Source organism: Eumetopias jubatus, unplaced genomic scaffold (genome assembly GCF_037043125.1).
Source record: "Eumetopias jubatus isolate StellerSeaLion01/CBP00866 unplaced genomic scaffold, mEumJub1_p1.0 scaffold_6, whole genome shotgun sequence".
Classification (NCBI taxonomy): Eukaryota; Metazoa; Chordata; class Mammalia; order Carnivora; family Otariidae; genus Eumetopias; species Eumetopias jubatus.
The window spans coordinates 63322075-63390764 of NW_028274812.1; the positions used below are offsets into that span (position 1 = coordinate 63322075).

The following is a 68690-nucleotide window of genomic DNA, read 5'->3' on the forward strand; positions in this document are numbered from 1 at the left end:
CGTCTCTTGCAGAAAGAGTCCAAACTTAGGGATGGTGCAAATGTCAAAGTATGGGAAGGAAAGTCCAAAAGTGAAACTGGTGCAAACAAAAGCACTGGTCATGTCTGTATATGGAAACCTCAACTGCTATCTCCCTCCCTGTGTACATTGAATAAATATTTGGATGTGTCGCCCTTAGACAAAAGCTTGTGGGTTATTTCTCTGTAAAAGTTGAACAAGGAATACTTGGGATTTAGGGCAAATGCAGGAGTGTTAATTGAAAGTCTTCATCAAAGGATGACTGATCTCCTTTCCCTTGTCCCCATGTACCCCCTCATTGCATGTATCTCCAGACAGGATATTGGACAGTTCTTCTCTGGAGAATGGAATGGCTCCAGAGAAAAGTTCTTCACACATGGAGCTGATCCGACAGGAAGTCCAAGAATTCCCCAGCGAAGATATGGCTCCCATTCAGTCACCCCAAAGTGAAACATGCCGGTTGACCCAGCTCTTCCATACACAGAAAGCTGCCAATTAGCTTTTTAAACCTATTATCTTTAATAATAGAGATTTTTGGCCAGCAAAAATCTCTAGGCATAAGAGTAAAATCCCCCCGGGGAACCTGGGTGGCTCAGTTGGTTAGGCGACTGCCTTCAGCTCGGGTCATGATCCTGGAGTCCCGGGATCGAGTCCTGCATCGGGCTCCCTGCTCGGCAGGGAGTCTGCTTCTCCCTCTGACCCTCTTCCCTCTCGTGCTCTCTATCTCTCATTCTCTCTCTTTCAAATAAATAAATAAAAATCTTAAAAAAAAAAGAGTAAAATCCCCCAAATGAAAGCGAGGCAAAATAAACATTCGGAAAAAATACCCAGAGGAAATGGAAACAATGTAGAAGTCAGAATTAACCTCTCCCGATAAAATTTCATGACTCTGATATTTTAAGATGAGCAAGAATATGTTACAACTATCCAAAAGAAAGAGAAAGAAAGAAAAAGAAAGAACTACTTTTAAAAGTACTTTAAAAAAAATCAATTCAATCCAATAGATTTTTTTAAAAACCAGGTGCATGTATTGGTCTAATAAAAACATTTGTAAGCACAGTAACAGAAAGATGATTCTGGAGAAGTAGACAGGAGTCTACTCTTGCCTATCATAGCAGTTTTCAGGTTACTGTGATCAGAATGGTGTTTTGGAGATGACTCCTATAGTAAAACGGAGAATTAGAGCCAAAGGGGCAAGAAACGGTAGCTCTACTAAACAACGAAGAAAGAGGCTTGTATCTAATTGGGTGACAAATGAAGATTAAGCCAAGGCTCTTGCAGAGAGGCTCAGGTCAAGTCATATCAGAGAGAGCTAGAACTGACAGAGCTGTGTTATCAACCACGAGAAGAGAGTGGGGCCAGGGAAGAGCTGGTACAACAGGTGGTGGGTCCCTGTCTCTGGAGTCCTTCTGTCTCAGCCTGTCACTCCACGTTTGATCGGGCAAGCTTCTGAAATGGCGCTGCGCTTCACCTTCCTCCTCTGTACAATGGGTATAATAATAGCATCCTTCTCACAGCTGCGGTGAACATGACATGCAAGAGCACATATGAGGAACTCAGCAGACTGCTCAGTGCAGACTAAGCGCTGAATCAATGGTAACTGCTGTCATTCCTGGAGTTGATACATCCGTGGAGAGAAGCACAGAGGGGAGGCTCAGCGCACGGAGTGGGAGGACCTTAAACTCTCTTCTGGAATGTGGGGTTTGAGCTATCCAAGTGACTTGTCCAGTTAAGAAGATTTGTGGGAGAGGAATTAGGCTCACATAGGAGTCACTGGGATCCAGGTGGAATCTGAAGCTCTGGGAGAAATTAGTTCTACATCTAAGAGCGAGGAGCGGGGAAGATAACAGGAACCCCAAGATTGAAGGGAAAGGGAGGCTTCAAAGACATTAAGAATGAGAAAGTGGAGATTTGCTCAGAGGACTAGGGGAACAACGGGAAATAATTTCAGGGAGTGCTTCAGCATTCTACAACATGACGAGGCTGTTAGACATGTCCGCTGGCTTAACACCTACTGTACTGGTGCCAGCCTCCCTCGGTGGTCCAAGGAGCAAGGAGCCCCAGGGAAGAGAGCACAGGTGCTGCAAACACAAGAAAAGCAACTGAAGCCCCCAGTCGGGGGCTCTTCTCTCTAGAAGGCTGTCTGGGAATGAGGGAACCGGGAGAGATTTGAGAATGCTTACACACAAAAGTAAGATTTCAGAAAGAGAGAGAGAGAAAAGAGGAGAAAGACTGCACATGAGTGAACGGGTCCCTGAGGATCTGTTCTCTTCTGATTTTTCTATTTTGCCTTCTTAGATAAGTGAGATTTGTAAATCCCAAAAAGATGAATTATTGTTCTTGGCACTTACTTACATAAGAGCTGTTTTAAAGCCCTCACGGGAGAGTGTGTTTTTCCTATTATACATCCTTTCTCTGTATGTTTTCTTAAAATAAATAACAACATATGCAAAGGAACACTGGGAAAAGACTCAATCCGAAATGACATCACATGTCTAGGGATTATTCTCTGTGCCCAAACAGAAATAGCTCTTTTTGACAGCTTTTTCTATGAACATGCCACCTCTAGGAAGAATAGGCAAGTGCTGTGCCCCACAGTCAGAAAACTGTTTTCTATTTCACCTTCTCCAGAAAAGTAATTGAGTGATTTCACCTGATTATAAAGGAAGGTAGTAGGTGTGTGTGTGTGTGTGTGTGTGTGTGTGTGTGTGTGTGTTTCAAAGAGACTTGGGAGTTGAAATAGAACTCTTAATGTAATTAAAGAAATATTTTTTAAAACTTTCAACAAGAAAAATGACAAATAGAATGAAATGTGTATGATCTGAGGGTGTGACAAAGGCATTTCTGCTAACAGGCAGTAAATGGGTGCAGCCTCTGGAAGGCAACTTCTGCCGCTCTGTTTCGGGGCCACCGTACACAGGAATAGTGCACATAGGAGAACAGATAAGCTTTTCTGCATCAGCATCTGATTGACCCCGGAAATGCACTGCTGTTAAAATTGAGGACAAGTACTGGATGGTTATTTTTAAACTATTTTGAATAGGTTTTCAATGCATATGCTGCTTGACTTGTAAGGAAGAGGTTATTTACATTTATCATTTTGAGAGAGCTGATGAAAGCTCGATGAGAAATGGCCTCGTGATTACCAAGCACATGTCCTTCTAGGCAAAAATACTGTGATTTATGTTCCTCTTGTGAGTTCTGATTTTTTGCCAGGCAACTGTGCTACACATTTTAAAAGCATTTAAAAATTTTAATAATTACAATTCTATGCCATAAATACTAGTAGCACCCAATTTAGCAGAGGATGAATTTGAGACTCAAAAGACTTTCTTATATTTTGAGATTTGGTATGTGAGATTTAAAGCTATTAGGAGGGAGGCCAGTCTTCCTAGCAGTGATATTCTGAGGCACAACAGCTAAGATACGAAGAAAATATCCTCATTTAGGGGCACGAGCCATTTGTCAAAAGGGGGTCCTTATGTCTAGGAAATTTTTGTCTTACCTGAAAAACTCAGCAAAGTTCTGCTATTCTGACTGGTTATTTTCAGTCCTATGTTCATATATGTTAGATGACTAAGATCTATTGTTATTTTCAGGGTTCCTCATTTTGTGGAATTGATATTCTCCTCAAAAATTGTGGTCCAGTAATTGTTTTCCTCCCGCCCTCCCTTCCTCTCTCCCTCCCTTCCTCCTCCTCCTCTCTCTCTCTCTCTTTCTAAATGTCTACAGCTCAATTTGAAAGGGGTCCTGCTGCGAACACTGGGTAAAGAACAGTTTTATATTATTAAAAAGTATAAATGATGATTTTCCAAATAAGCACACTTGTCTTTAACTAACTGCACAAATGGGGATCTGAATGCTTCAAAACATGTAGCTAAGATATGGACTCCTTGTAAACTGGGTGCCATAGCACATGGTGGCCACTTAGAGATGGAGCCACTCTCTGCCAAGGGGACTGAGACACCTTGGGCCTAGGATTCCTTATAGTAATCTCATGTCCCTTCTTGCTAGGGTTATCTATTCCGTCTGTTACCGTGGTTCCAAATCTGTTACATTTTTGTAAGTTTCCTATAGGCTCCTAAGAAAGTGTTACTGTGTGCTCCTTTATTTCTTGCTTGTTATTTTTATGTTATAAAATATAAAATAAAACAGCATATTGCTCTAGACTTCTAGCAATGTGAGATGAAAAATACCAAGAACAATGCACACACCCTTACCCAGCCACACCACTTGCTTACACTTTGCCCCACTTGCTCTGTCATTTTCTTTCACTTGTTCTAAGTGTTTATTTTATTTTATTTTTTCTGAAACACTTGAGAATAAGTCTTAGACATCATGCCCCATTGTCCTATGACTTCATTGTGTATTTACCAGGAACAAAAGCTATTTTCTTATATAACTTGCATAAATACAGTTGTAAAATCACAAAACCTAATACTGATACATCACTATTATGCAATCCATGGTCCATATTCAAATTTTATCAACTGTCCCAATAATGTTCTTTATAGTTATTTTTTTCCCCCAGTCTAAGGCCCAACCCAGGATCATGCATTGATTTTGTTGTCATGCCTCTTTATTCTGGAACTTTCTTTCTTTCTTCTTTCTTTCTTTCTTTTTCTTTTTCTTTCTTTCTTTCTTTCTTTCTTTCTTTCTTTCTTTCTTTCTAAGAATGCAAATGATTATTATTTTTTTAAAGATTTTATTTATTTATTTGAGAGGGAGAAAGAGAGCATGAGAGAGAGAGAGATAGAGAGAGAGAGAGAGAGCACAAGCAGTGGGGAGGGGTAGAGGGAGAAGCAGGCTCCCTGTCGAGCAGGGAGCCCTATGTGGGGTTTGATCCCAGGACCCTGACATCATGACCTGAGCCGAAATCAAGAGTCAGATGCTCAACTGACTGAGCCACCCAGATGCCCCATATTTCTTCTGTCTTTCTTTGTCATTCATGATCTTGACATTTTAAAAAGGTAGATGCTAGTTATTTGATGGAATGTCCCTCAGTTTGGGTGTGTTTGATATTAACTCATAATTAGACAGTAGATCATGTGTCATTAGTGCGGATACAAAGAAATGATATGGTATCCTTCTTGGTGCTTCCTAGCAGAGTAGCACAAGATTCACTTACTTCCATTACTAGTGATCCTAACTTTCACCACCTAGTTTAGGTGCTGTCTACCAAGTATTTTCTCTATAAAGTAACAGTTTTTCTCTTTGTAATTCACAAACACCTTAAGGGGCACTCATTGATGATTCTTACCTGAATCAGTTATTACCATGATGTTGCAAGATTGTCCTTTTCTAACACCTTCTATAGCAAGGAACGTTTTCCTCCACTATTATGTGTTTATTCACATATTTATTTATATCAATTTGGACTTGTGGATTTTTATTTGATTCAAAGGGCACAATATTTTATTATCATTTTGTGAGGTGATGGATGTGTTAATTAAGTTGACAGGGGAAACGCCTTCACAATTTATGCATATGTCAAATCATCATATACACTTTAGATATCTTACAATTTTATTTGTCAGTGACACATCAATAAAGCCGGAAAAATACATTCTCAGAGCATGGAATTTGACTCTACGTAATATATACAAAATCAATTATTCTCAGAGCATGGAATTTGACTCTACTTAATATATACAAAATCAACAATTAATGATTTTAAAGACTGGTAGTTTTTGTTTTAATTGGTATGCAACTTCTTAAACAATCTACTAATACTACTAATATTTCTTTTTTAAAAAAACTAGTATGGTATGAAGTTCACCACCATCAGTTGCATGATTTTCTCTTTCAGATTTTAGGTGCTGGTACATTCACATTAGTCAAACCTTCTGTAAGATTTTCCTGCTTTCTCTACTTGGGCATCCTCTTAACCTCAAAGAACAGAGGTCAGGAATGGATCAAAATATATGTTAATAATAAAGAGTTGCTCCTAATTATTATGGATTCATTTCTTCTGTGTAGCTTAATCCAGTAAGCATTATTCATTTGGGCTTTTAGTAGGTCTGTTTTATTTGGGATATCTTCGGGTCAGTCTCTCTTTCAAGATCTTACATTGTAGTATTTTCAAAATTGGACCTTATTTGCCTGTTTAGAAATCTACAGACTTACACCCCAAAGTAGAACTGTGGGCATAAACTTAAGTGTGAACGTATTGCTTCTCCTATTGTCATTGAACAAGGGAAACATGGAAAGATTTCATTGGTTTTGTACCCACAAAACTCTGTATACTTGTTTCAAAGGCTAAAGAACAAGGAATCTATTAATTGTGAAACTTCCTGGAGGAAAATTTGTTTGGAAAGACTTCAAATCTAGATCAGAAGTGTGGAAAACATACGCATAGTGCCTTTTTGACCCGGCCTCTTCTTGGACTTAGGAAAATAGGTGGGGCTATTTGGAGTGAAGGAAGGGCTTTACCGGGGCAGAGGCATTGAAATAAGGCTAACACATACGTTCAGCCCATTATTTAGGGCTTGAGCTAGTTTTGTGCCTAACCCAAATAAGGCATTCTGTTGGTGGGGAAGTATTTTCCGTAAGATACTCTAAGTCCTTATTATGTTCTATGGTATTTTTAGAAAACAGCCTTGACTCTCTGTTAGGGAGAGGTTTACTTGAGTATTCAAGTTGTTATTTTACAAGGTGAAAGCCACACTGATGTAGCACTTCACTCTAAATATGGTCTTAAGTAGTACCTACTCTTAATCATATTTAGATTCTTCTCTTGGGAAAAGAGTTTCTGTTTGCACTTAATTTTAGGGGAGTGCTATTTGTTTAACCATGGCTTCACTCCAGCCTATCATCTGAAATGTTGTCGGTGCAGAAAACACAGCACGCTATAGTAGATTCACATTTATTTGCCAGAATCACTGATAAAAAAGTTAAATATCTCTATGCTGCCTATAGTAGTATAGAGAAAATGAGGTCAGACGACCTCTATCTATGTCCAGATGTTACGGCTTCCATTCTTCCCACACTGATTCAAACAGCCTATAAAAAATAAGTCCAATTGCAGAAACGGAACGCAGCCACTCTAGTCATTTCCCTTTCAGCCCCGAAAAGCTGGCTACAGCTCCGTGATTGCTCATCAGCTCCGCAGCAGAGAGCTTCAGTATGATGACAATGAATCCGCCCGAATTCAACAGCATATTGCTCGCACTCATTTTAATGAGAGGGCCTTTGCTTCTATAGTACTGCCGTAATCCGTCTTTCTTACAAGACTAGAACTATTTATTCACAATCATGTAGTCAGTTAGGTCGGGGACTGTTTTTATATTTTAGACTAATTTTTATGACCAGTTGATGACTAGTTTCCAGTTAGAAGCCAATGTTGATTGATGATAATATTTATTAAATGCTTGCAAGTACTAGCAGCAGCATAAAACGTTTGCAAGCCATGTTTCCTGTCATCTAACGGCTCATTATCTAAGACGGTAAGATAGTCATATATTCACCCTTCTGCCTTACTTATCCATTAGATCCAAAGGAGAGTGGCAATTAGTCTGTGAGTGAAACAATACCTTCTCTAGACATTCTTAATGAAGTCAGCTGTTTGTTCAATAGAAGATGTTTGAGAATGTTTTGGGGAGGGGTAATTGATTACAAGTGGGCCCAAAGGAAGTTTTTGGATGATGGAAATGTCCCACGTTGATTGTGTTTGTGGCTACATGTATGAATACATTTGTCAAAACACATCAAACTACATATTCAAAGTGGATGGATTTTAATGTATTTAAATCATACCTTGCTTCTAGTTTATAAAGCAATCCTAGATGTTAATGTAAAACCTACCTAACTGATAGAATGTTCTTCAAAGTATATGAGAAATCAGTTCACAGAAAAGGAAATACAATGGAAAGATATATACTAATGCTACACTCCTCTCAAAGTAATGGAAAAACACATTAAAACAATGTCAAATACTCTTTCACCTGTAACTTTGGGGGAAATGACTGATAGCAAACACGTTGTGTAGAAAAATAGATACTCTCATACTTAACTGGTTGAAGTGTAAATTGGTACATTCCTTTGGAGGGTAGTTTGACAATAACTAACAAAATTACAGCTGCATATATCTTTTGAACTAGTAATTCCATTTTGGGGGAGCGTGTCCAACAGATATAATTGCATGCATGCAAAATAACGTATGGATCATGTATTACTTGTAGAATTGTTAATAATTGCAGATAATTGTTCAAATGTTCCAAAATAGGGGACTGGTTAAGTGAGTTATGGTTCATCCATGCAGTGAAATACGGTGTAGCTGTAACAATGAGACAGTCTTTATAAGTTCTGGTACAGTTAGCTCTTGATAATTAAGTGAAATGACAAGGTACACTTTCTAGGAAGATAGAGTGGATCTAATTTTCCCTATTCCTTACTGTAAGTACAAATAAAAATTGTGGACATTATATGTGTAAACAAAGAAACAAAACCATAAGAAGACTCTGAAAGATGGAGAGAAGGCACAATTGGTCAGGTGGGCATCTCAGGCCCAAGAGCCCATGGTGGTGAGTGCCTTGGCTTTTCCTGCTGCCCCATGTATCCACACTTACTGCTGAAAAAGCTGGCAACTTGGAAATGCCAATGGGAGAAGACAAAAATGCCTCAATCAAAGCTTGCTCTCTCTAGCCAAAAGACCGGGAAATGGAAAGGCTAGTAGAACAGAAAACTTGCAGAGAGTAACTACACCAGCCAAGTACCACAGAAGAACTCGGGCCTGGTCCCCAGGCCTACAAGCAGTGTCTGAGTTAGGGGGATGAGATTTCCATCCCCTTTGGTCAGGGTGGTGTCAGACAATGTGTACTAGGTGGGGAGCCCGAACTTGCATCTATGCTGGGGATACATTAGACTTCAGACATAAATTAAATTGGTTTGTGAATGACACTGTTAGAGGATGAAAAGATAAACCTCGATTGGGAGAAAATATTTGCAAACTACATAACAAAGGACTCCTAAGTAAAATATATGAAGAACTCTTAACTCTAACAGTAAAGAAAATCCAACTATAAAACAGGCAAAACATGAAACATTTTCCTGAAGAGGATTATACAGATGGCAAATAAACACATCAAAAATATGTTCAACGTCATTAGCCACCAGGAAGATGCAAATTAAAGCCATGATGAGATGTTATTGCACACCTTTCAAAATGGCCAAAATAAAAACTGGTGACAACACCAAATGCTGGTGAGGATGTGGAGAAACTGGATCAGTTATTTATTGCTGGAGGGAATGTTAAATAGTACAACCACTCTGGAAAATAGTTTGATAGTCTCTCATTAAACTAAACATGCAATTACCTTCTGACCCCCAAGTTTTACTCCTGGGAATTTATCCCAGAGAAATACAAACTTATGTTCACACAACAATCTGTACATGAATGCTTATATTGGTTTAATTTGTAATGGGCAAAAGGTAGAAATTTCTCAGTGAGTGAACACTTGAAGAAACTGTGGTATATCTCTACCATGAGATAGTACTGAGCAAAAAAAAAAAAAAAGAAAGAAAGAAAAAAGAGAAGGAATGAACTACTGACATATGCAACAACCTGAAAGAATCTTTAGAGAATTGTGTTGTGTGAAGAAAGCAAGTCCCTAGAGGTTACATACCACATGATATCATTTATATAATCTTCTTGAAATGACACAATCATAGACATGAGGAACTGATTTGTGGTTGCCAGGATGAAAGAGGGAGTGGGAGTTGGTAAGGAAGTGGGTGTGGCTACCCAAAGGGCAGCATACAGGATCTTTGTGGTGACAAAACTGTTCTGTATCCAGACTGTATCAATCTCGGTATCCCAATTGTGATATTGTACTATAGTTTTGCAAGATGTTACCATTTGGGGAAACTGGGTAAAGGATACATAGGCTCACTGGGCATTATTTCTTCTATGAGAATCTACAGTTATCTCAAAAAGTGTAATTTAAAAAAGTCAGTGTGCGGAATAATATGTATGATATGCTACTTTCTCTGTAAAAATTGTGAGACATAATCTGTAATTTTTTGTTGTAAATGAATAATGGAATGCTAGAAAGACCCACTAAGAAACTTAAAAATCTTGTCACCAGTTGAGGGAGGGGTGGAGGGGAAATGGGGACAAGAATAGAAAGGAGACTTTTCATTTATACTCTAAACTTTCTCTTTGTGTATGTTTCTATTTTAGATGATAAACTCTGATAGGTATATATACATATATATATATTCTTTTGAAACACACCTGCAGTTCTCCATGCAATTAGTTTTCTTTTTTTAAATTATCTTTTTTTTAAATTCAGTTAATTAGCATGTAGTATATTAGTTTCTGAGGTAGAGTTCAGTGATTCATCAGTTGCATATAACACCCAGTGCTCATTATATCATGTGCCCTCCTTAATGCCCATCACCCAGTTACCCCATCCCCCAACCTCCTTTCCCTCCAGCAGCCCTCAGTTTGTTTCCTATAGTTAAGAGCTCTTACGGGGCGCCTGGGTGGCTCAGTTGGTTAAGTGGCTGCCTTTGGCTCAGGTCATGATCCCAGGGTCCTGGGATCAAGCCCCACATCGGGGCTCCTTGCTCAGCGGGGAGCCTGCTTCTCCCTCTCCCTCTGCCTGCCACTCCCCCTGCTTGTGCTTGCTCTCTGCCTCTCTCTCTGTGTGTGTCAAATAAATAAATAAAATCTTTAAAAAAAGTACCTTATGGTTTGTCTCTTCTCTGATTTCGTCTTATTTTGTTTTTCCTTCCCTTCCCCTACGGTCCTCTGTTTTGTGTCTTAAATTCACATATGAGTAAAATCAGATGATAATTATCTTTCTCTGACTGACTTATTTCGCTTAGCATAATACCCTCTAGTTCTGTCCACGTCGTTGCAAATGGTAAGATTTCATTTTTTTTGATGGCTGAGTAGTATTCCATTGTATGTATATACCACATCTTCTTTATCCATTCATCTGTCGATGGACATCTGGGCTCTTTCCATAGTTTAGCTATTGTGGACATTGCTGCTATAAACATCGGGGTGCAGGTGCCCCTTCGGATCACTACATTTGTATCTTTGGGGTAAATACCTAGTAGTTCAATTGCTAAGTCGTAGGGTAGCTCTATTTTCAACTTTTTTTTTTATTTTCAACTTTTTGAGGAAGCTCCATACTGTTTTCCAGAGTGCCTGTATCAGCTTGCATTCCCACCAATAGTGTAGGAGGGTTCCCCTTTTTCTGCATCCTTGCCAACATTTATTGTTTCCTGACCTGTTAATTTTAGCTGTTCTGACTGGTGTGAGGTGGTATCTCATTGTGGTTTTGATTTGTATTTCCCTGATGCCGAGTGATATGTAGCATTTTTTCATGTCTGTTGGCCATTTGGATGTCTTCTTTGGAGAAATGTCTGTTCATGTCTTCTGCCCATTTTTTGACTGGATTATTTGTTCTTTGGGTGTTAAGTTTGCTAAGTTCCTTATAGATTTTGGATACTTGCCCTTTATCTGATAAGACATTTGCAAATATCTTCTCCCATTCTGTAGGTTGTCTTTTGGTTTTGTCGACTGTTTGCTTTGCAAAAATTTTTTTTTATTTGTTTGCTAACTGGTTTATAAATGTGAGTTAGGAGATTTGTTTTGCCAAGAGGATGAATCTAGTTGAACAAAAACTCTGAACTTGGAGAATGGATTAAATAAAGCTGGAAGTTGAGTGGTAATATAGAATGTAGTAAGAAATATGAGAAATAAACATACATGTGACCTCTTTTCAAATTTATCTTTTCCATCCTCTTTTTCTTCATTTGATATTAACTCATCATTCTGGAAACTCTTTTGTTGACTCTGTCTGTTGGGTAACTAAACTTCCTAACTCTTGGATCAGTGTCCATTTCATCTACCTGCTTCATTGACTCATTTTTTTTTAAAAGATTTTATTTATTTTCTATTTATTTATTTATTTATTTCTGAGAAAGAGCACCCACATAAGCAGGTGGAAGAGCAGACATGGGGGAGAGGGACAAGCAGACTCTGCACTGAGCATGGAGCCTGATGTGGGGCTCAATCTTATGACCCTGAGATCCTGAGCCGAAATCAAGAGTAGGCTGCTCAACAGAGAGAGCCTCCCAGGCGCCCCTCATTGACTCAACTTTATCTCTTGTTACTGTGTGTGTGTGTGTGTGTGTGTGTGTGTGTGTGTTAGGTGGAAGGGGAGTAAGGAAGAAGGAGAAATGGCATATCCTACAGTTTAGTCTTTGGGTTTCTAGTCATTTCTCAATTCACTTTCTATCCCCAAAGCCCACACATGTTAAACAATTACATGCCGGGCACCTTGTAAGTACTTTATATATTAGTTAACTTAATCCTTGGAACAATGCTATGAAGAAAGTGTTATTATTATCCTACCCATTTTATAGATAAAGAAAATAAAACTAGGTGAGGTAAACAACTTTCCCAATGTCACCTAGCTAGTAAGGGATGGAACAAAGATTTAAATGTAGGTGTTTCTGACACCAAAGTATATGCTCTTTGCTGCTTCGCTTATCCAGCTAAGGAATTATTGCATGAGCTTTAGGAGAACAGAGGTGATGTCTCCATGAACTACACGTAACACATCTCCAGATTTCATGGGGAGAGAAGTGAGAAATGGGTAATACATTGACCAGGTTACAGTAATCTGTATATGAAGTGCCTGAGTTATCATCAATGCTTAGGTCATCGTGAAGGAAATGCATTCTTTATAGAAAGAAGGAAAACCAATTTGTAAAACAATTGAATGTGGGAGAAAAGAACAAAGGTTTGGGGTTTGGTATTGGGGAGAAAGACATGGTTTTGACTCTTACCAGGGATAACTGGTAGTGGAGTTACCTTGGTTAATAAAGAAAGAGAGAGAGACTGCTTCTATTGCCTGATTCTGCTAGATGTGTCAGGATATTGTCCAGACAGAGAATGAGGAAGAGAACTGGCTACTTGACAGAAGGGGAAAGTTGGTGATGTGCAGTATATCTGGCAGTGGTGACTTAGGACGATTAGAATGGCTAAACTTGTTTAGATAGTATACTTGGAAAGAAAAGGACAGTGCCAGAACAAAAATTAAGAAAACCAGACTTCTACAGAAAAAAGAGGAGGGAAGAGAGAGTTGACCATGAATCAGTTCAACGATAGATGGATAAATTTGGAATAGGTCTCTGAAAGAAACTATCAGATACATTTTGTGCAACTGTTTAAGATTCCCTGTGCTGAATTACATTAGTGCATGATTTTCAGTTAATTTTAGGCTGATAGAAATATCACTTTCATGTAGCCTGCTATATCTCACGTCTCCTCACGTTTGGCTTTCTGCCACTGAAAGTGCACTCAGACACCACAGCCATAGCAAAGTGCCAGGCCCAATTCCAACTCTAAATTGGCCCTTATGGCCCTTTGGGAAGCGCAAAGATAGTCTTCAGTTGTAAATTATCACCTTTCCTTTCTGTACCTCTTCACTTTTGTGAAGCCAGAATTGATGCCTGGCTCTCCCAGATAAATGTTGGGTGACTGCCAGTCCTGCCTGGGACAATGGTTTAGGAAAAGCCTTTCATTGATCTCAGGAAATTTGCACACAGCATGGGAGAAATACTGCTTTTGCTGTGGCCCACATCTCAGAGACTTCATGGACTAAGTAACTAACTGCACACAGGAAAGCCCTGCCTGGGGAGACAGCCTCCTTGTTAGTCCTGTGTCTTCAAGAGAGAAAGTCTAAGCCCAAAGAGCTGTTGTCAAGGTCATTTCCTTGTTGAGAGTCCTTCCTCCAAAGTCAGCTCCCCTCCATTGCACTGTCCAGTTGCAATGAAGGTCTCTCAGCTTCAAAATTATCACCGAATCCACAGTTTGGGGGACGTACTGTAGACTTCTGTGATTTATTAAATCACTGTGTTCCAGGATCTAATGCACCATTTGCTACTGACGTTTAACCCAGAAGAAACATTTTTTTCTTTTCTCAAAAGAAATGGTTACTAAGGAGATTACAACTATTTAACAAGAATCAAACATAGTCTAAAGTTTAAACGAAGTAGTAGGGGAAAATAAGGTAAACTTTGGTGCTGTAGTGAGGACTTTTATGGTCTTCCTGGTTAAAATTTATCTGACAAAACATTTTCTGAAAATAAAAGTTTGATTCCTTGATGCTAACATACACTCCTCAGGGCCAGGGCACCCAATAATGAATGGGATCTAGATAAAATGGGTTCTAAAAATGTAATTATTAATTAGTACCATATAATGATTATGTTCTCTTAGAAAGAGTCCTTTTCTTTTAGAGAGTCATCCTAAAATTCTTACAGATAAAATAATATATTATGTCTGGGATTTGCAAGGGAGGAGGTAGAGGTACAGATAAGAGATTGACAGGGAGTTAATAATTATTGAATTTGGGTGATTGGTACAGGAGTGTTCATTGCCTCACTCATTCTACTTTTGCATATTTTTTTCCATCGTAAAAAGAAAAAGAAAATACCACATGATGGTCACCCTTAGGGGCATTTAGTCTTGTAAACATCATTATTCTCCTGAAAGACAGATCATCCAAAAGTTCATAGCGACTGTACATCATACTTACTACTTACCTCTGTCCCCCAGGTCTTCATTTAGTGAGCAATGTTGACAAAAAGTATTAATGACTTTTCGAAGAGAAGCTCCAGGGAATTCAGCTTGATAAGCCAAGTGGGGAAGAATCTATTCCACACCCACCTGTACTTCTAAGGAAAGTCTCCCCCTGGGTCAAGGGACCTACATGTTCAATGCCAGACAAAAAGTGAGGTTTTAAAAAAAGAGGATAGAATGTGGACAGAACTCAATTTTTATTAGTCATTATGAGCTCTGGAGTCAAACCCCTGTCAACAAGTGTTTATACGATTTACATAATTAGAATTTTCTTGAAAATTCCAGTAAGTCCATTTCAGATGCTCTTATTTTGCAAAATACCAGAGATTACTGAGTTCAGTTACAATCTCATCTAGAAAAAGAGCACTCCCAAATATACTGATTTTTTTTTTTTTAGTTGGCCTTTGCCATAGCACAGTTCCCAGAAATAGTATGCTAATTTTCCAAACAGGTCAGCAATTATGGCTTAAATAACAATGTAAGGAGCCATAATTGTTAGTGCAGGTACAATTTTAGATATGGGTAGAAAAATAGAGATGGTTATAATTTATTCACTAATCAACTATTTATGAGGGAATTATGACATGTTATATGCTCAGATTCTAGAACCAGACTGCGAGGTCACATCTCCTCTTTCCCTCTGCCTGTGTGGCCTTGGGCAAGTTGTGAAACTTTTCTGTGTTTCACGTCCCCCCAGCTCTGTCATAGTTTTGTGGATTGACTAAGTTAATATTCATGAAGGATCTAGAACAGAATTAGCTCTTGCACTCATGGAGTATGTTGTTAGACACCAATTCTAGAATTTGATGCTGGAAAAAAGCAATGTTTAGTCCTATCCTCTTATTTTATATGAGGAGGCTTTGAAAAATACCGATGGCCAGTCTCCACCATCAGAGACTTGGGGTCTGGGCTAGGGTCCTCGGGTGACTCTACCATGCAACAGGAATGAGGGCTGTAGCCTGAAAGTTAGAGAAAACCATCCTACTGGAGGCTTTTCTGCTTAACTTTAGTATCTGACACACGGATGGAACATTCTATGTGGGATCCCAGACCTTCTCCCAAATGTCTGTGCATCTGTTCGTACTATGTTAAAGCAGAGCAACACAAACATATAATTAGCATGCTCATACCTAATATTTATTACTGTGAAAGCCTCTGATTTTTCCCGGCTTAAAAATAGTTGTTTTCTTTAAAATGCCATATGTGAAAAGGCCAGCATGGCTAGGAGTAGAGGGGAAAGCATTTGTGTAAATCTGAAACTAAAAGAGCTGGGATTAAGCTAGTAAAGTTGCTTTGGACAGTAACAATTTTCTGCCATCTAGTGGATAATTCAAAGAATAAACCATGTCTTTATTTTAAGACTCAACATTATCACAGAACTATGATTTCCAGGCCTGCTGCCGGAAGGGAATGTTTTTGTGTTAACAAAACAAATAGTTTTCCACAAATTGTGCCTCAAATCTATTCTCACATTTTTATTGATCTGTTGGTTAATTTTTTTAATGTAAAAAAAATTCATTACGTCTTATGACTTCTTTTAATGTTGCTAAAAAAAAATTGTGGACACTCAATAAGATAGAAATCCAAATACAATAGTCCCCCTTATCCACAGTTTTGCTTGCTGCGGTTTCAGTGGCCCGGGAGTCAACTGCAATCTGGAGGCAGATGATCCTCCTTTTGACCCTATCAGAAGAAAACAGTAGCCTAATGCTATGTCATTCACCTCGCTTCATCTCAATCTGTGATGAGATTGAATCTCACATCATCGCAAAAAGAAGGGTGCTTGCAGTACAGTAAGATATTTTGAGAGAGGGATCACATCCACATAAGTTTTATTACAGTATATTGTCACAATTGTTCTATTGTATTATTAGTTATTGTTGTTAACCTCTTACTGGGCCTAATTTATAGATTAAACTTTATCATCGGTATGTATGTATAGGAAAAAACATAGTATATATATATATATATATATATATATATATATATAGGGCTCGGTATTATCTATGATCTTAGGCATCTACTGGGAGTCTTGGATGTATCCTCCGAGGGTGGGGGGGCTACGATATGCTCAATTTCTAACTGGTTGAATACTTATAGGCCTGTGGCATAGACAAATGTGTCTATATTTGGCTCTTTTAAAAAATTCTCCCTTCTCCAATGTTGGAAGAGGCAGTGGTATCCAAGTTTAAAAGCATGGGCTCTAAAGTCAGATTTAAAGTTGGGGATCTCCCTTGTGCTAACTTTGGGAATTTGAAGAATTTAATCTGTTTGTTCTCCAGTTTCCATTGGTAATGATAGTACCTGCCTCATAAGGCTACTGGAGGGATTAAATCCATGCAAAGCACTTCGTGTTCAATGTCATTACTATTTTTACCATTATTATTTGTTTACGTGTGTACCGGTATTTACTAATTATGAGGAAGAAGTTCAGAATTGGCTTGTACCCAGACTCAGTTCAATTTAAATAATCAAAAAACCTTTATTTAAGCTGATTTTATATTCAATATTATGGGGGATACAAAGCTGAATAAGACATTGCCCCATTCTTGAGTCAATGTTCCCATAAAGTACTAGGGGAGAATTAACTATAATTCAAAGCAAATATAATGAGTGTGAGCCCAGAGTTATCATAAACAAATTATGGAGGAGGAGAAGGATGTTTCCAGTGGGAGAAGTTGACTTACGACTTATCACTTAAACAATAGGTAAATTTTAATGGAAATTCAATCATGTAAGTGGAGATGGTAGAGAAGACTCCCAAGGTAGGAGACTATCTTAAGCAAAGGAATCAAGTTGGAAAAAATTTAAGATTTATTTATTTCGGGAGCAATGAGTAATAAGATCTGGCTGAGCCACAAGCTTTCTTCATTCTTATTTGAGCACTTACTCTGTCAGACTCTGTTCTAGATGGTATGTATACGTTGGTGAACGGAATATACAAAGACTCCATCCTCAAAGATTTGTATTCCAGTGTGGAAGAAATACTGGGAGAGAAACCTAAGGAGAGAGGATGGGGCTAGATTTTGGAGAGGATCTAATGGAGAGCCAACAAAGGCTGCTAAGCAAGATGGAGCCATGATCAGGCATTACTTACGAAATAAGTATCTGGTGGAGGAAGTATAAGGGATAGACAAAAGAATGAGGCCCTGGAGCCATGGAAACATATTTCAATAGGAGGCAATTTAAAGAGTCCAGGTGAGATGTAATGACGCCTTGCACCACTGGAAGTGAAAAGGACAAAGGAGATAGATAGCCAACACGTGGAAGATTGGCACTCGCAGGGAGTGAGCATGAGGAGAAGGTTGTGAAATGAGGGTTCTAGGTTCACTGCAGGGAGAGGAGGCATAGTGTATCCAGAGTATCATTTGCATAGCTGACAGCATAGATTCCGGAGTCAGGCCCGCCTATATTGTAATGAGTCAGGGCAGTCATTTTATCTCTCTAAACCTCAGTGTCCTCATCTGTCCAAGGGGAATTATTGGATGTGCCATTTTATCAGACTTTTATGGAAAATGAGGACAACTTCTTCCACATTACTGGGGATATGGTGACACTCCACCCTGGAGTCTGTAATGAGGGGAGTAAAGAGGTAACACAGAGTCGCCTACACCTGCCTGCATTTGGCATCAGAGATATTTGAAGGGGAATTTGCTCTCATCTTGAGATTACAATTATTCACACAAAAAAGATAATTAGCTGAGAATTTTTCAACAATGATCCCACATTAGAAAATTAACCACAAATCAAAGGATCTTATTTTGCATTTGGGAATCAAAATCATTGTGAATTTTGATATTATTCTGCTCACGAACTGGGCTCATTTCAGTATCTGGAAGACATACTTCTGATGAGGGCTAAAGAGTGATTTCATGAGAAACCCAAGAATGAGAATTAGACTGCAGTTTCAATCCCCTGAGTGTTTCATTTCCCCAAATCTCAGGACCCATCTCTGAACAGTTGCTGGCTGCAGACCTCTATTCTCCTATCCTTAGAAGCTACACACAAAGCTTCATATATAGAAGCATCAGACAGCAGGAATGTGCGTGCTGGTTAAGGACCAGGCAATACAGATCCAAAGAGGGCCTAGATGTTTATTTTCCAGAATTCTACCCAAAGTAATTCTGTGAATAGTTGGAATCTAAGTCTGGAGGGAATTAATGCACATTAAGAGAAAGAAAACACGGAAACAGGAGACTTGAAACTGTCAAGAAAAGGGGAAGCTCCACAAGGAGGAACGAGAGCAGTGCTGTACCCTGGGAGGACTGCGATAAGGGACTTGAAGATGCCCAGAGCTGCACATACTCAGCAATAGCTTAAAGTAAAATCCTCTGCACTTTTGAGAGACACAAAGAATGCATTTTGCCATTTAAGCAAAGTAAGTGAAATTACATTTCTACCTGTCTGTGAGTACATGATACAAAACTTGGTGGACAGATTGACTCCAAAGCTGGCAGGCATGGGATGGTCTGGCTTCACATAAAGCTATGCGGTGTAGGCAGAATCTGCTTTCGAGGACTTCGAGGAAAACCTCAGAAACAGCCAGTTCTTCTCCCGAACACCTGAAAAGTAAGTGTCTCAGGACAGCCATGTGAGTGCTGGCTGAGAGGCACACTCTACAGATCAGTATAGACAGAGGAAACACTGACATCAACTTGAAAAATCAAAGCAGATGCCTGAAATTGCAGTTGCTGACTTTGCAATTCGGCTGCTTCTTACATGGGCCATTCCCCATAACATGATCAAGGTGAGTAGCAAAAAGGATTTACATATTCAATCATGGTAATGGACAATCAACATAGGGAGAATACTATTATAGAAATAATAATATTTTCACAACTAGAATTTAGTTCATTTAGTATTTATTGGTTGTTTGTCAAGTGCCAGACATTTTGCTAAGCACTGGGTTTATGAAAGATGAATAAACGCACAATCTAGGGGTGGACTGGGGGTCGGAAGGAAGGTGAAGATAATTGATATTTAATAAAAAAATAATTACTGAGTTAAATATATGCCAGGTAGACGTGAAGCAGTTTGCATGTATTTATTTCACTTAATATGAACCGCAACTTTTTGAAGTTCATATTATAGATCCCCAATTAAAAATTGGAAAACCAAGGTCCAGACAGTTCAGTAACTTTCCAGAATGTCACACACCGAGGAAGTGGCAGAGCTGAGATCTGATCACAGTTTTTCTGGCTCCAAAGACCGTCTTCTTTTAATTAGATTGCCTCCCGTTCCTAACTTGTAATTTAAATCAAGTTGTTCCAAGTTCTCACAGAATTGTAAAAGTTGAAGAATGATGATTACATTTTTCTAAGGGATGTTTGTAAAGATTTTAAATAAGAGGTAACTTTGATCTGGGCTTTAGAGGCTGATTAAAATTTTGACAGGCAGGTTAGAGGAGGAGGAGCCTCCTCGGCACAGAAAAATTAAAGGGAAGAGTATTTTGGGGAAACAAAAGCTTGCAAGGAAAAATTAAAACGTTGTAGCTTTTCTTGCAGGATTCAGAAGTAAGGCACTGGGAAGAAAAAGAGTCAAGAGAGATTTAAAAAAAAACAGCTTTGTTGAGCTATTTTACACGTTATCATTCAATTCACTCATTCCAAATATATAATACAATGATTTTTTAGTAATTTTACCAAGTGGTGCAGCCACCACCATAAATGAGTTTTAGAATATTTTCAACCCCCTTAATAAAGGTCCCTCATTCCCACTTAGAATTAATTCCCATTCTTATTCCCATCTATTCTCTGTCTAGAGATGTGCCTTTTCTGGATATTATATATAGACAGAATCAAAGAATCTGTGGCCTTTTTTGTCTGGCTTCTTTAACTTAGCATCATGTTTTCAAATGTAATGGCATGTACCTGAACTTCATTCCTTTATTCCTTTATTTGTTTATTTTTAAAGATTTTATCTATTTATTTGACAGAGACCCAGCGAGAGAGGGAACACGAGTAGGGGGAGTGGGAGAGGGAGAAGCAGACTCCCTGCTGAGCAGGGAGCCCGATGCGGGGCTCGATCCCAGGACCCTGGGATCATGACCTGAGCTGAAGGCAGACGCTTAACCAACTGAGCCACCCAGGTGCCCCCTGAACTTCATTCCTTTTGATAATGGAATAATATTCCAGTCTATGCCTATACTATATTTTGCTGATCTACTCATCATTTGAGTACTTGAGTTGTTCTACTTTTTGGCTATTATGAATAATGATGCTGTGAACATTTGTGTGAACGTTATGTTTTCACATCTCTTGGGTAGATACCTAGAAGTAGAATTGCTGGGTTTGATGGTAGGCTTTATATTTAACTTTTTGAGAAACTGCCAAAATATTTTCCAAAGTGGCTGTACCATTTTACATACTTGCCAACTGTTTGAGGATTCCTGTTTCTTTACATCTCAACAGCGCTTGTTACTGTCGTATATATCATAATCATTCTAGTCTGTGTGAAGTGGTATCTCGTGGTTTTCATTTGTATTTTTCTTAATGACTAATGCTGTTGAGCATCTTTTCATATGCCCAAATCATAAATTATAAAGGCTGTCTTTGGATAATGCATTAATTGAGATGCAGGCCATAGGAAGACAAGTGGAATTTGCAGGAAGGGTAATAGAGCTGCAGTGAACTGTTCGCACAACACTGAGTTGCATTTGTCCAGAAGGCAGCGAAAAACCTGAGACTGTACCTCAGAATTTTTTTTTAAAGATTGTATTTATTTATTTGAGAGAGAGAGAATGAGAGAGAGAGAAAGCACATGAGATGGGGGGAGGGTCAGAGGGAGAAGCAGATTCTCTGCTCAGCAGGGAGCCCGATGTGGGACTCGATCCGGGAACTCCAGGATCATGACCTGAGCCAAAGGCAGTTGCTTAACCAACTGAAACACCCAGGCGCCCCTGTACCTCAGAATTTAAGGCAGAGGATGTAAGTTTGGGGCACAGCTACACAGAAAAGGCAGTTAAAATCATGAAACTAGAGGAGCTCATTAACATAGAAAATATAGAGCAAGAACTTTGAGGAGAGGATATTTAGAAATACCTGTTTGTAAGAAATAGATGATTGCTTTATTTTTATTTTATAGAATTCTTAAAAAAATCTAGTGAAACATTACATTAAAAACCTAAAATAAAACAAAATAAATCATAAAAAAAGAAATAGATGAATTGTGTACAAAGTTTTAGGAGACTTAGGAGAGACTGATATCATGGATGCCATTGGAAGAAACTTTTGTTGTTGTTGTTGTTGTTAATGTTAAAATTTTATTGTACTTCTTTGTAGACTTTTCCTTCACACATAAATAGCAACATTGAATCATATCATACATGTTATTTTATACTATTTCGACTTAACCTTGCATCATGAACATATTTCCATGTCATTAAGTAGTCTCAAAGTTATGTTTTTTTTAAAGATTTTATTTATTTATTTATTTATTTATTTATTTATTTATTTATTTATTTATAGTGTGATGAAGGGAGAGGGAGAAAGAATCTCCAGCGGACTCCCTGCTGCACATGGAGGCTGGTGCGGGGCTTGATCTTATGACCCAGAGATCATGACCATGACCTGAGCCAAAATCAAGAGTCAGAGGCGTAACCAACTGAGCCACACAGATGCCCTTTAAAATTATGTTTTAATGGCTATTTTAAAAGTATTTCATTGCAGTTAGGTACCATAATTAATTTTTCCCTTTTGTTTTATATATATACACACACACACACATATACATATACATATATATGTAAGTATATCCACATAATGTATATAATTATATATATAATTACACATAAATATACATATATATATAGAAGTTCCCTTTTATTTGGAGGTTTAGGTTGATTTTTTTGTTGGGGGCTGTTTTAACAACACTGCAATAAACATTCTAGTGTAAAAATATTTGTGTGGCTCTTCAGTGACTTCCCCAGTATAAGTTCTTAGGTATTGGAATATCTTGGCCAGAGATTATGAAAACAATTTAAAGACTCTTTTTATATGTATTGCCAAATTGTCATGAGAAATGTTTTTCTCTCCCCAGCAATGATTTAAAGTAATATGACAAATGTATTGAACATGAAAAATGTCTCATAAATGTAAGGAAAATATTTAATATCATTACTATTTTAGAGGATCTGTTTTCAAGACTGCTATAAGCATCTACTAATGGGACTGCCTCTGAGCATTTGTGGGGTTTTTTTTAAGCTTTTGAAATTATTTTAAATTTTTATTTTATTTATTTATTTTTAAAGATTTTATATATTTATTTGACACAGAGAGAGATCATAAGTAGGCAGACAGGCAGACAGAGGAAGATGGAGAAGCAGACTCCCTGCTGAGCAGGGAGGCCAATGTGGGGCTCCATCCTAGGACCGTGGGATCATGACCTGAGCCGAAGGCAGACACCTAACCGACTGAGCCACTCAGGCGCCCCAATTATTTTAATTTTTTAAAAATAAACTGTGTATATTTAAGATGTACATCATGATCATTTGTCATACAGATACATAGTGATTATTATGATCAGATTTTAAAAAACAAGGAGAGGCCAACAATACCTCACAACAGCAGAGAACACTGAAGAAGATTACTGACATTGGCAACTACCTAACCATTGGTGGCATCTGAGAGAGGACTTTCCTTTGCTGGGAGGAGGCAGATAACCATATTGTAGTTCTCAAGTACAAAATTTTATTGCAAATTTTTTAGTCCATTTAGTTTGTTTCCTGCTAATGCCTTGTAGTTTTGGAAATTTTTTATTATATAGGGAAAAAGTTTAAAAATTCAATTTAATTTTCTATTTTTTCAGGAATATCCATTTTTATCACCACTCTTTTTTCTCCATTTGTCCTTTATCCATACATACTTCCTCATTCATTTTCTGTTTGAGGGCTTGGATTGGGGTTTTCTGATAAACAGCTTCAGATGCGATGCTGTAGAGACAAACCAGGGGTAGGCTGTCATTTGTATAAAGAAAGAACAGGCCTTTGGGATTCAGTGTGTGGACTTCCATAAATATCAAACTTGATTTTTGTTTTTGCGTGTGATGAGAATAGCATTTAATGTCACTGTTTGAGTCATTGAATGGATGTCTGTTGAGCTCATTACTGTTTCTCGTTCAGAGAACCCTTTATGGGCATCCACTCCATAAATTTATTACCATTCATGGGAAAATATTTGACCCAAATACTCTCTGCTCCTCTGTGACATGGATCATAATTCTATCACAGTGAGCTGTTTCCTTTTCAACCACAGAGATATACAATCCAGTCATTCCAGATACACACAAATGCTGTTATTTCTTTTATATAGACTCAAACTTGAGCATGAATCTCTTGTTTCTTTTCCTTCCTTTCTGGTTCCCAGTTTGTGAAATCTCTTTCTCACCTTCACATTCAATGAGGTAGTTGGTCCTAAAGCTGGTCATTTAGGAAAATTCAGAATAGCCAGAATTCTGAAAAAGAATTTCTCTAATTCGCTCTGGATGATGCATATTTAGTGCCATCTAGGAAGCCATACAGATGTCCCAGTGGATGGACTCATTTCTGATTTCTCTCTCCCTGTCCCTAAAAAGAGGTCCACTTTGTAGGACCTTTACAGTTCTTTACAGTTACCCCCAGCTAACTCTTAAAATGTTTCTGGTTGAATAAAAGAGATCTAAAAGTCTGACACTTCCTGGGGGAGAGGTTTAGGATAAAAGTAATATCCTAGCAATTATAATTTCTAGTGACATTCTGACTCTTTTGGTGAAAAAACACTATTCCAAGGCATAAAGTTTTTGGTTACCCATTCAAATTTCATTATATTTCAAAGGAATGTGATTTTAAAAAATGAACTAGAAATGTTTGGTAAGAGATGTTTTTCCAAATGTTTCTTTGTGGGACACATCTGGACATTAAATGAACTCATAATCTATAACATTACTCTGAAGAGAACCTAACTAATGCTTATAGTGTGAGTTAGCTAGTTTCTTAAAGGCTTGTGTTGCAGACACAAAATTCTCTTTAGATAAAATAAATAAGAGTTAAAAATCACTGTGATTTCTTTTGAGGTATAATTGACATATAACCTTATATTAGCTTCAGGTGTATAACCTAATGATTCAGTATTTGTATATATTGCAAAATGATCACCCACAAGTCACCATACTAGTTACAATTTTTCTTCTTGTGATGAGACTTTTAAGATCTACTCTTAGCAACGTTCAAATATGCAATACAGTATTATTTACTATAGTCACCACGCTCTACATGCCATGACTTCTTTTATAACTGGAAGTTTGTACCTTTGGACTCCATTCACCAATTTTACCCTCCCCCACTCCCTGTTTTTGGCAACCACCAATCTGTTTTTTGTACTCAAGAGCTTTATTTTTTTCTTTTCAAAATTTTTATTTAAATTCCAGTTAGTTAACATACAGTGTAATATTTGTTTCACGTGTAGGATTTAGTGATTCGTCACTTACATACAACACCCAGTGCTCATCACAAATGCCCTCCCTAATCCCCATCACTGATTTAACCCATCCGCCTGCCCAGCCCCCGTCCAGTAACCCTTAGTTTGTTCTTTATAGTTAAGAGTCTGTTTCTTGGCTTGCCTCTCTTTTTCCCGCCATGTTCATTTGTTTTGTTTCTTAAATTCCATATGTATGAGTGAAATCATATGGTGTTTGTCTTTATCTGACTTATTACACTTAGCATAATACTCTCTAACTCCATCCATGTCTTTGCAAATGGTAAGAGTACATTCTTTTTTATAGTCAAGTAATATTCCATTATATATATACACACACATACCACACCTCTTTATGCATTCATCAGTTCACGGACATTTGGGCTCTTTCCATAATTTGGCTACTGTAGATAATGCTGCTATAAACATCAGGTGCCTGTGTTTATATCCCTTCGAATCAGTATTTTTGTATCCTTTGTGTACCCACAAGCTTTAAAATCACTAAGAATTCCAGCAATTCCTCCAATACAGAAATAGTAAGAAATTAGCTAAAGACTATCTCAGTCAAAATAGGATAATCAAATTAAAATGGGCCTTTTCTGATAGGATATTTTTAGAATCACAGAAATGACAGAAATAAAATAACTCCTAGTTTAGAATATTTAAAAATTTGATCACTGTAAGAAAGATCGCAGATGTGTTTCTCTTAGTTTAACCAGAGAGCCATTACTATTGGGGTCAGACAGGATTCAGTTATGCTGTTTTTTATATTAATACTCTGAAATGGCATCTGAACATACAGTTAATTACTGTAAAAATGGATGGGACAAGAAGGAAAAAGTCATCATGCTGCCTTATGTAATAGAAGTAGAAACACCACAAAGCTATTCCATACTGGCACAGTTAATGTAAAAAATAAATCTCCAAAAACAATTTGAGGAATTTGTACTATGCAAATTTATTCGGCATAAGAAACTTCTGAAAATAACAATTTGTAAAACAAGTAAAAACTATGTTATTACAATAGTAAATATCTATCTAAATGTGTTTGAGAATAATTTATGTGCTCACTTAAATATATCTAAAACATACCGTCACAATCATTTTATTTAAAATATGAATTACTATCAATATGCAAGTAGATTAAAAAATACCTTTTTTCTTAAATTAAAAAATGTTGTTAGTAACATCAGATATATGTTTTTAGGTTGAATTTTTATTTGTGGCTCTATATTTCACAACAATTTTTAACCAACACCATTTGTGACAACGTTACGCATTTTCAAAATGGTTGGCCAACCTTTCATTCCGATGTATAACTTAATGTTTCTTTTTTTTAAGTTATAGTGACTGTGTAAGTTTTGAATCCATGATGGTACCCTATCGTACTTCACTTAACCCATGAACCTAGATTGTTCCAGTATAACATGTTTTGATCTTGTTAAGTGAAAATTGAAACCTTGCGTACCCTACCTATTATTATGGAAATAGAAATTCTTTTCTGCATTTTTCTTTGTCGTATTTGATCCTAACATGATAACATAAAATATTTTGATTTGTTGACTTGTAGTCTCATCGATAGCTCTTGGCCTGCATTACCCATTGCTCCTTCTTTCTTTTCTGTAGCCACTCACCAAACGTGATACTGCATTAAGAGACTTAGCCTTTGAAATCCTGCCCTCTTCAGTTCTAGGCCATACAGACTCATTAGCATAATGCTCCTCAAACACAGGCGTAATGCTTTTCTCCTCTGTTTAAGAGCAGTTAGTAATTTTCTAGTGCCTGTTATATCAAATATAAAGCTTTTATCCTGAGTTAATATTCTGTCTTCATCTGACCTTTTCTCTTTTAGCTATGTCATTTCTTTTTGCTCTTTGGCACAGTCTCTTGGCTACTTCCAAACCATCTGGTTGTTATTAGCACACAGGATCGGCTTCTAACTGCTTTCCTGCTTGTGCAGATGTCACTCCTTGAATCACCGGGTGCCACTGCTTCCTGAGACAGTCTATTCCATCTTTCATCTTTGGATAGGTCAGTTTGAGAGCTTTTCTCTTTACTGACCCGAAGTCAATTATAGGATACAGTATAGGATTTTTTACTTGTATCTTTGTGTGTATGGCAGTCTAATGAGGGCTTCTTTCTTCATTGTTTTGCATATGTGTATTACATCCACAGTGGCACTGTTTATCAGCTACTGGGAAGATCTCTGTACGTGGCAATCTCGCATTTCCGTACCCAGATCTCCCACCACCCCAGAACCACAACAGTTTGAACTCTAACTCTGTGCACGGTACATACATATCTGATAATGAAGCTACATTCTAAATATGGAATTATTTATATGTGAAAATATATATACTTAAGCATATGTATCAAAGGATAAAAGAATCTCTATTTCAGAAATTATTGTGAATTTTAATTGTACAGATAGAATGCAAGCCTGATCATGTGCATACTCACCCCATACACAAGGAAAAATGCTTGAACATTACTAATTGTTTAACTCAGAAAACATTACATTTTGCCTGTTTTTCTATAATTGGTTAACTGTGGCAATATTACATATTGTATATTTATCCAGACCTAGAAGGGCTTGGTTTTCTAAATATATAATGCACTATTATGTTCTGGATCATAGAACAATTGGCATATTTAGTTCTATACATGCAATTTCAAACAATGCAGGAAAAATATTGATAGTTTTACCTACATTTTATACTGTGAATGTGAAAAATTATCTTGGTGTTGTTAGTACCAAAAAAAAAAAGATAGTTATATCTTTCAAATAGCCTTTGTAGCCTGACCTTTTATTAGCAGTTCTAAATTGTTAGCATCTCCAAACGTCCTTGCATTTTGAACTATCTCAAAAATTGTGTTTCCATAACAATTTACATTGCATCTCCTGTGATACTATTTTAATCATTGTAATCAGCTACATCATATAATTAGATTTCAATCAGAACCTTTACTGGTATGCGGTAATCTGAGAGTAGACACTTTAAAAATGTTATGTCTGCATGTGTTTCTTCTCCTGACCTCCCTCTACTCCAGCTAAGTGACACTCTAACAAGGACAATAATTAACCATGGAGAAAAGAGGTTGCCTTTCATTTGTCCCTCATAATATGGAAAATATTGCCCAGGAGCAGCTAGGTAGAGCCATCGTCAGTTGATGTCTGATAGAAAGATACGCATATGGTAACAGACTTTTCACTAAAGGCTGTTACTTCTCTGGTGACCAATAAACACTGACTTATTTGTAAAATGGCTGCTCAGGGTTGGGAGTGCACCTCTGGGCCATGCAGGAGATTGGAATTCTTGGGACCTGGTTGGCATGGGGTGAGGTGGGTGGCACAGGTATGGAGCAACAGTGGGGGGTGGTGGCTCATCCACAGCCCACATTGCTGTATTGTACTGCTTTGCAGGCCCTGAATTATCAGCAGTGAATTATTCTTTCTCACTTCTTATTATTACTAGATTTCGTTAAAGCCCAATTTTATGTCTTCCCATTAATCATCTATGTAATTTTAGAAGGCAAAATGCATGAAGCTCAGAGTTAATTATGCATTCTATTATGCCTTTAGATATCTGGATGAAAGTCATGTTCCATCACTCAATCCCTTCCCTAAAACTCATTTCCACAAGTGATGACTTAATGATCTATTTACTTTAAAGGTTTGCCTTTGGGGACAATGATTACCCTGGTTAGCTGATTTGAAGCAAGAGACTTCTCTTTCATGGAATCTGTTAAGTATTTAGAAAAATCACTGTGGGCTTTGAAAATGCACTTGATATAACATGTGTTGAAACCTAGCCTGGGACTATCCCTAGGTAGAGAGGACCCCTTTATACCCATGCAGAGTATGAGAGCCATAGTGTCCAAATTCTTGTTTCCATTTGTTAAACATGGAATCAACCAGCTGTGAAAGCAGTGTAGATGAGGGTAAATTGCAGCTTTGTTTTGCAACTCCAAAGTCAGTATGTGTGAATAAAAGAATGATAAAGTGACAGAATTCTCAAATAGGATGATTACTAATCAGTTTTCCCTGATAGGTTTTGTTCTTCTACCATGAATAGCCAATCTATCACATTATATATCACTAGCTAGCTAGGAATGCAAACATTAGCTTCACGTGTGCCTGTTAATTTAATCTCTTAATTTCCTTTTTTACTCTGCAGTTTTGAAAAACATCACTCTTCGATAATAACATCCATGACTTCTAGGTATAGGTCATGTGTTTGATTACCATAAGGAGGTATTTTCCTTTGTTTTTAACAGCAGAGTGCAGTGTTTTGCAAGGAGAGATGCCTTTGTGAGGCTATATTCATTCCTGTTCCACTGTGCTTTTTCTGAGCTCTTATGATATAGTTCAATCAGAATGTGTGCAAAATTCCTTCTGCTATAAACTCTACATTAATATTTGCTAAAATGTAAGTCAGAAATACTACTTCAAGCACATTCTGGATTTAGTGAGAACACAAGCAAGGTGGACTTCAGGTGAAGAAAGATTGCCGCCGTCTAGATGTCAGTGTCCAATCCAGAGCCACATTTGTGGCAGAAGATTTCCTTGTTCTGGGTCAGGAAGCCTTCCCCCACCAAGGAGACCGAGCACTTCCCACAGTTAAAGCATTCACTGTGCCACTGGCGGTCTTGAAAACAGATAAACTTGGCACCTCTGAGACCTGGAAAGGAATTGGGGGAAAAGAATGAATAGATTAAGCATTCCATCAGGTACTCTCCTAGGAACTGCAGAGAACAGCAATGACCAAGAAGACTGCAGAGAGGCAAATAAAGCGGCCTTCCATGCCCCTGTGTCCACCTGGAAATGTCACCCGAGGCGATTTCCTCTGATGAGATCCAGCCTGATTCCCAGTCAACCTTTTTCATAATCTCCAAAAGTAGGTAGAATCTGAATATACAAAACGGGTATTTTTGGAAACAGAGAAAGATCGCCTAAGAAAGATAAGGAAGTACAGTAAAATGCTGTGGGAAGGGGAGATAGATTTCAAAGTCAGAGATATCTAGGTATGAATATGTTCTTTCTCTCTACATGATCCTCTTTTCTTAGAAGCAAAATTAAGGTGCAGTAAAGTAAATGTATACCTCCTAGCCTCGTGTCTGATGTTTTAATGACTTTGAGTTCTCTTTCCTCTATTTCTATGTTTAGTTTTACTTAAGATATAAGTTCCATGGTGATAACTGTGGTTTGGGACACAATCTCCGAAAGCCCCCAATAGAAGATTTCATCCTGACCATCGTGTAGCTAGCCTAACATGACGACCTGATTACCTTGCTCAGAGACAACTTCAGCCCAGGCTTGCAACAAAGATCTGTGAGTCTGATCACTCTGGCCACTAAGGCCATCCTATCCAGTAATTAGCCTCTAAGAAGTGCCTTGTCAGCCCCCACCACCTCCACCTGGGCTTCATGTGAGTCATAATGTTTCTAAGAAAGGTAATAGAATTTGAGTCTTCCGTGAGAATCTCTTTCTATATCCCTAATATGGATCCAGACTACAGTTTAAGGAATTGATTTTGAGGAGTTGAAAGGGAGAAAAGGTATAGCGGTTGGGAAGGGTTTGGGATGCTTTGGGTGTTTATTTGCCAAGTTTTTTTCCAAGTGATCATAGTGGTACAAACTTCCCATGATTTGCTCATTACTCACAGAGTGTGGCTAACATAGTCATGTGTTGATTCACATATAATTTCCAAATATTCCATTTGGGGAAGAAAAAAAGGTGAATAAGCATTCTACTTCAGATAAACTCTCCTTAAATATGATAATGAACTTTTATTTCCATACTAGAAATGTTATTTGATGTCTTTACATGAAATTCACTAGATTATAAATAAATGCACATCAAATTCTTTACCTTCTTTGATTAATTGTATAGCTTGCTTATTTATGATGCTATCATCATTACTTGCTAATAAGAGTAAATCAGTAATGAACCAATTAATTCCCTGAATGTTATTCAAAACAGTAATAAGCTGACTGCAAGAATCATATGCTATATATGCATGAATCATCTCTGTTCATAAAACTAATTATTACACATCTTGCATTTTGATGCTCATGAGCTTTTCTTGATTTTATTAGTAAGCCTGTACAAGTGGTAAATATAAAAATAATTCTTCCAGAATTTTACAGAGAAAAGAGAAATAGAAGCATCTGGTAGTAGGAATTTAAGAAAGGCGGACTCAACATGTGAGATGTTTATAAATTATTTCAATTTTGAATACATTTACTCCCTCAGGTCAGAGGGTCATTTGTATTAATAAAGTCCCCCAGGAAACTGGTCTCTGGCACCTGTTTTATTTGACTTCATTTATTACTGAAAATTCAGTAGAATGAGAGCTAGCGTTTGTTGAGCCCTTGAAAATGAGTCAGTCACTATTCTAAGCCCTTCACATGTACTGCTTCACATAGCTCTCACTTTACCATCAACTCTGCTTTGCAGACAAAATGGATGAACAGAGAGGTTCAACCACTTGCCCAAATCAGCCAGCTGGTATGTGACACATCTGGGATTCAATCCTAGGCCATCTGGCTTCAGAACCTGTGCTCTTAACTTCCCCAAATTCAGTCTGTATTTATCTTTTGTAAAGACCATAACCAGGAACATTAGCATTCCTTTCAGAAGAAATAACATTTGAAACTCCTTTTACTCAAAATAAACAGAAATGGCAGAAAGCAAAGATGTGATCCTATTCAACTCCTCATTTGCAAGCAAGGCAAATGAGGACCTCCGTGGTGGTGAGTTCTTTACCCATGGTCCCACAGTCCTCAGGGGCAGAGCCAAGGCCAAGGTCTTTTACTCGCTAGTCCAGAGCGCGTCCCTACATCAAGCTTCTTCATTTATCCCAGAAAATTTGAAAGGTTAATCCTATCTTAGAGGAGAAAAAAAGTATAGTTCTACCTTGAGTTTGTTCAAATGAATCAAATTTATTCTGATGGGATTGAAAAAAATCACACCTGAAACTCATAGATAGATTTAGTTAATATAAAAAAGTATTTTGAAAACACCCTAACATAGTTTCTTAGATTGACACATTGTTTGCATGAGTGTGCAACTTTCAGAAGATAAATATATGGCAGCATAAGAATTCCCTGTGGTACATTAATTCAAAGAGTTCAATTTTAAAGAAACACTACTGCAAAGCATATATATATATATATTCAGATAAAAAATATATATCAGATAAAAAAATAGTGAAGCACGCTGGAAGTTTCTGCAGGCATTTTAGTCTCAAGTGTCTCTCATCAGAGCCAAAATAAGATTATGATAATTATCAAAAAGCTGATTATTCTAAGTTAAATACATAATCCTGTATTTGGATTACTTTTGGGTCAAATCTGTGGTTCTTGATCATCCTTATATTACCTGCAGGACAATGTGTTTTTTCTCTCTCAACCTGAAAGACCTGGGCTCAGTGATTAACAAGAAACAACCCAACAGAAAAAAGTCACTTAGCTACATGAATCTGTGAAGGATGAGAATTGAAACTCCTCAAGTTCAGGGCTCACATAGGCTCTTTGCAGGTCAGTATTAGCTATTTGGGTACCCAGGAAGTGTTTAAACCCATTTTGACTTGTTTAATTTTCTCATCTCCTCATGGAAGCCCCCCTTTCTTTTTCTGGCTAGTTCAAGAAAAGTGTTCTAGAATAAATCAACTGCATGCATTGGGCTGTAATTGCAGATTTTACCAAGGAGATTTATGAGCTCCCAGAACTGATGCATTTCTGGAAGTCCCATTTTCTAACTAAAACTGGTAGCGACAGTGGCTCATTACCCTGACTGTAGGAGCTGTGAGATGTGTAGAGGCAGGGGAGTGGAGTGGTGAAGAGCCCAAGCTTTGGAGCCCCGTAGTCTGGGATTGCCAACGGAATCCAGTGCAAGGGTTGGGAAGGTAACAGAGCTGAGGGATGGAGACGAGTTGTGGGGAACAGAGCACTGGGGCAGCTGCTGAGCCTGGGACAGAGACCCAGCTGGGGAACGCGAGGGCGGTCTGCTCACCCCGGCAGGTTCTTCATGTACTTTTGGCTGCAGAGATGGGTTTTGCGCTAGTTGTTTCCAAACACGTGCAGGCCAAACAAAACACACCTGCCAGCCAGCTGTAGCCCTGGACTGGGGTGAGATGCTGAAAAATATGGTGCCCTGTGCAGAAAACTGGGACCTTGTCTGTTTGTCTGGGTAAATCTCTCCCTCCCCTTGCAAGTCAGTGAAAACCTGCCAAGCTGGGTTTGCCGTGAAACTCTTTTCTTTCTTTGAAGATTTAAGAAGATTCAACTTTTATTTTGTGATGTATTTGAAGATGGGGGAGGAGGAAAAGGATAAAATAATCTTTTAATTCCGTTTACATAAACTAAACTAAAAGAAATGAAATATGATCTAAGAATCCTAGGAATGGGAACTAGAAGTACAGTTCTACCTAGAAGAATAGCTGCTGGGATTCTCATGTCATGCCAGCTTCATTTTTTTTTTTAACTATAGCATTAGCATTTTGGAAATACTTCTGGGGAAAATATAATGCATCATTTTACCTTGAAAATCTTTTTAACATGGATCAATTTACCATTTGTGATATTTTCAAATCACGTCACATGTATTTTGTTCGTTCAACAGAATGCCGTCTTGTTTTATTTTATCTATTCATAATTAAAATGTATTGCAAGTGGATTGAGAGAAATGAGAATGATACACTTGTTAGAAGCATCTTAAAATGAAGTTTAATTAATTCCTGACCTATGCCACCCTAATTATTACAGCTTCAGATTTTTGTACAATACTTGCATTTAATTAAAACCTTTTCTATTTTAGGGCCCTTTGCCCTTGTTTGGAATCAAGAAGGATTTTTATTTATAAGTATCCCTTTCTCCCACTCAAATCATTAAATGGCAGGCCTCCTCATGAGGTTCTCTGACCTCTCAGCTCATCCTGTTCTCCTCTTTCCCTGAATGATTACTTAAGTCATTACCATTAGGTTTAGTATTAATTCCCCTCTACAGAACATGGCAACCCTAATTATGCTCTCCACTTGCCTTGAGGGGGTCTGTGTAATATTTGTATTTATGCGTGGGTACCCCTGTGTGTGTATCTCAGAAGATTATCATTTTTTACTCGTGTTTCCCAAATTAACTATATAGCAAATCTACGCTATCGTAGGACCATAGTAAACTGAAGAACTCACCAGTAATGGGTTTGGTGCAGGCTGCACACTTTTTAGCATAAAGATGGTTGTAGCAGTCCAAACAGAATGGATAATCATCTCTGGACATAAACTCTTCTTCACAGAGCTCTTTCCTACAGCCACTGCACAGAAAACACTCTCTATGCCACGGTTGGTCACGAAACGTTATCCCACCTGAAGTTATCACCTGCCAAAGGATCACAAAAAGGCAGTGACCATGGAAGCTAGTACAATTTGGACCTGTCACGGTCTTCTTCTGTGTCCACAAGTGGTAGTTTCGGCTACTCTATCACCTTGTGTCAGGATGTCCTTTCCCTGTGATTTTTTTGAATCAATGAGAAGCAAAAGGCTATAGGGATTAAATAGAACTGGCCAGACATATCCTAATTTTTCTCTTACAGTGGAATAGAGAAGAAGCAGGGCCATCATGGACTCAGGAAAATGAAAAAGAATAGATCCTTGATTCCTTTTCTCATCTTTCTCTTTCTTGTTGGGCTTCAAAGATCTGCCATCAGAACTAAGGTATTTTCTACACCAGGTTCTTATTTCCATGTCTAACTTTTAAGGATGCTGAAAAAAGCTACTTTTCCCTGAAAGCTTTATTCCAGCAGTAGCAATGCTGAATGGCATTGTTAAGGACCATCGTCCACTAATCATGACTAATATTTCTGAAGTGAGCTTTCAGTCCTCAGCCCTGTGCTAAGGGATGACCTCTTCTTGGTTGTTCTTAACGTCTGACACAGCCAAGACTATGATCTTTCCCCCTTTAAGAGATGAGAAACTACTGAGTATTAGAGTGGTCAGGTCCCTCGCCAGGTCACACAGAACTAGTATGCAAACCTACACAGTCTGACTCCTGAGCCTGTGTGCTTAGCCAGTAAAACAACACTGAGGCAAGGTTACTTTTCGCTCACGAACAGTTGATAAGTCCTTGTCGAATGAAGGAACAAACACCGAGGGGAAAAACATTTGGACAGCAATTCTCGTATTGTATCTGGCACAAATGGGGTGCTGTGCCAACTGCATGGGTTTTCAGCTTTAGAACTTCTAAGTGATGATGAGCACAGCTTGTATGTTGAACCTTAATGTGTGATGTGCGAGGGTTTTGTCAGAGATGATGATTATTCCTCCATAACATATATTTTTTTTTCTAAACCAGTTTAATCCATGGGTTGTACTTTTTAAAAGGCTGAGACATCTTTATTTAGAATCAGATGGGTAAATATTGGACAACTGTTCTTGGGTAGCAATTTTTAAGTCATAGCGTCTTTTGAACCCATGGCTGTTGAGCTCTTGGAGTAGCTGTGGAATCTGGAATATGTTCATGTGCTCTCTGAGGCGAGTCCTGTAATCTTTGTATTCAAATTAACTGGATATAGAAAATGTAGAGCCTCTTCTAAGCCATCTCATTGATGAAAAATTTAAAAAAATGTTGTCTATGATACATGCTTTTGAAAAGATGATTCTAAAGATATTTTTGAATCTTACAACAAATATCTTAAAAATTAAAGATATTTGATAAAACAGTTATTTTTCCTAAAGGGAAAAATGTATACCAGTCTAAATAAGTAAATGGGAAACATAATGGTGTGTGTGAACTAAAGCAATTTAAAATACCTCCTACTGATTTCAAATGCCTCACCACGGGGACAGCAGAATTCAAGATTCCTTTGATTTGTTTGGTCAAATTATTAGCAGGCAATGCTTAAAAGATTCCAAACTTGAAAAATGTATTCACAGCAAAAGAAAACTTGATAAATATTCCCAAGACTGTTTAATTAGGGAGAAGAAACTCTGGAACATTAAAAATAGTTTGCTTATGATTATGTTCCTTTTGAGGAGGCAAGCAGGCTGAGATGAAGCCGAATATCTAGGCGTGGTTTTTGCCATTGATTGATCCCAGGATTTAGAACAAGTTTCTTCTCTGGAAAAGTGGAGACTGTATTGGTTTTGTGCTTCATAGACCATAGCCGATGAATCAGAGAATACTCTATTTGAACCTCGAGGAGTTTGGATTCAAAGCACTTGGAGTTTAAGGTTCCTTGTTTTTGGTAGAAAATAGGTTTTATTTATTTATTATTTTTATTTTATTTTATTATTTTTTTTTTTTTTAGAGAGAGGGTGGGAGAAAGAGAGTGGGGGCAGTGGGGGAGAGGGAGGAAGAGAGAATCCCAAGCAGGTGCCACGCCCAGCAAGGAGCCCGATGTGGGGCTTGATCCCAGACCCTGAGATCATGACCTGAGCCAAAATGAAGAGCCGGACCCTTAACCAACTGAGCCACCCAGGCATCCCAGAAAATAAGTTTTAGTTTCACAAAATAAAATCTATGAAAAAAGTTCTAAGGGCCTGGTTGTCCAGTATTTTTTGCCCATTTTGTTTGTTTTATTTGGTCTTTGGTTTGAGTTGAAACATTGTTTTTCTTCAGCTTGGATCATCTTGATCAGAAACATTTATATCCAGCTTTCCTTAAATGACTGGTGGTTTTAAAAGTTAAATAGAAAATAATCTGGCATGTTGTGATCTGTCTACTACCCAACATAAATATTTCACAAAGTTTTGGTGACTTCAAATCATGTCCTAAATATAGGACAGGCTCCTATAACTTGGGAAATGCCAGTGCTTTGGCCTCAAATAGTGCGTAGCACGGATATACTAGAGAAATTCCCCCTCTTGAATCTTTATAACATTGAAAGATACTTTATATTATATGCCCAATAAATGATTTTAAGATAATTCCCGCAAGTCTCATTAATATTTTAGCTTAAGTCTTTAAGAAACATAACATGAACATGGCCAACTTAGTTGTCCCATAAAACAGTGAGATAAATCTACCATTTGATTTCCAGCATCTGTTTCTAAAATGCATGTCTTCAGGGTGCCTAGGTGGCTCAGTCGGTTGAGCATCCAACTCTTGATTTCAGCTCAGGTCATGATCTCAGGGTCATGGGATAGAGCCTGCTTAAGATTCTCTCTCTCCCTCTCCCTCTGCCTCTACCTACCCCCCCTTGTGCATGCTCTCTCCCTCTCTCTCTCTCTCAAAAAAGAATATAGTAAAATAAAAAAAAATAAAATGCAGGTCATCAATTCTGGTAAATCTTCTGAGCTTCATATATTGCAGGGTCATAGGATCTGAGAGTTGCTTATAAAGTCATTGTCTAAGTCAGTGTTACTACTGGTAGAGTAATGAAAGTCTCTGGGTGTAAGATGGTTTTATATCATGTTACTGTCAATTGTAATTTCAGCCATCATTATAGTGTAATCTAATGATTATGACTTAGGAGTTTATTGTTTCCTCTGCAAATGCAGTCCTCGTATTTTAAATACATGTAGAAAATTACCGTGTTCATGTGCTCCCATAGAAAGTGGTGGTGAGACTTCTAGCTGTCCAGATGCAATTATACAAATGGTCCTGAGATCTGCCAGAGCATCTCATAGATCAAAAATGTTTAGACACCACTGCTTTCCCATCACAATTTATAGTGTTATTTTAAACTTTATGATGCCTCATGGGTCAAGGATTTCTCCAAGTACATCAATATATATTTTATGAAACACAGACAGGTTTTACCAAGGTGATAGAGATGAGTGATCTGTCTACTACCCAACATACATATTTTTCTTTCATATAAAAGCTTATATGAAATTTATTCTTTCATATAAAAGCTTAAAGGCTAAAAAAGAGATGGACAAAGTTTACTCGAAGGCAGGACTTTGTTCTTATTGGAAGATATGTTTTGAAGGGGTATCCAAGTCAGAAGGCCTTATGTGATGCTCTGGAACTGGAAGCGAACCACATGCTGCCCTTTGTCCTCTCTCTGTCTTTCTGTCTAGTGAATTTCCCCAGTGATCTTGTCACTCTCTTGAGTCTACTTACCTACTCTTTAGAAATATTAAAGCTTTAAGCCAAGAAGACATTTGTGTTGCTGGGAAGTTAAACATCCTGTTTAAATTGTGAGAAGTTAAACATCCTGTTTAAATTGGTTCTGTCAGCGACTCTGTGAGAGAAATCATATTTCTCTGAAACGAAATGGATCCCAAACTATTTTCTGGGAAATATCTTGTATTCCACAAACGATGTGTGCCCTCTGCCAGAATACAGGAACTCCTGTGCGGTAGCAATGAATGGAACTGGACTATCTTGAGCTTTTGGAATCTTACATTCATGTCCTGGGTGGAAATTTATGACAGTAAAAATAGGTGGCCATCTTCATTGTGACCGGTAGTGTGCTTCTGGACATGCCGGAATTCAAAACTAACATGCACATGCAAAGACAGACAGAACGTGATAGGATCAGTGCATTCCAAATATCTAGGAATGTTAAAAAGCAGTTGTCTGGAAGGTTCCACAAGCTTCATCCTCTTCAGATAATTACCTTCTTACAAAAGCTGCAGTAGTGAGCAAACTCCTTCTCAAAACATGGCACACAGTAATTGCCACTCTCTTTGGAAATCAAAGGCTTAGTTCCTATTGGCTGTCGGCAATGCTCACACACAAAACAGGTCTCATGCCAGTAGTTTCCCTTAAATTCCATTTTGCGGGAACCTGTCCCCCCAACCCCAAATAAGAACCTGTTAGTACAAATGAAACATCATTTTACTTATTTTAAGTAAAGATATGTCAAATTACTCAAAATATATATATTTTAACATTAAGATGATAAACTTAACTGTCCTTATAGAAAAAGTGTTTTGTTGCCTTCTAAAACATTTATCTGAAAAAAAAGAAGGTAGAGCTCAGCCATGATGAAGGTGAGTTGCTCTTTTACTGAAAACTCTTGTGCTGTGTAAGCTACAATTTTGAGATTTGAAAGTACAACTAGTGGAGACTCTGAAGGGCTGCATGTGGTTTAGATAGATTGGGCCATAATTATCAGTACTGGGATATTAGGAATGCCTGAGGCACAAACTCTTGAGATTGATGTTGTGCAGTTATGGTCTCCTAGAAACTCTTTGAATTCATAATAAGGAAATGAGAGAGAATCGTGTTTTATGCTGCTGTCCATAGGGATTTAGAAGAGAATCAAAAGAGAAAGTGCTTGCCTGAAAGTATAATGATGTACATGAATCCTTGACTTGGCCTAAAATGAACAAAGATGAGGGACCCTCAAACCATTTTTTGTCCTGCTACAAAATGATGGTTGGCCCCATTCTCCTATGATGGATTATGCTTCCCGATGCCATTATTATGCCTAGGACAGCGTGTTTAATGCAGCGTTAGTGTTATTGGTTTAGATTTTATCTTTAGTCTATGGCTCAGATTGTGGTTGAAAATGTCTCTATGAATTAACTTCATGAAAATAGATTGAACACTGTAATTGACCCATACAGAATAATTACCCAGAAAGAATAATCCTTTTATTTCTAAAAAGACACAAAATGAAATCAAGAGGTAGCAAGGTAGATGTTTTTCTCCAGAGGAGGGCTTTCTTAGCTACTATACTCTTCCTATGCTTGGGTGTAATTCAGAGTGTTGCAGCTTCAGTGAGAGACTGGAGCTCCCTTGGGATCTTACCAGGCATGATGGTCTTCTTGCAGTGGAAGCACTTGGAGGAGCACTCGTTAGAATAGCACTCCGAGCACAGCAGACGTTCATCCTTGGCAGCAAAAGGCTTTTCCACCAGAGAGTGATTGCATTTGGCGCAATTGAAGCATGCTTCATGCCAGTTTCGGCCTTTGTAACAAAGATCCTTCGAGACAGTAAATATGAGTTAATTAAATGTGCTAGTGACTAAACAGGTCATTTGATAAGACAAAACTGAACACTCTTGGGACTCTGGTGTTAGTAGTTTGTGCTGGTAGCTTGAGGGAAAGTTGTCATTGATACTATTACCCATGGAGGGAGCCTCTCTGGGGCAATTAAGAGCTAGAGCCTGGGGCTTTCTTAGTTGGTCACTAAAGACAGATGGAAAATAAACTCTTTCCTATTTCTTCAGATTTCCTCTTCCTTTTATCAACTATAAGAGGGGTTTTTCATGGAATGATTTTTATTTTTAGGTTGTAATATCCTATTATTGTTTGAGATTAAACAAAATCTCAACACCACAAAACAAAGACAAAAAAGAAAAAGAAAAAAACAATAATGTGCATTGTGGGAGGAATGGGCTGTATGAGGGCCCAGTGGACTTAGGGGGGGATGAGCCTGATTTGAAGTCAGAAAATACAGATTTTTGAAATCTCTACACTTCCGATGATTTATGTATTTATTCATTTATACTCTTGTCATTCCAGAAATAAACCAGCATTTTAGTTGTGTAACTCTGGGCAAATAACGTAACCTCTTTAATCTTTAGCATCTTAAACTATCTGCTAAGATCATTGTGAGGTTTAAAGTATATATGTTATATTTCATAGTGCTAAGCACAGTACCTGGTCACTGATGGTAACTTTGAAGATGCTTATATCCAGGAATAGAGCCATACAGTATTAACGGTCAATACCAAAGGAAATGAGGCATTCCAAAGCATTTCTCTGCTTGTTTGCATGCAATTATTCTAAGAATTGAAAACCTACCTTGGAATCTGATTTGATTGGTTCTTTGCACTCTTTACAATAGTTAGAAAAGATACGATCGTAACATGAGACACAATATGGATTGTCATTCTTTAGTACATACTTCTTCCCAAGAAGTGATGCTGTGCAGTATTGACAATCAAATTGAGCAGTCGTCATTTTGGTTCAGTCCTGTGAATAAGAAAATGATTCATGTACATGAAAGCAAATTTTTTATAAGATAAATTATAAAGCCTTAATAGGAGCCAAACACTTGAATGAATTTATATCTTAAGCAAAAAAAACCAAAACAGCAATTTAGGAAAATATGCTGTAGTCATGGTGACATTTGGAGTGATTTAGGAAAGGCTACTCTCCCATTTTGGCAGTTCCTGTGTGTTTTGCTAACAAAATGCAGTAAGCCCACAGCCAGATTGTGAAAAACATCTTGTATTCATCGTTCACTAATGTGAACTTCAATGAAAACGTGATATGTGTTGAAAGAGGACAGTTTCACCTCAAGGATATAAATATGAACTGTTGATAGGTCTTTCACTAACTGTCATCACTTCCTAACTTGCTGGAGAGTTCTGGAGGCAGAGTTCCTTGGAAATCACAACAGTCTGACATGGAAGTTAATAATCAAGTACACTGTCATTTTCTAGGCCATTCTTTTATTTCTCAAATCTTTATTGGGCACCTCAGGAGGGTTCTGCACATTAGTCCTCACATCTTCCTGTACTACATACTCTCCGTTGGGACATCCTCCTTCCTTGGGGCTTGAACCTCCCCAAATATGCTGTTGACTCCCAAATCTGTAGCTAAAGCTACACTTGCCTCCTGGGCATCTCCTTTTGGATGGCCCACACTAACCTGGCCAAATACAACTCCTTAGCAGGTAGGACTTAGTCCAAGTGCTAGGTCTTTCTGGCTGCTGTTGAACAGTTGCCCAGATGTAGAATGCAGGGGAAACCATCAGTGGTAGAAAAGAGCTCTAGGCTTCTTCAGGTTTTAGGACTAAACTAAGATGTATATAGAATGGTGACTAGCAGCACTTGCTGAATAAAAAACTGATACGAAACATAGAGCCAAGGCAAGAATAACGAAACCAGTAAAGAACAGAACATACAGATTTCAAAAGGTCTAATTAGGCATTGAACATGAGTTTTTCATTGTCACCAAAAGCACTATCACTGCTTTTCTTGGAAAATGAGATTTGTTATCTTTGGATTTACTTTGAATATGTTAGGAGCTATGAATATTTTCTAATTCTCCACCTTGGAAATTTGTTTTTTTTTTTTAATTGTAGCAAAATCAGAAAATCAGTTATTGTGATGCTTTTCACAGCATTTTTAATGCTAGTTTTTATTTAGTACATTCAAATTGTATTCTCATACATTTTTGCCTTCTTTTATTTTAATGATGAGGTGTCCAGCAGACTGTCTTGCTGAATATATATTGTCATTAATTCTGTACATAACAGCTTCGCTATATTGTTCTTCACTAACAGAGAAAAGACTGAGGATTTAGAACATGTGGGGTTTTTTTCCCAGGAAAGATGAAAATTCATACTAGAAAGTTCCCAATGGAACATGCCAAAATTTTCTGCAAAGAACATTGAATTCCCTATTTGATTGATTCCACAGAAATGTCCCTTCCAAGTGAATACAAACACACTCAAAGAGTTCCCGAGGGCTTAGAAACAGGAGGAAAATAGATCTGATTCCCTTGAAAGATTTTAAAATGTGAGTTTTATTCACATTTACAGTGATCATGTGTTTATCTCTTAATAGTGAAATAAGGTTTATATACCTTTAACTTTCATCACTTAGTATGGAAAATGCCATCTTCATTATTAGTACTGACTTGGCGTTAGATGTACATAATAGCATCATGGAGCAAGGGAACTCCCAGTCTACTTCCATTTGGTGAGGCTTTTAGTATCTTATAAAATGAAGAAGCAACTGAGGGGATTACAAAACTGGTAGTGTTTCAGCACTTTAAACACAACATTGCAATACCTATATCTTATTTATTTTATAAATATATACATATTGATATCAAAATATATAATCAATAAATATAAATACTTGTCTAAATAAGTATCCCCATCCTAGCCACATAATAGGCCTTGCTCCATAGAAAATTCTTAACAAAATGGACCATATTTTATTTTTTTTTTGAAGAAAGTTACTTTTTATTTTGTTTTTCTTTCTTTTTTTTTTCTTAAAGCAGCATCGGACAGTTGGGTCGGGTGGGAACAGTCATTTCAACATCTCAAAACCTTGTGATTTTGCATTTTATAGAACTATACAGTGAGACAAGGCCTTTAGTCTAGGTCAATGTGTATTGAATATCTACTCTGTAATATTTGAACTCCCTGCCCTCCAGAAGTCTGGATTCTCTTAGTTTAACTCTTACCTTGGTAATGGTGAACATAATTTGAGCTAAGAGAACAAACTAAATGTTCACCTTCTTATTCTTTGTTGGGGAAAATACACTGAGAAATTCAGCCCTCATTTACATGAAGTCTCTCATTTACCTGTGGATATGTGAACCCATCCAAATAGAGGAGTGTATAACCACAAACGTGATACATATTCTACTGGAACCATGGAGTTCTTAAGGGAACTAATAGAAAAGAGGGTGAGGAGCTACAGTATCAGGAGACCTTCCTGGGAAGACTTTAAGGAAGTTAAGTTGTGGGAACTCAGGAGGGAAGGAAGGAAGTGAGGGAGGGAGGTTCGATCCTGATTTGGCAGGAAAGGAAGGGGAAAAGACAAATGGGAGAATGGCGCGAGATCCCTTCTGAAGTTGGGAAATGGTGAGTCTTGGGAAACAAATTTTCACCTGGGTACATTCAGGATTAAAGAAGACCTGAAACTAAAGCTTCTTAAAGCTATTTGAACTCTTAACACAAGCAGTTCTAAATGCGGTGGGGGCAGGCAAGAGAAGCAAAAGAATTTCTCTAATCAAATCACTTTTTACCTAACCTTATTCTTTTCTAAACATCATTGTGTCCTTTTTCCTCTTCTTTATCCCTAACGTTAATACTTTTAAATACTCAGGGAATAACTCTGTGTTCAGGAGAGCAGATCCAATGGCTTGCTCTTAATCATTTCCTAACAGGCAAAGCTGTAAAAAAAGAGATGAGGACCCTGTGATTCTTATCTCAGGAACCCCCATCTGAGGGCTAATTTGGCAAAGGTACTGGGAAAAATTTCTCTTTCAAAGATTTTAAATCCTTTTCTTTCAAAGATCTAAAAAGCAGATCTATAATTATGAACCATAAGAAATCTTAATATTAACAATGTAACCCAATTGGATAGCATTTAATTTTTTTAGGTATGAACTCAGAAATGCTAGTATCAATATCAAGTTCTTGGCAAACTTCTTTCAAAGGGATTATATGTATCAATTAGATATATTCAAGTCAAACTTCTTTCAAAGTCATTCTGCAATTATACAATAGTTTGAGTACAGAATTTTTATCATTGCCTACTGGGGTTTTAGAAGATTGATTTAGAGATACACTGATATATCAAAGAACTGACGTATCTAAAAATAAAAAAAAATCTCAGAAATCCAGTGTCATGACTGCACTTGACTTTTATTGTCCAGTTCCTCCTTTATTTTAGGTTTCTACTTAGAAAGGGTGAGTTCATTTGCAAGTGTCTATAGCTGAGAATGCCGTTTCTTAGATGTTATTTTTTAAACTAGGAATAATTTTGTGTCAAGTTATATTTTATGGTGAATTACTGATTAGAAGGCTAATGCTGTGAGCAATATATCCACTTATATTTTTACTCTGCTGAGCAGAATTAATAGATTCACAAGAAATGTATTTGAGACTACGTCAAGCAAGAGAGAGACAGGGATTTGATGCCTGGTATCTTTAATATGCTTTTGTTTGCAAGGCATCATCCATCATTCATTTATTCATGCAGTCAATCAACATTTAAGGTTTTTTTTTTTTTTTTTTTTTTTTTGCAAAGTAATCTGCCAGAAGTTGTGAAGGACATAAAAGAGAGTAGATTCCAATCCTACCCTCAGAGAACTTATAATTGAGTAGGAAGAGTAAGGACATTTTATAAATAACTAAACAAAAGTTAGGAAGTGATGAGGGGAAATGAAAGATTGTAAGAATTTAGAGCAGCAGTTCTAAACACAGAGGGTACATTAGGGTTTTAAAAAATTTCCAAAGTGCACCCCTACCCCAAATCAATTAAATCAGAATTTCTGGAGGCAAAGAACGAGAATAAGTATTTTTCAGGTCCGAGGTGGCTCTAATGTCCAATGACGTTTGTCCAATGGTGGTGAAAACCACCAATGTAGAGAAGGCAGAAGAATGATGACTTTTAGTTAGGAAAAATCCAGGAACAAGTTGGAGAAGGTGGAGTTGGAATGAATCATGCAGTAGATAATATAGGTTGGCTCTCCCAACCTTGGCTTTACCCTCCTCGCTGGAGAGGTCAGGAAGCTAAAAATATTTCCTGGCCCCTCTTCAGCTGGTGTTTGGGAGGCAAATTTGGCTCTGCTAACTCAAACCATGTGTGTAAACTGGAAGATGGGAGGGATATAGACGTTACGTTCCTGCTGCTGTTGATGCTGGCAGACTGTGTCTGAGATACGTGAGTAGTTTCTACTATTTTGAAATGCCCGGACTCAGGTTGTCCAGGGTTCAGTGACTAGATTTGTGGCTGTGAGAAACAGTTGTAATGGTATCGGTGGCAGCAGCAGCAGGTCTCTGACCTCTGGATTACAGAGCAGAATGGATGTAGAGGTGGGCAAAGAGCAGTCGCTCCTACCATTGGTATTTTATAGTAAAGATACTACCAATGATATCGAATACTCCTGTTCCTTGTATTAACCACTTGGTGTAGATTATCTCCTTTAGTCATCACTTGACCCTCTAGGAGGGGTCTATTATTATTATCCCCATGAATAACATTATCCCATTAATGAAGAAACCAAAGCTTAGTGAGGTCAAGAGCACCTGGCTGGTAAAAATGCTGGATCTAGAATACAAATCTACGCTTGTCAGAAACTGAAGCCTAGGATCTTAGCCTGTGCACACCTCTATTCCCTGGAGATGTGGGGAAGGGCATTTAAGATAGGACAACAGAATTAGGGTAGACATTCATACTCGGATATGTGAGGCAGGCATGGGAAGAGGCAAGGAGTTTATTCAAAGTGGCTTGCAGGGCACAAGAAGGCAAATATTGGAGGAGAAATTGGAAACATAGATTGGGCAAGATCATCAGTGGGTTAAGTTTCAAGCTAGAGTTGAACATATTTTCTTTCTATAGAAAAGAAAATAACCACTGATGACTGAAAATAGATGAATGAAATGTTTTGAGCTGAGACTTATGAAAATTAACTTAAAAATAGTGATAGAAGGGGTTGGAAGATGGACATACCACAAACAGGCAAATCAATTGGGATTCCATTTGATCAACAAATGTTATTGTTCTTCCTATGTAAAAAAGTGTGTTTTACATGTTTCATGGGGAATATGAAGGAGAATTTTTTTTTGAGAGAGACAGAGAGAGAGAGAGAGAGAGAGAGAGAGAGGGGGGTGGGGGGGAGGGGCAGAGGGAGAGAGAGAATCCCAAGCAGGCTCCATGCCCAGGGTGACCTGAGTTAAAAATCAAGAGTTGAACACTTAACCGACTGAGCCACCCAGCCGCCCCAGAAGAATTCTTATTGAAGAAATGATGGCCAGTCTTCCAAAACTGACAGATTACATCATGCTACAAATTTATAAAACAAAATAAAGCAAAAACTATGAAACTTGACCAGGCTAAAAACACACACACTGAGGCATCGCAGGGTAAAACCTCTAAAAACTAAAGGCAAATAACATCTAAAATATAGGGTAAAAATATTACTTTCATTGTAACAACAAATTAAGAAGTTACTACTTCTCAATAGAAAAACATGGAAACTAGACAATGGGAAGATAAGGTAAAAATTCTGAAAGAAATTAGGAGCCAACCTAGAAGTCTATACTCAGATAAAACAGCTTTTGATAATGAAGATAAAAAAAGACATTTTTCAGACAATCAGAAACTGAATACATCCAGAGCACACCCATATTAAAATAGATGCCAAAGACCGTTTTTCAGGCAAAAATGATCTCAGATTGAAGCTCAGAGATGAAGAAAGCAGTTAAAAAACAACAAAAATTGTAAATATGGAGGTATATCTAAATAAATATTGGCCTTGTGGAAGAACTTTAGCTAAAGAATTAGAAAATTTTGATAAAATGGGAAACTTCTAAGATAAATAAAACATTACAACTGATACAAGAATATAAAATTTCAAACATTAAAACTGATACAAGAATATAAAATTTCTCTGATAGTTAGTAACTATCAGAGAAACTGAATTTGTTATTAAAAACCTAGGTACACGGTAAAATGCAAGCCCAAATGGCTTCACCAGTGAATTTTACCAAGCCTTAAGAAATAGCGCCATGCCTAATAAACTATGCCAAATATTATAAACAGGAAACATGTTAATTTTGAACCCATTAAAACTCTGATACCAAAACTGAAAACATTAGTGAAAAAAATTTATAGGCCAATTATGCTTATAATAAATAATAAATTTTGCAGTACACACAACTTTCCACAAATAATAACTAACTGACCCTAGTGATACGTGAAAATGTTAACCATATCATGATAGATTGCATTTATCCCAGGAATGCAATTTTGGTTTAAAATTAAAAAGAGAATCACTGTATTTCACCAGATTTATCAAATAAAAGATAAAGTCATATAATTACCTTAGCAGATGCAGAAAAGGCCTTTGACGAAATTTGACTTCAATTCATAATCAAAAACTTAGTAAACTAAGAATAAAAGGAATTTCCTCAATGTAATTAAAAAAAAACTAGCAAACATATTTAATGGTGAATGCTGATAGCTTTTACTCTGGGATCAGAAACAGAAAAAGAATGCCAACGATCACCACTTCTATTCAGTTTTATGTGAGAAGTCCTGGCCGGTACACTAAGATGAGAAAAAGGAAAATATCAGAATTGAAAGGGAACAAATAAAGTGTCATTATTTGCTGCTGACTGATTTTTGTGTGAAGAGAATCCAAATGATTCTATAATAAACAATTAGAATTTGTAAGTGGGTTAATAGAGTTGCTGGATAAAACGTCTATATACAAAAATCTAATTCTTATAACAACAAACAGAAAATGAAGTTTAAAACATATATCATTTTTGGTACCATTAAAAAACCCTCATATACCTTGTAATAAATCTAATAAGCATGAGTGAGAACCCTACACTGAACACTTTGAAGGAATATAAAGAAAACCTGAGTAAGTGAGTGGAAAGATAAGCTATGTTCATAGACTTGGAAACTCAGTATTGTGAAGGTGCTATTTCTTTTCTAACCCTTTTAGAACATAAGAAGATTTCTTTATTAACTTGTAATAGGGAAAAATTTCTTAAGGCAGTCACATAGGAAAAATTTAATAAATTGGACTGCATTAAAATTAAGACCACTATTTTAAAAAGATTCAAGATAAGAGTGAAAATAAGAACCACAGAATCAGAGAAGGTATTGTAACTCATGAACCAACAAAGGAGTCATATCCAGAACATAAAGAAATTCCACAAATCAATAAGGAAAACATAGATAATCCAATAAAGGCGCAAAAGACTTGACTAGATACTACACAAAAGAGGATATCTAAATACTAAGAAACATGAGACTGTGTTCAATCTCATTATCATTGAAAGCAAGCAAGTTCCTTGATACAAAATCAATACACAAAAATCAACAGAATCCCTATACACCAGAAATACAATGTTAAAAAATACCATGTTTGAAAACAATAAAAATAATACTGGTATTAAATATAGCACCATATATCTACACTTTATGATAGTGGGAACACTTATCATATGAAATCTCAAAACTTAAAGTCATTAAGGAAATGTAGTTTAGAACTGGATAAACCTGATATGAGGAATTCTTCTTCTTTTTAATTTTTTATTGTTATGTTAATCACCATACATTACATCATTAGTTCTTGATGTAGTGTTCCATGATTCATTGTTTGTGCATAACACCCAGTGCTCCACGCAGAACGTGCCCTCTTTAATACCCATCACCAGGCTAACACATCCCCCCACCCCCCTCCCCTCTAGAACCCTCAGTTTGTTTTTCAGAGTCCATCGTCTCTCATGGTTCATCTCCCCCTCCGACTTACTCCCCTTCATTCTTCCCCTCCTGCTATCTTCTTCTTTTTCTTTTTTCTTAACATATGTTGCATTATTTGTTTCAGAAGTACAGATCTGTGATTCAACAGTCTTACGCAATTCACAGCGCTCACCATAGCGCATACCCTCCCCAATGTCTATCACCCAGCCAACCCATCCCTCCCACCCCCACCACTCCAGCAACCCTCAGTCTGTTTCCTGAGATTAAGAATTCTCTGAGGAATTCTTAAAAATTAAACCTAATTCTTAAAAAAACAAACTAAAAAAATTAGGTTGGAGCCCTACCTTATACTATACTCTTAATCTCAGGAAACAAACTGAGGGTTGCTGGAGTGGTAGGGGGTGGGAGGGATGGGGTGGCTGGGTGATAGACATTGGGGAGGGAATGCGCTATGGTGAGCGCTGTGAATTGCGTAAGACTGTTGAATCACAGACCTGTACCTCTGAAACAAATAATACATTATATGTTTAAAAGAAGAAGAAGAAGAAGAAGAAGATAGCAGGAAGGGAAAAATGGAGCGGGAGAATTGGGAGGGGGAGACGAACCATGAGAGACTATGGACTCAGAAACAAACTGAGGGTTCTAGAGGGGAGGGCGTTGGGGGGATGGGTGAGCCTGGTGATGGGTATTAAAGAGGGCACGTTCTGCATGGAGCACTGGGTGTTAAACGCAAACAATGAATCATGGAACACTACATCAAGAACTAATGATGTATGGTGATTAACATAACATAAAAAAAAAAGAACTGGATAAACCAAGAGACCAGAGGAATAGAATGGAGAACCAAATCAGATATGAAACAAATCATAACCAATCATATCAGATAAATATGTATTTATTTTTGATATATTTATATTTATAAATATTGATATATTTGACATATAAAGAATGATATTTCAGTTTAATGGGAGTAAAAAAATTATTCAACAAATGGTCCTGGAATAATTGGTTACTTACATGGCAAAAAATTAGGTCGGAGCCCTACCTTATACTATACTCAAACAATTCCATCATCAATATGAAAAGCAAAACTTTAAAATATAGGAGTAAATTTCTATGACCTCAAGCTATTGCAAGTTTTTGAAAAGATGCAAACACACAAACCATGAATGAGCAGATTGACATTTGGAAAAAGTAATTGGTCATTGAAAGACACTATTAAAAGAAAAGAGAACCACAAAATGACAGGTTAAGAGATGATATTTGCTACACATATAACTGACAAAGGATTAGAATACAGAATATATAAAACACTCCCATGAATCAATAAGAATTAAAGATAAGCTAATGGAAAAATGGGCAAAAGATATATGCAAATATTTTTCTTCTTTAAATGACAGATATTTTAAAGAAGGCTCAATCTATTCCGTGGAATTAGATTTGATCTGTTTAGCAAACCATAATGAAATACATTTACACTCATAAGGTCAGAAAAAATGAACAAGTCTGACAATGTGAAATACTGGTGAGGATAAGGAGCAACAGAAGCAGACACTGAAAATAAAAGTGAAAGATGGACAGATAAAATCACTCTGAAAAACAGTATTTCATAATATCGTAAAGTTGAACATGTACCTTTTGTATGACTCAGCAATTTCACCCATTAAGTGTGTAAATCATAAAATCTTGCAGAGATCATGTGCAAGAATGCTCATAGCAGCATAGTTTATAGTAGCCATGACAGGAAACTCTGAATAGCTATCAAAGGGAAAATAGATACAGAAGTAGATGTATGCTCATACAGATGAATTGCAGGTAATTCATCCTCAATGAATTTACTTTACCTCAACTTTACAATATTGAGTGAAGCAAGTAGTTTGCAAAAAAGCAAATACACTTTTATAAAGTTCAAGAACAGCTCAAGCTGATTATTAGAAATTATAATAAATAGGTTAATATATTAAAAATACATGTTAGTATGTTAGTTAACATGTTATTAAACATAATAAATATATATTATTCAAGCTATTTTAAAAAGCATGATGATGGTAAACACAAAAATCAGGGTGCAATTTAAGATTATCTAACTTCTGGAATTAGATGGGTATTGAGAAGTTGCAAAGAGGTTTTCAAAGATGAAGGATCTAGGTATTTACCCAAAAGATAAAAAAAAAACTGATTCAAAGGGATACGTGCACATATAGCAAAATTATCAACAATAGCCAAAATATGGAAAGAGCCCAAATGTCCATTGACTGATGAATGGATAAGGAGGTTATGGTATATATAAACAATAGAATATTACTCAGCCATCAGAAAGAATGAAATCATGCCTTTTGAATGACATGGATGGAGTTAGAGAGTATGATGCTAAGCAAAATAAATCATTCGGAGAAAGACAAACACCATATGATTTCACTCACATGTGGAATTTAAGAAATGAAACAGATGAACATAGGGGAACAAAAAAAGAGAGAGGCGAACCATAAAACAGACTCTTAACCTGTAGAGAACAAGCTGAGGGTTGCTCAGGGGAGGTGGGTGGGGAATGGGTTAAATGGGTGACAGGGATTAAGGATGGCCCTTGCGATTGAGCACTGGGTGTTATGTGTAAGTGATGAATCACTAAATTCTACTCCCGAAACTAATATTACTATATGTTAACTAACTGCAATTTAAATAAAAACTTGAAACTACAAAAAAAAATCCACACAAATTGATAGGAAATGTTTGATTTCTTAGACTAAATTGCTATTGTACTTTGCATATATATTAGAAATATTCTTTCCTATATGTGAAATGCTTTATTTTTTTTAGAGATTTCAAAAAATGAGTTGAGGATAATTAAGTAGAGTAGTATGTATCAAACAATCCTTTCTTATGTTTGTCAAAAGAGAAATAATCCACAAGGGTGTAGCAATATCTAGAGAAAGGTTTTGCATGCTGATGGTGGTCATGGAAGTTGTCTAAACAAGGAAGATCTGGGATGCGTGTGGACTGAGTCAAAAGGGACCCGAGGGAGACCATTTTATTTTATTTTTTAGTTTTTAAAGATTTTATGTATCTATTTGAGAAAGAGAGAGATTGTGCACCAGTGGGGGAAGGGGCAGAGGGAGAGGGAGAAACAGACTCCCTGTTGAGCAGGGAGCCCAACGTGTGGCTTGATCCCAGGACCCTGAGATCATGACCTAAGCCAAAGGCAGATGCTTAACTGACTGAGCCATGCACGCACCCAGAGGGGGACCATTTTAGATGCAAGTGAGGGGAGAAGTTCTCTCTCTCTCACACACTTTCTCAGTACCATGAAATGTGCAAAGCAAGGACATGGTTACAATACGCATGAGCTTTGTGCATGAACATTGTGCAAATCAAGGACAACCTGTATGTATCTTATTACTCTCCAGTCATGGATTACAAGTTTCAAATGTGAGAGGACTTTTCCTTCTTATGGTGGAGTTGAAGTGTACAAGGATATAATTTGAGCCTTCTGGCTTCCAGTAACATCTCTATTGTTGGTGTATTTTTGAGGAATTTTATTTATTGGGGTAGTTGAATTACCATATATTTTTTATTCTAAATATCAATTATAACTTACATTGTTTTGATAACAGCTTTTTGTTCCCTATGGAGGCAGGGGATAATGTATAAAATCCTCACATTGATTATAATTCTTAAAATAGAGGATATACAATAAATGGTATTTAAGATTACTGCTGGCTCTAATACATGATCTGTAAATTTTGCTAAATAGATGCAAATCATGCCATATGTAAAAGTGCACAGTTCTTTAGTTCAAAGTTTACTGGGATTTCTGGCTTAATTTCCATCCGGCTATTCAAAACAGCTTCGCTCCGTCTATATAAATACATCTCTGCTCCTAGGAGAGTGCTGAGGACTGTTTCAATTGCCCAGGCAGGCTTTCATTGATTCAGTAAAGTAGACGTGTTTCTGCTTTTCTTTAGGGAAGAACTTGGGGAGAAACTAAATCTAAATGGTGAAAGGAGTATTAAAATCCTCTTGGGAAGTGTTAGTACAAAATGTTTAAGTCTTTGAAGTTTGTGATTGATATACCAAACTTCAGTGGAACCAGAAACGGGATGAAGAATCTTAATTCAAACTCTACTTAACTGAATTTACCTGTGATTTTACCATTTTGGATTTAAATTTGAATTGTTGCTCTGATGGCCAGTCAGGAGCATTTTGGAAACCTCACTGAACGAAGTATATTCCTCTGTGCTCCGTGGTTATAGAGACCATCTACAGTGCATAGTTAGATCACCACCTAGTTTCCTGAGGCAACTGTTGCCATCATTCTCCTCTCCTCCCTCCCTGCCCGCACCCCCTATCTGTGTTTATCGGGTACCACATCCTCTCTATCCCACTTCAGAAGCATCCCTAAATCTTAGTTTAGGCCCTCCTCCTATCTCCGATGGGTCATAATAGTTTACATTGACCTGAAGACGTTATTAAAGATTTCTTCCTCTACTGAGCAGAACCAAGCACATTTCTACTACATGACTTTTGTTCTCTAATGATAAGCTCAATTTCCTCTAGGGAGTTCTAGAACATCCTCCACATGCTCAAGAAGAATCTTTCTCAACCTCCTCTGATCATCTCCCCTCACTGGAAAAAACCTCCAGCAGCTCATTTTTGGTCACACAATGAAGTCTAAACTCCATTAGTTAGCGTAAAGACCCTTTACTACCTTGCTACTGTTCCCGTTTGCTCCAGCCCTTTCCAGCCCCAGCACTGCCCAACACACCCTCATCCCACCTAGGCTTTAGCCACACCAGCGACTCCCTGTTCTTCAAATACACTACACCCATTTGTACGGTTGAGTGTCCACCTGTGGCTTTTCTTCCGTATCTAGTACCCTCCCCTTGTCACACTGATCTTGTCTGCCTGATGCTTCTCCTCACCCATCAGGGTCCAGTTAAAAATCCTCCTCTCTGCAGCTTCCACATACCCTCAGGAAAGAGTTGTTGCTCTCATTAGTTCATACATATGTCTGTTTCCCTTTTGCCACATTTTGTGACAGTATTTTTGTCCCATGTGTGTCTCTCTCACTTGTGAGCTCCTCAAAGAGTAACGATGTTGCTTACTTCATTTCTGTATCTCAGGTCTGAGCAGAGCAGCACCTCAGAACGTGGTTTATGACTGAAAAAACAAAGGCCTGGAAAACGTCCTGGTCTATGAGGGTTTGGAGTCCAAGACAAGTACTGAAACATATATGCAAAGAGGATTCTGTCAACAGAATAAAGGATAAAGGCTCAAGTAGAAAAGAGTTAAGAATTTGTATGCTATACGTCCACTTAAGTAGTGAATTCATTTATATCTGTTACATCTGTGGCAAATATGTCAAAGGACTGAAAATGAAGGTTAGGGAACAGAAGGTAAAGCCCTAAGGGCCTGTCTGTGGCAAGGAACATTCTTTCACTTTCTCTGTGATGGCAGCTGAAGAAGACAGCTGGAGGGCTCCTCCATTACCCGCTGAGGAAGATATCAAACAAACAGCAGAAGTAGGTGGTTTATCTACTGATATTATTAAAGGATTTTTCTCTAAACTAGGGGCAATAATATGCTTCTATTAATAGTTTTTTTTAAAGATTTATTTATTTATTTGAGAGAGAGCGAGCACACAGGGGGAGGGGCAGAGGGAGAGGAAGAGATAGAATCCTGAAGCAGACTCCCTGCTGAATGTGGAGCCCGATGTGTGGCTCCATCCCAGGACCCTGCGATCATAACCTGAGCTGAAATCAAGAGTCGATTGCTTAATTGACTGAGCCACCCAGGTGCCCCTATTAGTTTTTGAGCTGTTGGATCAGATACTTCAATTGTCTGTTGGAAGTTAAACCAGGCTTTTCGGGTCTGCGTGCAACATTTTGAGACAAACCGTATCTTTACCAGGATCACAAGATCTTTGTCTTCTGAGATCTCTGATGTTAGCCAAAATGCCGTTTGAGTGAGTGACTGAATTTGACAAAGTTTAAGGGAGTTAAATGAGATATATGAAAAAGTAAATCTTCCAAAATCTGTGTAAACTAGGCCAAATGGGGTAAGTATATGTTTTACAGCAGAAGAAATTAAAATGCACATATCTGAAAAATATGAAGGCGTTTGGATAACTCGTAAAGAAGTTCTACTTTTAGGCTTTTTTTTTTCTTTTCCTGGTTCTGAGGGTTGAGTTGAGCAGACCTGCATGTACATCCTTAGCTGTTTTTGCCTATAACCCAAGACAGAACATACTGAGAAGAACTAGGTTAGAAACCAGAAGCTGTAGAATGTTGCCCTGGTTGCTTGAGCACTAGCATATAACTTAGCCACTGTTGTAGAAACCATTTAACCTTTCTGGCCTTTATGTTCCTTAACTATAAATGAGAACAATAATAGCTGCTCACGATCCCACCCAAGTATCAACTGAGATGTAAGAATGGAAAAGTCATGGGTAGATCGGCTGTAGGTATACTTGACTTGATGGAAAATGCACAATTATAACTGTAGTTCCCATTTTGAAGAAGGAGTCTATTTTCTTCCCCCCTCAAACACTACTTTTTAAAAAATCAACAAACAATTTTAAAAATAACTGAAGCCATAACTTCAGGCCATCAATCAAAAATAACCTAAAACAAGCATCATAGAATTGTGGTGGAATGTTTGATATTAGTCTCTAGGGACATATTTGCAAACCCAGTTTGTAGGGAGTTGAATATCTTGTGTGGAGAGGTCAAATATAAAATCTCCTGAGAGCTGATGAACTACTCTCCCATGAAACCAAAACAGCTGACTAAAGCTTTCCATCTGGTTAATTTGTTCTATGGATACTAACAAAGAAAAAAAAAAAACGCTTTGATGGCTTTGTTGGAGGGATTACATTCTGAATCATTTACTTATAGGAGCTATTACTGAAATAGTGGTAAATATACCGTGGTAATATATAACTATATTTTATTAAACATTATATTCTTTAAAAATAAAAGAAGTAGAAGTCTTATAAAATATATAGTTTTGATTTGATACCATTCTTGATTTCTTTTTTTCCTCACTGGGGTATAAGAAAATTGTCAAGACCAAAAAAATATTCCTTTTAAGATGAAACTGGAATATCTAAATCTCTGTCTATTCAGATCCCAATTTTCTGTTTTTAAATTCATCATTAAGTTGGCTTCTACACTTTTGATCACAAAGGAACCACAAGCCTTTCAGTAGAGGTATAGGTTGAATTTTCTACTTCTTGCAAAATTGCTGTTATTTCTGGAAAAGGTGCGTTGGAAGAGCAGATCCAGTTCCTAGGTTGACTTAGGTTCTCCTCAAAGTCTTGTTTGAAGTTCTGATTAAGTGCAGGGTTTGGTACACATAGGGACAGCACTAAAAGAGACAATTTATCTAAAAGTATTCAGCATAGGGTCAGCACATGGTAGGGGCAGGGTGAATGTTTCTTGTATATGAACCCCCCAGGTCAACCCCTTTTCCTACAGATGGAGTCTATGAGGACACTGCACATCTAATATAAATATTAGAAAGTATTCCCCTGGCCTCCTCGCTATGCTTTTTTGGGAAATTCAACAAATACTCTATGGAACTCCTCAAGGGTAGTAAATATATCAGTTTGTTTTGTTGATCTTCCTTTCATCTGAAGATCACCTTCATCATACTCATTAACTACCATCAGTATGTAAACACTAGTAGCTGTATTCTGAGGGAAGGGAATCAACCCTTGATTCATCTATTTAACACGGTTTCTATCTGCTTCCCCTTGCATCTAATGACAAATACAAGCTTATTTAGCAAGAAGCGTGATCTGCCATTGTAAAAACCGTCTACTGAGGAAGGACGGAATCTGGAACGTCGGCCATGCCTCTAACACACACTCATCAGCTGAGTCACCCCCACAGGGGCAGCTGTTTGAGCGCACGAGATCACATGAAAAATATGCTACGGTCTGGGGAATAGGCTTCATCAGAGAGAAAATACAGTGTCTTTTGTACCTTTTTTTCTTTCCATTTTTGAGTTCAATATCATGTGTTACAAAGAGATTGTGAATTGTTCACTGTAAAGCCTAGATGGCTATTTTATTGTCCCAAATGTTTTAAAATAAACTCTAATTTCCCTCCATAGTTAGTGATGAGAAAGCTGAATTAATTCATCTTAAGAGGATGACAAACATGTTCAATTTAAGCAGGTTAGGTTAATACCATGGATTCAGGCACTTTGCCGAGTACTCCAATCATCACAGGATAGTCGATTCATTTGAACCCCATAAAATCTTGAAAAACTAATACTCATAATATAGGAGAATCAACCAAAAAATACTTTCTATGATTTTCTTTTAAACAAATGTTTTTAAATGTAAGAAATAAACCATCTGTATTCTGATAAAACAGTATTAGAAACTATCCAAAAAAATGAAGAGTGTTCTTTATTTGGAAGGTGGCCAATATAAAATGATAGATGTATTCTTTATCTAATAGAGCCTATAAAGTAGTTTTTTAAATCCATGACTTACCTAAATGACAACTCCAGTTAAACAAATTAGTTAGGAAGAACTTTTAGCCATTCAACTAAGAGCAATAAATAAGATTTCACAACCAATCACATAATTCTTTCCTGAGAATAAGCCAAGTCTAACCATACAATATATTGGCTTTCATATATCCTGGCATTAATGTGCATTATAGCTTCTGTTGGTTTATGATCTTCAAATTCATAAAACACAATGCTGAAAGAAGAGTTCCTTTTTGAACTTTCTGAAATGATGACAGCCTGTCAACAAGTTCTATTTCACCTTGGACTTAAAGCTGCAGACATTTCTGAATTTTAAGGTATATAAAAGCACATTTATAAATTGTATTATGAATGTTTAATGAATGCCCTTTGTTTCTCTTAGATATTGTTTATAGTCTACCTTATATTATAAATGTTCTGGAGGTTTGTTGTATTTCTTATAACCATAATATAAGTTCACTGAGAGCATCCACTGTGTCTTACTCATTTCTGCACTCTATTTGAAGCCTGGCGGTGCCCCGTACTTACTGGGTGACCTTTAAAAATGTCTTGGACAAAACTGATGGTAATAATTAAAGGATTTCTACATTATTGAAAGTGATAATGGCTCAAGATCAGGAAAATAAGCTGTAGCACCTCCAGTCTTAGAATCTTCTGCTGTGGGGGTACGGGTGGGGGTGGGGCATCACATGATTCCCCAGTGACTGGAAGCGCTCTTCAAGTATCTTTTCCTTGATTTCTGGAGTGGAGGCTCCAGATACTCTTTCTTTTCCTCGGAACTAATAGGCCAAATCAAAGGATAACAAGGGTCCTATCTCTTTGCAGGTCTACCAGCAGTTTTGCAGATGATTGTAGACGTGAAGTAGGTATTTGCTGTCTCTTTGGATCTTTTTATTCTGTGTTCAAAATTAGTGGTTCCTGCAGCTTTTTGACTCCTACTGGCCTATTGAGGGCTGGGGAAGGGCGGACTGGACCTTGGATGGGAGGAGCTCTGCCTGGCCCTTCACAGATGTGGGGAGGACTCAGTCCCAAGCACTTCTGTGAAGCCCAGCAGCCTGTTACTAAGGGCTGGTGCTAAGGCATATGCACCCCTTGTCATACGCATGACATTTCTAAACTATCACCAAATTCTTTAATTAATTAACTAATTAATTTTTAAAAAAGAATATTTGAGAGAGAGTGAGAGTGAGAACAAGAGAGAAAGAGAGAGAGTGACAGCAAGAGAGAAAGAGAGAGAGAGAGAAGCAGACTCCCTTCTGACCAGAGGGCCTGACACAAAGCTTGATCCCAGGACCCTGGGATCATGACCTGAGCCAAAGGCAGACGCTTAACCGACTGAGCCACCTAGGCACTCCTATTACCACATTCTTAACTTTCAGTTGATTTTTTGGGACAGATAACAGTACACTTTATAAAACCACTCGGTTATTAGCATCCTAATTTTGGGCATTTTGGCAACACCAAAATACATATGTGGTAAAAAAAAATGGCATTTATATTCTGCCTTGCAAAATAGAATATTGTAAATGATGTCCATAAATGGTGCTTTAGAGCAAATGAGATAATACATATCAAAATATCTTAAAAACAATGATGAGTTATGCAAGTATAAACATTGCTGAGGAGGAAAATATATAGGAAATGGAGTAATTATAAGTGGAAAATGACAAATTTTAAGAATATTTACAATTTGTTATCCTAATAGTGTTATAATATTTGGTATTGGTCAAAACCAATCTTGGTTTCTTAGCAAGTGACATTTCACTTAAATAATACTTGGAGTCAGGGCGTCAGGGTGACTCAGTCATTTAAGCATCCGACTCTTGATTTTGGCTCAGGTCATGATCCTAGGGTCATGAGATTGAGTTCTGTATGGCCAGGATCAGTTCTGGGCGTGCAGCCTGCTTAGGATTCTCTCTCTCCCCCTGCCTCTCTTCCCCCTTCCATGACGGCCCCCCATCCACTCACACTATCTCTCAAAAAAAAAAAAAAAAGAAAGAAAAAGAAACCAAAAAAAACTCCCAAAAGAACAAACTTGGAGTCATTCTTGGAGAAACCACAAGACACAATGTAATGAATAGACAGGGAAGATTTACTTTTCACTATTTAGTGAGATTTATTTTCACTGTCTGTATAGCCCTTTGTATCTTTTGAATTTTGTTCCAAATGCATGTGTGGTCTATTTTGAAAATTAAATAAAATCTTAACACAAATCAAAAGACTAAATTTATTTCACCTGACTCTCTTGTTCCTAATCATAGAATATAAGAACTAGAAGAGATAGATGAGTTACTACTCATTTATTTTACAGATATGGAAACTACATTCTGAAGATAGTATCCATTGTTATTTTCCAGAAAGAGTAGGAAAAATGGAATATATCTTCCAAATAAAATTTTGTAAGCACTTAATGGTAAATACCCACACTGCTAATCAAAATTAATTTTTTATATATCACACACTACTTTATTACCACATCTGTCATTTGCATGAATTTTAACAAGCTTCTTTTAGATTAGATTACTGCTTTGTAATGAGTGACCTATACAGGACCAGGTTGTTAAAGAAACATGAAAGATTTTCTTTAAGGTTGGCCAAAATTGGATGCTAGTTTAGTGACCCACTTAAAGGAATCTTACACTTACCACCATTTGGTAATTTTTTACAATTTGTTTCTCAGCTCTGCTCTGTGTGACCTTGTTTTCTCAAGGAGAAAGAATTAACTTCCACCCTCCAATAAGTTAGTTGCACAACCAGTCTTTCCTATAATAGTTTACTAAAAAAAAAGTCGACCATTAGAACTAGGCAGGAAAGGAGGGAGGAGGGGGACCCCAGAAGAGAATTTTGGGAAACTCAGGAAAATGAATCCCCTCTGGGTACAGTCAGATATTTAGAGATAAAGTCTCTTAGTGCCACAGTCATTTTGATATTTTTCCTTCCCTGTAAAAGCATGCTTCTGATCCAATCCCATTTTGACAGAACCACTAAATCTAGGAGCTGGGAGGGATTTTTGAAATTCCTTAGTTTGTTCCTCTCATTTAACAAGTGAGAAAAACTGAAATTCGGACAGGCACATTGACTGTTTTTTTAAAGCTGACAAAGTGGTTTGTGGTTCCACCAGAGTTCAGATTTCCGGCTGCTAATGGAGCCATTTCATACATAGATGGGCAAAAAGCTTGTATGGAGTGACGGCTTTGGTTACTGCTGTGATTTTGTCCAAAGGCGAAAAAAAATGAAAGCTCTCCTTATTTGTATCTGGCACTCCAGGTTTGAATTACTGACCAGGTAACCACCGCACATGCGTAAGCAGAGAGGTTCATTCCCTAGCTCAAGTCGAGCTGCCATTAGCTGTGGAAAACAAACCGGTTATACTCAAAAGCAAGTACATGTCCCCTCCAACATTCAAGGCCATTCAATTTCTATTGGGTTTTTGTTTATTATAGTTATTATTGGTTTACTCTGGAGTTGGGGAGAAAAATCCAAACCACATTTGGTTTTATTTTCTGGATCCCCACCTAAAAAAAAATGAGGTAGTGACGTGTGTGTATTTGTGGTTTGTATATTTGTGTATATGCGAATACATGTGGGTATGTGTGCAGTGTGGCTTGTGTTTGGGTTGGGGAATGAAGGGCGGGTGGTGGAAGTTGATGTTAACTAGTTTTTCTAGTATTTCTGCCTGAAGCTAAATAATCTTCTTCCTACAAGAATGTGATTTAAAAAGACACAAGGCAGAACTATTTCCTGTACTTTGGTGATAACAATAATCAATAATTTCAAATTACTCTCTTGACAGTTCAGAATTTGTTGGTGATGGAGGGGGTGACCATTTGAGCGGTTGTATGGTGATATTTAAAACCAGCTTTAATTTAATTTTTATCTGTTCTCAGTCTTAAAGATTTAGATAAAGTTGGTTCTCGGCATCTGTCAAAGGAAAACGACCACAGTCAAAATGCTTACGGCCTCACTGGGCAACTGTGGTTTATACCTACACGATGTGTTGATCCCAGGTTGCTAGTGCTAATTTTGGAGGTAAAGTAAATGGGAAAATCTGTTATCATTCCCTTGGAAACCAAATGTTCACAGTATTAGCTGACAAATATTGGTTATGATTCAGTGTTATTTTCATTTTCACCCGAAGCCTCACTCGGTGTGTGAATTTTTAAGGCACGCCAATGTGTCACACACACAGGGGCAGAGACCTCTCCTGCCTGGTTCAGGGCTGTGTCCCCGGCACCTAAAACAGCGCTTGGCTCAAATATGTGTTGAATGAATGCAGGAAGAAAGAAGTCAGATGTTTGGCCACAGAATCTTAAAGATTTAGGCCAAAGAGCCACTTTCCTCTTGTTTTATAAATAGAGGCCAATCCAGAGTCTTTGGATGACTTGTGTTTGATTCATGCTACTTTCTGTGACCTTCATAATCCAAGCTCGTTAGCATAGCATTCCAGACATTTCATAATCTGGCTTTTTCAATTTTAAACCCAACAATATCCAACAGTTCTCTGAACACAGAGTACTTTAATTCCGTGGGTTTCACAAAGAGCCTCAGAGTGCCAACTTGGGCCATCCACCGTGCTTGGCAGTGAAGGTCAAACAGGTCTCCCCTGTGAAAAGCTTCCATCCTGGCGTGGGAGAGACTCACAGAAAATTTCTTTACCCATGACCCTTCCACCGGATGAGGAACCTGACTCTTAAGTTCTCACGGCTCTCGGTACTCCTCACATACAGTTGGCCTTAGCTCTAGTTCGTCCTCTTTCCTGCTCAACAGTAAACTTCAGGCGGGACAGATGCTCTGTTCCCACCAGACTCCTGCTGTCTAGCATCATACCAGCATATGCTGAGTACTCAGTAAATATTGCGGTTGGAAGGAATGAGGGCAGAAAGGAGAGATGACATGCAGAGATACTTGGACAAATGTATGGGGCGCTCTGGAAATTTCAGGAAATTTCCAGAAAACTTTAAGTAATGCTTCTTCTAGAGCTGTGTTGTGGAAGGTTGAGTAAGGCTAGTCTCCAGGAAAAGGTGGGGGAAGTTTCCTAGGCGGTGGGGAGTCCACACAGCTGGGGAGGTGGTGAGTAGCATACTGAGGGCTGTGGGCAACAAGCCATGGAGCACTTGAAAGACCACACCTGGAGGGCAGCATTTCGACCATAGTTGGACAAGAGAAAAGTCACTTAGAAACAAAATATTTTTACATGTCAGAGCTTTAAAAACTCAACTATACATTGCTATGAATATAGCCTACTGTTTTGCTTTTGGTCAACCGAAGACCATGCTTTGTAAAAGCAGGTCTGTGACATACACCGTTAACTAAAAATCTCTGACTTGGCATTTCCGCAAATCACCTTGATGACTTAAATTTATAAGAAGCCAGGAATGCTTTTTTGAATTAAAAACCATGAGAGAAAAAAAATCATATGAGAGTTCACATTTCCTCAGGTTTCTATACTTGTCATTTAAAGGACTTTTTCTTTTGAAATTATGTGGATAAAACGTTCCCCCCGCCCCAAGGCTCTCTGATCCTGTTACACTTGAGGAGTGACTTAACTGAGAAGTAACTGGGCAAAGGGGTCCTCTCCAGGGTAACCCACCTTCTCCCTACCACTCTAGTGGAACTTGCTGGTGCACAGGCCTCAACTCTGCTCCTCTCGCTGGAGACAGCCCACTGTAGCCGCTCAGCCCCACGAAGGAGCGAAGGAGCGTTGGCATTGGGGAGCCCACGTGCTCTTCCCGCCCTGGGCTGGGAGGGGCAGTCTTTGGAAAAAAACCTTTTCCAATTCAGCTTTAATAATAATAAGTCAATTCACATATGACACCTGTGTCTACTTCGCAATTGTCTTAGAACTCAAAAAGTCGAGATACACGATTAAGTGGAGCTTTCAAATCCACACATATATTACAATAAGGGTGGTTTTATTCTTCAGTCTGTTTGTTGTGTGAATGTGTATGTGGGGAAAGGGGAGGAGAGAGAGACACAGTAATACATATACCAGCTTTTATTAACCAAGATGTTGAAAATTAGGATTTTCTGATTATGTTAGCTTTGTAGTTTAAAACTTAAAAACAAAATGAAGGAATGATTAGCATTATTTCTAAGCTCTTGGCTCAGTCGAAAAACAAACAAAACAATAAATATTCTAATTACTTTGATCAGAATAACTGTTAATTCTTATTTTTAGCGTGTTTGGAAATGTGACTTAATTATTTTCTCTTTAGGTTATAGTTTATAAGGTTTTTGGATTTCAAAAATCAGTGTCCCAGGTGCAGTTCTGGTAATGGCATACCTTTATTTCTATTAATCAATTTTCTCAGATCATTTGGAGTTTAATTGAATAATGTCATAAGTGAAATATCAGTATGTTGTTTTAATAATGATTTATGGTTGGGGCTCCTGGGTGGCTCAGTTGGTTGTGTCTGCCTTAGGCTCAGGTCATGATCTCAGGGTCCTGGGATGGAGCCCCTGTGGGTTGTGGTAGGGCTCCCTGCTCAGCGGGGAGATGGGGGCGAGCCTGCTTCTCCCTCTCCCCTCTGTGCCTCCCACCCCCCCACTTCTGTGCATGCTCACTCTCTCTCATATAAATGAATAAAATCTTTTAAAAAAAGATTTATGGTTTACAAAGTTCTTTCATGTATATTATCTGAAACAGTGATTTTTAAACATTTTAGTTTAAGAATTTATTTAGCATCTCATGAAAGCTATTTACCGCTTTCTTAAGAATATATGCATATACATGTGTTCACAGAAGCTTCTCAAACCTGGTGAAGCCAGGGTTCTTGGACCCAGGCTTCAGATTAGAGGTTGCCTTCTTGAGCCCAAGGACCAAAATCTAGCCACTGCCTGTGTTTGTATGGCCTGAGACCTAAACATAGCTTTTACATTTTTAAATGATGAAAAAAACCCCACATAAACCCAAAAGAAGAATACCATGTTTTGACATGTGAAATAATAGGAAATTTAAATTTCAGTGTCCATAAGTAAAGTTTTATTGGAACATGGCCACACTCTTCCATTTATATATAGTCTGTGGCTGCTTTATTTTATTTAAGATTTTATTTTTATTTTAAGTAATCTCTGTATTTACTGTCTGGCCCTTTACAAAGAATGTTTCCTGATCCCTGATGTAAAGTTTCAAAGTATATTTTGTGTTTTTTAGTTCTATTTTGTTGACTGTTAAATTACGCTTAAGTTTGGGATTTGGAAAAGGACTTCTACATGCTATTTAAAAGAATATGAAATTATTTACTAAGTGACTTTTAAAATAGTAGTAGAAATCATTAATATGGTGTTTGGAAAAGGAATGACATGGCAAATGGTTCTGATATTGCTTTAATTGTAAAAAAAGAGTATGAAGTGAATAATCAGTGTGATCTCAACCACATAAATACTATTAAAGAATAGAAAACAAGTTGAGGAGAAAATACACTCAAATGTTAGGCCTCTTGATTGAAGTTATGGATTTTTTTAGAACATTTTTACCGTTCAGTACTTTATAGAAATTGTACAATGTATCACTTTGATAAGAGAAATAAAATATTGAATAAAATTAAGAGTACAGTTGTGTAATTAAAAAAAAACTCTCAAAGATTAGAATATTCTGTGATAGTATAACTATAAAAATGTTCAAGAGAACAGATTAATAGAGTGAATGTAATTATAAGATCAGAAATAATTTTTAAAAATTAAATCTTACTTCATTTAGATAGCACGACAGCTCGGCGTCAGATGATTTTTTTTTTCCTCCATGCAAATTATACCCACAATCTGCTAAAGAAGTGTTGATCTTTATGTTAAGACACAATTTTCCACAAATTTGAAGCATTGTTAGTTCTATACTGAGAGGCATTTGGTCAGAATTTGATAGACCATGCCTTGTTCAAAGGAGACTCAGGAAATGGTCATCAACATAATGCAGATATTCATGCTCTAAAGAAAACTGAGCAATTTGACCAGTTTTTCTAGGTGCTATACTGGTTTGGTCTACTTGATGAATGATTGAGTGGATATATGAATAAATGAATTACCTTTATGTATGACTTTTTGGCTCTGTAGGACAACTATTAATACTCTTTTAAAACATACTAGGAGTTACATGACCATGTTAATTAAATTGTCTTAGGAACAGCTGTAAGGAAAAGGAATCATTAAAGAGAAGAGGATCAAGCTGGGAGACGGGAACCCCAGAAGCCTATTCCCCACCATCTTCGGGGCTATAATTGTGATTAAATCACAAATAAGCCCGGAAAGTGTATTCTTAAATAACGTGAGGGGAGAGTCTGATACATCAAAGTGATCTACTGAAAAATAAAACTCGGGATCCATTTGGTGAATATTGCTCTGGCAAAATGAACAAGCAAAGGAATATCTCAAATCTTTGCTAGTAGCAACAGAATTGTAACAGAAGAATTTGAGAAGAAATAAAAATAAAATATGACTACTGATACTATTACTCTAATACAAAATTCTACAAAATAGGTGTTTTTATTCCATCTTTAAGGCAGGGAGGCAAACTCATCTGCCTGAGTTCACAGGGGACTCAACATGGACCAGATTTCAAAGCCTTGACTCTCTTCTTTGTATCACACTATCGCCATTTCACTGACTTATTAGCCTTGTTTTCTTTTATTTTATTTTATGCGTTTTAAACTTTTTTTCTCCTTTCCAGTGTGTTAACAGTCCAACCCAGAAGCAGCATTTGGAGGGTTACATCCAAAATTTCCCTTTTCTCAAACCAGATCTTAAAGCTTTCTGTTCCCTGTCTCCACTTCTCATTTTACAGTTCTTTGGAAATGTGTCTATAAAATGTATTCATTCTTTACTGATCCCTGCAACCTGCAAAAGAGTGTGTGAGACACTACAAAGTCAGCAATAATTGCCACAGTCCTTTACTCTAATGGGACAGATAGTCTTATAGGAGATACAGATAAACAAATAAAATTATAATGTGAGGCCAGAAGGCACATCGGTAATGTGAGAATATTCAAAAGTGGTATGAAATGTGGGCTTGGGTGGAGGGTGGTCTGTAAGTACTTCCTGGAAGATGCAGCACCTGAGTCGAGATCTAAAAGGGTGACTGAGTTGAGTTAGGTCTGTGTGCAGAGGGCTCTGCCAAAAAGTGCCTATGGGAGCTTGAAGGAAAAGAGGCATTTGCTCTATTCTTAATTTGCTGAAGGTCATTCGGTATGAGTGAGCAGTAGTTTGTGTGTGTGTGTGTGTGTGTGTGTGTGTGTGCGCGCATGCACATCAGTGCCATAGTAAAAATTGGTTTGGAGAAGAATGGAGAGGCTAAGTTATTATCATTGACTAACAATAATAATAAGTAGCACTTAACACTCTGTGCCAGGCAGTGTAGCAAGTAATTTTAATATAACACGTTTATTCCTCATAACAACCCTAAGATAAAGGTATACCATTATGATCCCCATTTTCTATACAAGGAGAAGGAGACACACAGAGGCTAAGTGACTTCTTCAAGTTCCCAGACCAAGTGAGTGACACACCTGGGACTTGAGCTCCAGCCAATCTAGCGCGAGAAGCGTGGTCCTTGGACGAGTATTAATCAGCTTCGCCTGGAAAGCTTGTTAGACATGTAAAAACTCAGGCATCAACCCAAACCTACAGAACCAGAATCTGCATTTTAACAAAGACCAGGTCCTACCCGAGCACCTTAACATTTGAAGAGATCTGTTGGTAATCCCCTAGACTCTATTGTCTCTCTTTAACCTTAAAAAGGAGTCTGGACCTGATCTTAAGGCCAATGGAGAGTCAGAGAAAAGTGTGAAGAAAGAGGTTGGCAAAAGTAAATGTGGTTTTGGACCAGTTGTTTTAGGTCAGTTGTTCTGGCTTCAGAGAAAAGCAGTGGTAGAAGAGGACAATTCTGGAGGCAGGGAGACCAGTGAAAGGGCTGCTGTTCACCGAGTAAGAGAAGATGGCAGCCTGAGATCGGGCGGTGGCAGTGTCAGGGGAGAGGCGTAGGCGAATGCATAAGGCAGCCTTGCCAGAACCTGGAGATTCTTTGGGTCTCCAGAGATCTATGAATGGAGGGAGGGGAGGAGTTAGTTCCCCCAAATTTCTGACTTGAGCAACTGGTTTCATCATGGTGTCATTTACTACATAAGAGTATCCTTGAGGGAAGTAGAGTGGGGAGCAGGAGAGGGAAATGATGAATTTACTTGGAGAATAAATGATGACATTTGAGACTTTGGGGCAGCCAAGTAGAGCTGCTTAGCCAGGGCCAAAGAGGGCACTGGAAGCCATTTAAATGGCAGGGAAATCATCTAAGTTACTTGGCCATGGCAGAAGGGGTCTTAGGGCAAGTCCTGGCTGTCCTTGATGTTCCGTCCCGCCTCCCCCATCCTGTTCACCAGGGCCCAAGCCTGCCCTGTGCAGTTCTGTTTTCAGCAGACACTTGGACACAGTGGTCGACAAGCTCAGAAAAGATATCTCAGATCTCGATTTTTGGATTCATTAGCCTACAGAACAGATGATAGCGGGAAGTGATGGAATAGCCCAGGAAGAGAACAGGGGTCCAGGATACAGGGGAGAAGAACCAGACCGAGAAGCGTGGTTTTAGTGGGGAAGAACCACGAGTTTGGTGTCATGGGAGCCCTGGATAAAGAGCGTCTCAGGGTGGGGAAAGCGGAGAAGAAGGTTAAATTGATTTGAGACACTGAATAGATGAGAAATGTCTGCTGGGTTCAACAAGACGCTAGTGATTGACAACCTCCCTGAGAGCTGGGGAAACCGGTGAGGACGAAAGCCAGACTGCAATAGACTGAGAAGCCGGACTCAGGAAGTAGGGATTAACAGAGTGTAGACAAACTTCGGGAGATTGATCTGTGAGGCTGAGGGAGAAGGGAACTGTAGGAGCTCAGTAACGAAGGAGAGGCGTCTTAAGAGGGGAAATCTGAGCATGTGTAAGTGCTGATGGAAGGAGCCAATAAAGAAGGGAAGGTTAAAGATGGTGAGCCCTGAAGGGCAGGGTATGAGGTAATGGACACTGGTTTAGATCTTCCCTTTTAGGTTCCAGTCTACCGATAGGTAGGTAGAGAAGTTCGGGAGGCTGGTCGGAGAAGCAGGAAGGCCCCTCGGTAGTCATCTGCTCCACATTCTGGGGTCTTCGGTGGATTCGTCCTATCGCCCTTCCATCCCGAGCCTCACTCTCCACAAAAGGGGCTGTGCTGCTACTTGATTACTCTTTTATTTCCACGACTCGCTGTCCCGGGCAAACATGGCCATGAATTAACTAGGC

The 68690-nt window shown here is 37.8% G+C and overlaps 1 protein-coding gene across 1 annotated transcript; it reads right to left on the reverse strand.

Moving 5' to 3' along the window:
* Positions 1 to 29589: 29589 nt before the first annotated feature.
* On the reverse strand, positions 29590 to 40931 carry FHL5 (four and a half LIM domains 5). Its single transcript, XM_028104285.2, has 5 exons — positions 40773 to 40931; positions 39775 to 39949; positions 38636 to 38805; positions 34263 to 34449; positions 29590 to 29753 (listed from the first exon to the last, which is right to left on the reverse strand). Exons 1-5 carry the CDS (start codon positions 40929 to 40931, stop codon positions 29590 to 29592), a joined length of 855 nt encoding a protein of 284 aa, XP_027960086.1.
* Between the last annotated feature and the right edge of the window lie 27759 nt (positions 40932 to 68690).

Coding starts and splice junctions, on each gene's coding strand:
- FHL5 (XM_028104285.2), bottom strand. CDS start 40,931: ATGACGACTGCTCAATTTGATTGTCAATACTGCACAGCATCACTTCTT. Junction 39,950..40,772: donor CAATCAAATCAGATTCCAAG/GTAGGTTTTCAA, acceptor ACTGTCTCGAAG/GATCTTTGTTACAAAGGCCG. Junction 34,450..38,635: donor ACTGCAGCTTTTGTAAGAAG/GTAATTATCTGA, acceptor ATCCTTTGGCAG/GTGATAACTTCAGGTGGGAT.